Source organism: Primulina eburnea, chromosome 2, assembly GCF_022965805.1.
Source record: "Primulina eburnea isolate SZY01 chromosome 2, ASM2296580v1, whole genome shotgun sequence".
Classification (NCBI taxonomy): domain Eukaryota; kingdom Viridiplantae; phylum Streptophyta; class Magnoliopsida; order Lamiales; family Gesneriaceae; genus Primulina; species Primulina eburnea.
In genome coordinates this window covers 33,855,341-33,927,429 of record NC_133102.1, presented here as the reverse complement: position 1 = coordinate 33,927,429, position 72,089 = coordinate 33,855,341, and the positions used below count along the sequence as shown (strand labels likewise).

The 72,089-nt window shown below is 36.9% G+C and overlaps 1 protein-coding gene and 1 non-coding gene across 2 annotated transcripts; one reads left to right on the top strand and one right to left on the bottom strand.

The window, feature by feature from the left end:
• Positions 1 to 11,772: 11,772 nt before the first annotated feature.
• LOC140824656 (uncharacterized) lies at positions 11,773 to 18,002 on the bottom strand. The gene is made up of 6 exons (XM_073186212.1): positions 17,585 to 18,002; positions 17,289 to 17,408; positions 17,138 to 17,191; positions 13,568 to 13,731; positions 12,699 to 12,875; positions 11,773 to 12,193 (listed from the first exon to the last, which is right to left on the bottom strand). The coding sequence occupies exons 1-6, from the start codon at positions 17,948 to 17,950 to the stop codon at positions 11,980 to 11,982; spliced, it is 1,095 nt and encodes a 364-aa protein (XP_073042313.1). The 5' UTR covers positions 17,951 to 18,002; the 3' UTR covers positions 11,773 to 11,979.
• A 21,919-nt stretch (positions 18,003 to 39,921) lies between these two features.
• Positions 39,922 to 40,030, top strand: LOC140824920 (small nucleolar RNA R71). The gene has a single exon (XR_012116534.1). It is a non-coding gene; the product is annotated as a small nucleolar RNA R71 (small nucleolar RNA).
• The last annotated feature ends 32,059 nt before the right edge of the window (positions 40,031 to 72,089 follow it).

Genomic DNA, 72,089 nt, shown 5'->3' with positions numbered 1-72,089 from the left:
TCAAAACAGTCAGAATAGACCGCAGGGAGGACAACAATATGGAAAACAACCGATGTACAGATCCGATCCTCCTAGAGAAGAAAAGTCCAACTTGGAGCAAATGATGTCTAAGTTTATTTCATCCACTGAAACTAGACTTCAAAATCAGGATGCGTCGATAAAGGGGCTTGAAAATCAGATTGGTCAGTTAGCGGAGATGATAGCAAGTAGAGAGCCAGGCACCTTGCCAAGTAACACAGAGACTAATCCAAAAGAGCAAGTGAAGGCCATCGAGTTGAAGAGTGGGAAAGTTTTGGAGTCAAGGGAAAAATAAAAAACTCAAACCGTAGATGAGAAAACTGCGACATCTAAAGGTAAGTCTTCTAACTCTACACTAGCACCCACTACACAACCTAAAATTGTTATTCCTCCACCTTTCCCTGCAGCATTGAAAAAAGCTAAACTAGATGCACAATTCGGTAAGTTTATTGAGGTGTTTAAAAAATTGGATATCAATATTCCCTTCGCCGATGCTATAATGCAAATGCCTAGTTATGCTAAATTTTTAAAGGACATTTTAGCCAATAAGAGGAAGTTGGAGGATCACATGACAGTGAACTTAACTGAAAATTGCTCCGCTTTGGTGCAAAACAAAATCCCACCGAAACTCAAAGACCCATGGAGTTTTTCTATTCCTTGCATGATTGGTGATGTTGTTTTTCATAAAGCGTTATGTGATCTTGGTGCAAGTATTAATCTTATGCCATTGTCTGTGTTTAGGAAACTCGGGTTGGGAGAGCCTAAGCCGACGAGGATGTCCTTGCAACTGGCTGACAGATCTGTCAAGTACCCCCGCGGAGTGATTGAGGATGTGCTAGTGAAAGTGGAAAAATTCATTTTCCCTGCGGATTTCGTGGTCCTCGACATGGAGGAGGATACAGAGATGCCTCTAATTTTGGGGAGACCGTTCCTTGCAACTGGCAAGGCACTGATTGATGTGCAAGAAGGGAAGTTGAGATTGAGAGTGGGCGAGGAAGAGATTACTTTTGATGTTTTTAATGCACTTAAGCACACACTGCATTCTGATAGTTGTTTTAGAATTGATGCTTTTGACTCTCTTGTGTCTCACTATGTGCAGGATGTTTTTAGGGACCCTTTGGAGGCCACCATCACTACTGAATTGGGAGAAGAGGAATTGGATGAAGAAAAAGCTGAAATAGTAGCATACTTCAATGACAACCATCCATGGAGAAGGCCGATGAGGATGAAACTGGAAGATCTAGGAGAGCGCAAAGATTTGATCCCTCCAAAGTCGAGCATCGAGAAGCCACCGACGCTTGAACTCAAACCCTTACCTCCGCACTTAAAGTATGTATTCCTAGGTGAGAATAACACGTTGCCTGTCATTATTTCTGCTGCTTTAACAGATGCTATGGAGGACAAATTGTTGCAAGTTCTCAAAGAGCACAAAAGGGCATTCGCTTGGAAGGTGGCAGACATCAAGAGAATCAGTCCATCGATATGCATGCATAAAATCTTAATGGAAGAAAAGTACTCACCTCTCGTGCAACCTCAAAGACGACTAAATCCAAAGATGCAAGAGGTAGTGAAAGCTGAAACTATTAAGATTCTCGATTCAGGTATTAGCTACCCTATTTCCGATAGTTCTTGGGTAAGTCCGGTTCAATGTGTGCCTAAGAAAGGTGGGATTACGGTGATCACCAATGAAAAGAATGAATTTATTCCCACGAGAACTGTTGCGGGGTGGAGAGTGTGTATTGACTATAGGAAGTTGAATGATGCCACTCGTAAGGACCATTTTCCCCTTCCCTTTATTGATCAAATGTTGGAGAGATTAGCGGGGCATGAATTTTATTGTTTTCTAGATGGGTATTCGAGGTATAATCAAATCACAATTGCACCTGAGGACCAAGAGAAAACCACTTTCACTTGTCCTTATGGCACGTTTGCTTTTTGCCGAATGCCTTTTGGTCTTTGTAATGCACCTGCTACATTTCAGCGCTGTATGACTGCTATATTCCATGATATGATTGAAAACTTTCTTGAAATATTTATAAATGATTTTTCTATCTTTGGTGCAACGTTTGATGAGTGCTTGCAGAATTTGAGATCCGTGTTGAGAAGATGCGAGGAGACGAACTTGGTGCTCAATTGGGAAAAGTGCCATTTCATGGTACAAGAGGGAATTGTTTTAGGGCACAAGGTTTCGGAGCAAGGAATTGAGGTGGAGAAGGCAAAAATTGAAGTCATAAAGAACCTACCACCACCAGCCTCAGTAAAGGGAGTTAGAAGTTTTTTAGGCCACGCCGGTTTCTATCGACGGTTCATCAAAGATTTTTCTAAAGTTGCCAAACCTCTATCTTCTCTACTTATGAAAGATATGCCCTTTAATTTTAATTCTAACTGTTTGCAGGCATACGAGGATTTAAATGAGCGCTTGGTGACGGCTCCTGTCTTGGTGCCACTGGATTGGGATCTGCCCTTCGAGATCATGTGCGATGCCAATGATGCTGCGGTTGGTGCTGTCCTCGGCCAAAGACGAAACAAGGTATTCCACACTATATACTATGCAAGTAAGACTCTAGATGAAGCACAATTAAATTATGCCACCACTGAAAAAGAGTTACTTGCAGTAGTGTTTGCACTTGATAAATTTCATGCATATCTTGTTTTGTCAAAAGTCATTATTCACACAGACCACTCTGCACTGAAATATTTGGTTGCTAAAAAAGATGCAAAGCCACGCTTAATTCGGTGGATCTTACTGTTACAAGAGTTTGATTTGGAAATAAAAGATAAGAAAGGTGTTGAGAATGTGGTGGCGGATCATTTATCTAGATTAGAGCTTGTTAGTAATGACTGTGTAGATCAAGCTATTAATGATTGGTTTCCTGACGAGAAACTGTTTGAGATGAAACATTGTCCATGGTATGCAAATTTCGCTAACTTTCTTGTCACAGGCACACCTCCACCAAACCTATCGTTTCACCAACGAAAGAAATTCTTTTCTGACGTGAAATATTATTTTTGGGAGGAACCGTTTTTGTTTAAAATTTGTGCAGATTCCATGATAAGACGGTGTGTTGCGGAGGAAGAGTTTGATCAAATTCTCAACCATTGCCATGACCGTGAGGTAGGTGGTCATTTCGGACCAACAAGGACGGCATCCAAGGTACTTGAATGTGGCTTTTATTGGCCAACCCTCTTTAAAGATGCTCGTTCTTATGTACTACATTGTGATAAATGCCAGCGGTCAGGTAACATCTCTAACCGTCATGAAATACCTTTAAATAATATCATTGAGTGTGAGGTTTTTGATGTGTGGGGGATAGACTTTATGGGACCGTTTCCCAGTTCATTCACGAAAAAATACATTTTGGTTGCGGTTGATTATGTGTCTAAGTGGGTAGAGGCGGAAGCGTATGCCACTAATGATGCTCAAGTGGTCCTAAAATTTTAAAAGAAAAACATTTTTAACCGATTTGGAACACCACGAGCAATCATTAGTGATGGTGGCACGCATTTTTGCAACAAACTATTTGAAAAACTTTTGAGCAAATATGGTGTCACACATAAGATATCTACCCCCTATCACCCCCAGACGAGTGGTCAAGTGTAAGTGTCGAACCGAGAGATAAAGCGAATTTTGGAGAAAGTGGTAGGTGTCAATAGGAAGGATTGGTCGGTGAGATTAGATGATGCTCTTTGGGCATATAGGACAGCTTTTAAAACACCTATAGGCACTACACCGTATAGGCTTTTGTTTGGTAAAGCATGTCATCTACCTGTAGAGTTAGAGCATCGCGCATATTGGGCAACAAAAGCACTGAACTTTAACTTTACTGATGCAGGTGAACGACGTTTGCTTCAACTAGATCAGTTGGAGGAGTTCAGAAATCTAGCATATGATCTCGCACTAATCTACAAGGAGAAGACGAAGAAAGCCCATGACAAGCTGATCATCGAGAGAGAATTCAAAGAAGGTGACAGTGTCCTACTCTACAACTCCCGGTTGCGACTTTTTCTCGGAAAATTGAAGTCACGATGGTCCGGTCCATTCGTGATCTCGTAAGTTTATCCATCAGGAGCTGTAGAATTGAAAGATGGGAAGGATGGGACATTTACGGTCAATGTCCAGCGCCTGAAGCACTACATGGGTGGCACAATTGAGCCACAACTTGGAACCACCCGGTTCCAAGACATGCCGAACTGAGACGGACCGACAGTCAAGCTCTCGACTATAAATTGAGAACTACTTTTCTTCCCCTTCTCTTGCATTTGATTTAATTTTTCTTTCGTGTCAATTTGTTTATTTGCTCTTGCTTTTGTTTTATTTTATTTTATAAAAAAAAAATTGACAAAACAAACAGAAGCTAGGGCGCTAGGGCGGTCAAACTTGACCGCCCCAGCGAACGCCCATGGCACGTTGGGGACCGAGGGTCTTGCGCTTGACCGCCCCAGCGCAAACCCTTTTGATTTTCACCCGAGAGCCTCGCGCTAGGGCGGTCACGCGCAGCGTTATTTAAAAGCGATCTCCCCTTTTCCTTTTCATTCTGCACGCCCCATTTCCCCTCCCACACCGAACACTCTGCACAAATCGCCCCTCACCTTCAAATTTTTTCTTGAATTGCAGATTCCCGGGTTCCTACACTCCTAGAGCACTCAATCAGTTGGTGACTCCACTCTTCACTCAAATTCGGGACAGCCACGCAGATTAACCTTGGCAACTCTTCACACACACATTCATTCATGGCCCCGAATAAATCCAAGGTAACACACGCCTCTTCCTCCTCATCCTCTAGTATTCGAGGTAAATTTGTCACCGAGGAAGCACGACAGAGATATGAACATGCCAAAGTTCATAGGCTCCCCATTCCGGAGCGGGGGTTTGAATTATCTTCAGGGTCATTGGGTTTGATGCGGGCTATTGCGAACTGGGGATGGGAATCCTTTTGTGCGCCACCTAAGGCCGCGGTGGTTCCGATTGTGCGAGAATTCTATGCCAACGCCGCCGAGAGAACTGATGGCGCGGCTATGGTACGGGGTAAGCTAGTTTCTTTCGACTCAATCACGATAAATGCACTATTAGCTACCCCTGTAGTTGATGAGTCTTATTTAGAGGCGCTGATCGCATATCCCAATTTCGAAGTCATTTTGCAATCTATATGTTACCCGGGTGCTAGGTGGAAGACTCCGAGTTGCTTTCTGGAAAAATATTTGTTGTTCAAACCCGCGATGTGGTATGCATTCCTATCCAAACGATTGATGCCAGTGTCACATACCAGTGACGTTCAGAAGGACCGCGCCATCATGATGTACGCATTGGTAGAAAGGATACCCATTAATGTGGGTCGAGTGATCTTTTCGCAGATCCAGCAATCCATACATAGCTCGAGCATTGCCCTATTCTTTCCTACTATTATTACCGAGCTGTGTGTGCGAGCCGGGGTAGTCGTTAATGTGGAGGATGAATGGCTACAACCAATGAGGCCCATTGACGTCTCGTGGGTGAAGACAAAGAGAGGCAAGCGTGCGATTGACTTCCCAGAGGTACCTGAGGAGGAGGCGGCCGCCAACCACCCACCACCACCACCACAGCCTCGCCGCCGGTCCATTATTGAAAAATTTGACGAGTTGGGTGTCTTTGCGGTCCATCAAGATCAGTATAACACTGTCAATAGCGCACACATGACATCGATGGAGTCTCTGGTCCGTGGGATGGCATTGCACATGGGCATGGACACCGTAGCTTACCCACCACCACCGGCATACCCGCCTCCTTTCCCCTTCCAGTGTGCTTATCCTCAGGCCGACGATGTGGAGCATGGAGTTGTACCACCCGATGACGAGGAGGATGACCAGTGATCAGGGGAGTCTTCCCGTTTCCCTTTATTTTGCGTTTACTTTCTGCTTTTATTTACCGTGCATTTTGTCTGCAGTTGTAACTCCTGGTCTGATCGTTTGCATCATTGTTTTCGTAAGTGTTGCGCCCTGGGGACAGTGCACGTTTCTATTTGGGGGGGGTGGGCATTTACTCCGGTTATGTCGTATGTCGGTTGGTTATTTAGTTATATTATGTATCGGTTGGTTGTTTAGTTCATTTTGCTTTCGGATTGAATTTATCTCATGTTTGTTGTTGTCAGCTGAGAAGTGATGTATAGTTGGTGCTAGAATGATATATGGTAGCCAATGATGATGTTGAATGGGATACACATACACATGACCACTGTTATTTTCACGGCACTAGTCTAGAATACACAAGAGATGGACACATGAAAATCTGAAATGGATAATGAAAAATCGGCACAAATGTTGGCAAAATCAAAGTGCATGACATAGTGAAATCGGACATTGCCTGTGGGGAATTTGAAATGCACTAGGTAACTTGAACTTGAACACATCCTTTGATATGAACACTGAGTAGGCACATATTTGCTAAACTAATTCATTGAACTGAGCTTACTGATAATACTTGTGTTGAGATATCTGCACTCTTATACCTACCATTATCGAATCTTGTTGAGGCACCCTTGAGAGTGGACAACACCACACGCCCATACTTTTTGTCCCTGTCTGAGGGAGAATAGAAAATGAAAGATTGCGACACAAAACAAAACGTCAAAAAAAAAGTGAAAGATGGAGATGTAAGGTGTGGGAGAGCCAAATAAAGGAATGAAATTCTATTCCTGGGCTAAAAGAATGGAGATGTATGGAGTTGAAGGAAATCAGACGCAAAGTCTGAAAGTGCGCAATCATTACATCACTACACCTCCCTCATTGTCCGTTCCAACCTGCTCGAGACACCCTTATCTTGCATTGATGCTTTTGTTCATACCAAGCCCTACTTAGTTGTGTTGTGTATCAGTGTTAGGGAAGAGGGATGAGAGAAAGGGATTGTACACTGAAGTGTAGATTAAAGTCTCTGACGGCGTTGAAATCTTTACTATGGAAATGCATGATGCTTGAGCCAACATTGCACACACACACACACATTGTTTTACACATCCATGAAAGAACGTAATGTCGAAACTTCGTAGTGAAATTTGAAACTAGTGTCTTGTGTTAATAAATTAGTGGTTAAAGTATGTGTTGATATTCACTGAGGCAAACCAGAACCGTGAATGCACCGATGTACTACTTCTCAAGTTGTTATATCTTGCAACCTATTTTTGCTCGAGGGCGAGCAAAAGGTTAGTATGGGGGGGTTGATAGAGGTCATATTTACGTGTTTTAATGTATTGTAGGAGTCATAGTTTGCATCATTTTAGAGTTTATGAGGTCTGCATTTTGGTTATTTCTTCTTAGTCTATTACCTTTGATCACCGCTCACTGAAGTTACCTTAATGTGCAGAAAAATGGAGAAAATCAACCAAAAAGAGGATTTAAGGCCGAAGACCTCGCGCTAGGGCGGTGAAACTTGACCGCCCCAGCGCGAGATGCTGAAGACTCAAAACAGAAGACCCCGCGCTCGGGCGGTGAAACTTGACCGCCCCAGTGCGAGAGGCTGCGAAGAGAACCAAAGGGCAGAGGACTTGGCGCTAGGGCGGTGAAACTTGACCGCCCCAGCGCGGCGCGACAATGGAAAGTTCCCTTTTTGATTTGCATTCAACTTGGAAAGAGAAGTCTGGAGAAAATATTCCCTAGGCACGATTTTTGAAGGGGGATTGAGCAGCCAAGGAGGAGAAAAAAAGGAGAAAAGCTTGGAGCAAGTGCTTGGATTGAAGATTCGCCGATTTCCGGACATCGTTCTTTGTGTTTTTCATCAAATCTAGTATTTCTAATTTAGTTTTCATCTTTTAAATATTGTTTTGCTTAGTTTAACTATGAATTCTAGCAGCTAACCTTTTATTATTTGTTGGAATTTAAGGGGATCCTACCCCGAACCTTGATTTGAATTAATTTATATTTCGATTTTGCATTATTCTTGATTTTACTACTGTTTTATCGTGTTGTTAGAGCGTAGCTAACTTTAACAACGTCTTTATATTGCGAGTGAGTTCGAGAGAATAACTTGTGATAGGAACGAGTAGTATAATTCGCGGATCTACAATTTACATAGATATATGAAATTGGATACGTGCCGATAGTCATAGTCCTTAAGGTCGAAGACTAGGGGATTTCATAGATCGAAATGCGATTTGCTCTTGATAAATAATTAAAGACATTTAATTACTTCATTGAGTAGAATTAGTTTGGCATAGCTCGAGAGAGTATGTTCAATAGATTAGGAAATCTTGTCGGAAGCGTAGATCACGATCGAACGAATTAATTAATAAACGAGGGGTAGGTGAACCGAGATTCCCAAGAAATCCATTTCTCATTGAATTTTACTCAACATTTTAGATTAAATTCTCATTCATTACTTGTTGAATCATTTTAATTGCATATTTATTTGAGTATAGTAGGAATAATCACACAACTCAATTTTCGTTGCTAAATGTTAAATAACTGAAAATAATAATTGTTAAACACAGTCTTCAGTGGAACGATACTCGTACTCTTGTACACTATATTATTACTTGACATCGTGCACTTGCGATTAATTTTGAGCATAAAAAATAATATTTTATTGGGGATTTTACTGTGCAAGTTTTGCTCGATCAAATTTATCAGAAATTTTGTACTATTAGTTAACAAAAATGTGTTTTACCCCAACCTTTAATCAAGTTTACATGACCTGATATTGTATTCACCATTGTTTTTGTTGGTTTTAGTTCCAAGAAATATATTTTATCTCGAAGAACAGTGTGCGCTGTATCACTATCAGGTATGCAAACTTCCATGATAATTCATATCATAATTATACAATAAAACATTAGCATATGAGCATTTTGAAAAATATTATATTTTACATTTCTATTCCACCAATATATTGATAATTTTCAGAGTAACCATTCAAGAAATCTGTAGCATCAAAATGAGTTGAATCACTCAAACGGTCATAGTGTTCAGTGAAATTGGTCTTTTTTTCTTTTCCCTTTATGATTCTTTATAGGGCTTACAAAGGTGCACGAGGGCTCGACAAATACGAGAACAATGTCCTGGAGTGTCACATTTAAAACAAGAACTTTTAAATCGTTTTGAGTGATTTTCATTAACATTCATGTTCTCATCATGCCTTTTTAGTAGGTAGTTCGTGACGCCCTTTTAAGATGAGTTATAGACGTACTTATCTCGATTGTTTTCAAAACCACGGCTGCGACCACGATCACGACCATTTTCACGTCCAAGACCACGACCACGACCACGACCACGACCACGACCTCGACGAAAAATTTTTCTTTGAATTTTATTTTGGTTTCTGGGTTTAAATTAATTTTTACTTACATCATTTACTTCTGAAAATGCCGCCGATCCAGTGGGTCGAGACTGCTGATTTCTCATTAGCAGCTCATTGTTCTTTTCCACCACAAGCAGACATGCAATAAGTTCAGAATATCTCGCAAATTCACACAATCTATATTGTTGTTGTAGAGTTATATTTGATTCGTGAAAAGTGACAAATATTTTTTCTAGCATTTCCGATTCTTTAACATCATGTCAACAAAATTTCAATTACTAGATTATTCAATACATAGTCGAATTGTAATCACTTTCTTAAAATCTTGTCATCTTAACATATTACATTCATCACGGACGGTCGAAAGTATAATTTCTCTTATATGTCAAATATTTCTTTAAATATTTTTCATAAAATCACGGGGTCTTTTTCAATAAGATATTCATATTTTAATCATTCATCAAGATGTCGACGCAAAAATAACATAGCTTTTGTTTTTACTTGTGATGATTAGATACTATTTTCTTTAATGGTCTCATTTAAACCCAATGACTCAAGATGCATTTCTACATCAAGAATCCATGACATATAATTTTTTCCCGTAATGTCGAGCACAACAAATTCGAACTTTGTCAAATTTGACATGGTGGTACTAGAAAAATAACAATGGATTTTATTAGTTAAGTTCTAAATCTATCAAGACAATAAAAAATAACGGATAAATTATACTTACAAGCATTCTTACAAATAAAGAAAAAAAGCGAGGCGGATATTCTCCGATAAATACAAAACTAGTGAGTATAATAACAAAAATAATTATACAAAATAACCTTAAATGAATTTTCTTCTGCTTCTTCTTTTTCGAAAATTTTGATGAAAATTTTTCGAGAGGAAGAGTAAGTTTGGAGTGAATGAATGTGTTTGTAAATCATATTTATAGAGTAAAAATTAGTCGTTTATGACCATTACAAAATGTTAAAAAATTAAATTTATGCGTAGGTAAATTTTATGGAAATAATATTAAGTATATATTGTTAATCATGTTTAAATAATTATGTATGTCACATCACATTATTATAATGACGTGTTAGAGATTCATTTTATATAATACTGTGACATTATACAAATATATATATATACACATATATATATATATAATTATTAGATAACATAATAAAAATATATAAACAGTGAAATAATCACATCACGTTATTATAGTGAGGTGTCATAGACTCATTTTATATAATAACTTGATATTATTCAAATATATATATATACAATAAATAAACAGTAACACAAAACATCACGTTATTATAATGAGGTGTCATATGCCATTTTTATAGAATAATATGATATTATATATTAAATATATACACAATAAAAATAAATAAACAGTAAAATAAATATTCTTACGTTTGAATATTCTAATATTTTTCTTGTGTTTTGGAACTTGGAAAAATATGGAGAATCTTCGAGTATCGTGCTAATAACATGTTAAAAGTAAAAATTTACGGTAAAAAGTAAAAATCTTAAACTCACAAAATATATTAAACTACAAAATTTATAAAATTTTCTCTACTCAATTGTGTTTTTTCTTCACAAATTGAGATAATTATTTATAAAATTTCTTTGGAAATAATCCAAAAATAAATATATCATTGCAGACATCATCACACACTAATTTTCAATATTTACAACTCTTATTTTCAACATTCAATAATTTCAACTCTTATTTTCAACAGTATTATCAAAAGTTGATAATAATTTAATTATGCATGTATTTTCAAAAGTAGAAACTGAAAAATTTAGACTCTTGATTTGATCAGGAAGAAACTTTTAATATATGTGTATTCAGTAGTTGAACAACACCTATAACTTTTTACCGACAAATTTTCTCTCCCTCACAATTTTCGGGAACTTCCTCCACAGCGCCGCTTCCCCGACTTCGCCACACCGTCGTTGGATTTCTGAAATTCCGATGATCGAAACGATCTATACGATAAACCCAGTTTCTTATCATTGACCTAATTCAAAATATTGAAGAAGGTGGTTGATTCCAGCATATCTTCAAGATTAGTGAAGTTGGTCTTTCTTATAAATTCTTATCATTGACCTAATTCAAAATATTGACGAAGGTGGTTGATTCCAACAGATCGTTCGTAAGAATTTATAAGAAAGACCAACGTCACTAATCTTGGACTGATTTTGAGTCCAGTGTTCTTAAACGTAAATGTAAATCAAATTTGGTTTAAATCATACGATGCCCGTCAAAAAAAAAAATTTAAATTTCTATTGCGTATTGGATTGGAGAAAACAGTACACCAATAAATGACAAGTTCGATTCTAGGTGAACGGTCATTTCTCTTAATAAAGAGGAGTGGTTCGATTATAAAGATGATGACAGGTTCGATTAAAGAACCTCCGCCCCATGTGATACAAGAAAAGCTACTATCTTAGTCGTACAAAACCAACTATTCTATTACTTGTGAATCATTTGGGAAATCTTTTGTGTTTATTTAAATAAAATTGAGCTGTGATTTATTTAAATAAAAAGATACAAGTCCATATATACTATGATGCTGCAGCATACCAATACAAAGAAGACAAAGAAATGAATAAAATCCTATGCAGCACCAGAGACCCTATCTTCTCATTTGCCTAAAAAAGGACACTAACAATATAATAATTCATCTATCATCCTACTTTTTAGTATTGTAGAACCTGGCAACCCAAGGGGCAAGCTCAATGATATCAGGAGTTCTGGGGTTGATTGAGTAATAATCAGACCAATAGCAAGGGGAGTGTTTCTCTGCAAAATGTCCACCCTCGTATATACAGAATGGCAGCCATTCTTCACCTCCATTCATTTTCCTTTGTCGTTCCCTTGGGTAAGCTAATGGCGCTTGCACATACCTGCATTTAATCATCAAAACAAGGATTTAATCGATAGTCTCATTTTCTCACCTCTATAGGGAGGGTGATACAACACCTACAGAACAATGCAGTAATTAATGTTTTAGTCAAATAGGTGTTTTGTGAAGAACCTAGCTATCTTTTGAGAGATAATTGAACTGGGTTTATGTTAGATAGGATTATGCTCTCTCTTATTCCAGATTGCTATGTAGTCTGGTATTGTTTGTATTCCACTAAGAAGTTTCAGCCTAATTCTCCCCCGTATATACTTTGACCTGTGCATTTTATTTACTGGTAGAGTCGTAGAGTATAGAGGCTCAGAGCCAAGCCGCCCTCTGGGTACAGGTTGTGTTTCTTTCAAAAAACATATTGAAACATAAACTGTTACGAAGCCATAACCTAGACAGTGAAAACTCAGTTACACAACACAATATCTAAGTGATTTTCTAACACATTGAAAACAATTGTTTGTTGGATATGTGATTGGGGAGTTGATTATAACTACCTGATACCATCAAGAATAGCATCCCAACAAAAATGGGTGTGACCGAACACATGACACGCTGATGGACTCCCTCGAGCTCCATGTATACATCTTATTCTGTTCTCAAGATAGATGGAACCAATGATTTTTGGGAGATTTGGATAGAAAAGCATTCTTTTTTCAGGGCACAGCTCTTGCCTGCACAAAAGAGTTTGCAAATATGTATTTCCTCCAATTGAAATGCTTGTGCCAACGGATAAAGAGGTTTATCCGTTGATATGTGATAATTGATATAAATGCAGATATCAGAAAACAATAGAGCCAAAAACAAAAAACTTTCCCAGCACTTCACAATTATACTGTTCCCATTTTACGAGTTTAGAGGATAACAGAAGAAATAAACTATGCCGACACAGCTTATTCAACATCCAGCCTGTTCAGATATTGAGATTAACTGGTTGAAGCCAATTTATCCGAAAAGTCCCTCCAAATAAGGTGAGTTAGTAAAATTAAAATCACTTTATTTTAAATAAAAACAACCAATTGAGTAAGGAGTATATCTTTATAAATGGAAGCACATCGAGCTACATATATTTTAACTTCCAATTGAAGCTTATTGACACAGTAAGCTGTTCTAATCTATTTTAAAGAAGGGAATATCAAACTAATTAAGGGAATGCATTGAGTCCACAAAAAAAATGATCAGAGACTGAGTCAAGCTTTACATTGCACATAGGATGGACGACATAAATTATAAGATGCTACTGCATCTACGAATTCATTCTACAAAACACTTGTAAAGGAGGTAACCATTCTGAGACGTCATGGTGTGTGCATGAGTACCCAACAAAATCAAATAGCTTCTAAATGCATAAAAAAGATTGACTGACCTCGGAACAAAGTGAGAGAATGAAATTATATGGCTGCATCTCTTCTGGATATCTTCGACTACGTCCCAGTTCTTGTCATTCAAATCATCAAAATGCTTAGCAAGCGAAGACTCTTCCTTTTTCAAATCATCAGGCCATTTGCATATATGAAAGTCTTTGCATGCCTAACAGCGCAACATTCAATATCTCAGGACAGGTGTAATCACCCAAATATATGGATCATGAAAATGATGAATCACTTTTATTTATATGAGCTTATATGTGAATAATTAAGTATGGACTTTAGTGAATCTAATAGGTTGTGATCCTTTAATATGTAGAGAAATAAGTATAATTTATATTTTTATGATGGGCTAAATCAGAAATATCAGAAGATATTGATATACGTTATTTGTATATGGGTCATAGTTCCTAGATCGTTCGCAATCACATACCTAATTCTCTGAAAATTATTGAGATTTGTTTAAAGTTTGGGATATTTTTGGATCCAGATCTAGAAAAGAAAATTTTATATGAAATTTTTTTATATGACTTCAGATCTAGAAAATATTTTGGTTTAAACAATTTTTTCATGGATTCAGGTTGATTGTTTCGAATTACGGTTAAGTATTTTATATATATATATATATATATATATATATATATATATTTATAAATCTTCATAAATTCGAAACTACAGGGTCGCTGGCCAATTTCTACAACGTTTCAGCGCTGAAAAAACGACGCTTCATGCGGATACAGTTTTCCAGGATACCATGACAGCACCGAGTTGGGCGTGACCCGCGCCACAGTCTATCCAAGCAGGTGAAAGCGCGCTGTGGTACCCGCCTCGCACTGTGTTCAGGAAGAGGAAAGGTTGAAGCAAGACAAGACAGAAAGTGTTCATTATGCCTCTACCTCGAAGGACAGGCAACAAAGTTGAAGTTTAGGCAATAGGGAAATTTAAATTATTGTTAAATACTTGAATATATTTGGATATTTTTGAAACATTCATTGTATCATTTTTAGACGGAATTTCATTTCTATTTCTGCATTGGACAAATTCGGTAATTCTTGTTCATTTAGAAATGAAATATTCAGCTTGTTTCATTATTGAAAATTGGTTGATTCTCGTTCATTATTAACTGGATACTATAATCTTTATTTTTTGGATGTTATGGCTTCATTTAATGAATCCCTGCAAATAAGTAGGGGTACAAAAGAAAATTAAACAGTGATAATTCAGTTGCATTATGGCACAAGAGATTAGGTCATATCTTTAAAAAAAGAATAAGGAGACTTGAGTCAGACGAAATTCCCGAATCTTTTGATTATACATTTTAATAATTGTGTTAATTGTATAAAGGAAAAACAAACCAACAAAAAGAGATTTGAAGTCAACAGGAGTTCAGGTGTCTTATAACTTATACATACTTATATTTGTGGTTTATTTTCTTCGGATTCTTGGAATGGTCAACAGTATTTCATAACGCTAACAGATGATTTTTCAAGATATGACATTATTTATCTCATTCATGAAAAAGCACGGTAATTAGATATGTTCAAAAATTATAAAGCTGAATTTGAAAATCAACTTGACTTGAAGATTAAAAGCGTCAGATCTAACCTGGGTGGTGAATTCTATAGTAGATATGACAGTTTAGGTGAACAACGTCCAGGACCTTTTGCTAGATTCCTAGAGGAATGCGGTATCGTCCCACAGTATACTATGCCAGGTTCGCCCATTATGAATGGTATTGTTGAAAGATGAAACAGAACGCTTAAGGACATGGTGAGGAGTATGATTAATCATTCCACCTTACTGGAATCACTTTGGGGTGAAACACTAAGGACCACCTCGTATATCATTAACAGGGTCCCAACTAAGGCAGCGATCAAAGCCCCTTGTGAACATGGAACAGGCAAAAAGCCTAGTCTTAAGGATTTGCACGTATGGGGATGTCCTGCTAAGGCAAAATCTTACAAACCTAATGAAAAGAAATTGGGCTCAAAGACAGTCATTTTATTGAATATTTTCATCATGGAGTACAAGTTTTATGATCCTACAAGCAAGTCGATTTTTTAGTCGGAAAATGCCTGGTACTTGAGGATGTTGATTTTGCGGGGGGAGATAAGTAAAAGATATTGCCTTTGAAGAGGAATATGTAAATATTCCCACAGCTGTATTGGACATTGATTATGATCACATTCCTTACTTTGACGAAGACATAATACAGGAAACAATATTAGAGATCCTCCCATTCCAACTGAACAAACTCAAGCACCTCCAGAACCTATGCCATTAAGGAGATCCATTAGAGAGCCGAAAATGCAATGCCAGATGATTACATTGTATTTCTTCAAGAACATGAGGCAAACATTGGAATGATGAAGGAGATCCTATCAATTTCCGTCAAGCCATGGAAAGTTCTAACTATCAAAAGCGGAATGATGCCATGAATAAGGAGATAAAGTTCATGAAAGAGAATAACATTTGGGGTCTTGTACCATTGCCTAAAGGTACGAAAAGCCCATTGGTTGAAAATGGTATTTAAAACCAAGAGGCATTCAAAAGGCAATGTGAAAAGATATAATGTTCGACTTGTCGCTAAAGGCTTTACATAGAAAAAATACATTGATTATAAAGAGACTTTCTCTCGGTTTCTTCGAAAGACTTTTTAAGGATTATAATGGCTTTGGTGGCGCATTTCAATCTTGAGCTTATATGAAATTCTCAGGCTACACATCCATTTCATAATCCAAGCCATTCATTTGCGTTGGCATATACGACCACTGATGGGTCTAGTTACCTTGAGCGTAGCGAATACTGCTTTGATTCTATGTTGATGTGATTGATGGACCAGATTAGTTATAGATATATTTCGGAATGACAACATTTTTAAGCTCATAAGTTTATTTTCACAAAGATAATTTATAAGGTTAGGCATATAGCCCAAGCGAGAGATTGTTGGATAAATTTTATTTATATGGGTTTATATGTGAATTATTTATTGTGGGTTGTCGGTTAAGTTAAACCCAAAATAAAGTGTTCAATTAATATTTCAGGTCATTGGAGTTTAATGTATATAGGTTGTAAGCTTTTAATGCGCAAAGACATAAGCGTAATTTACTTTTTTATGATAGGAGAAGATAACGAGAGACATTATCTAAATATAGGCCATGGTCTCCAGATCGCGCACATTCACGTTCCCTATTTTTCTCTCACATTAAGAAAATAGTTCGAAAAGAAAACTAAAGGATTCTCGCAAGAAAGAAACACGTAGATCTAGAAGATCAAGACGCGTTCTAAAAAATTCAGAATTATAGTTTCAGGTATGCTTCCGCTTAAGTTTTCAGTCAAATTCTTAATGATTTAACATTATGGATTTTATAATTTATGTGGATTTTCTCCAACAGAAATATATAAAGTTTACACAATGTGGCCGTTGTAAAGACTAGAGTTAAGTGTTCAAATGCACCAGAGAAACAGAACACATCAAATGGCGGTTCAAATCTAAATTTCTGAGAGCACAGGTGTCCGGTGAGGATTAAAAAAACGAAATCCTTACTAGGAAAAAGAAAGTTAATCACCATCTCCAAGGAAGGGATGTGAACTCCAGTTATGTCCCTTTCCCCATCAAAGCTCTGGAAGAAGCCAGGTCATGAAAATGAACCGAGGACTCAGACCAAGAATAAAAAGGTTATTTGATACAGCATTGCGAAGATTCAAGGTCAAATTTACCTCATGATACCAAGAGTACAATGGGATAACTCCCAATCCATCAACTATGCCAGGTGTAGTTTCAACTCCAAGTCTCTCACATGCATCCAACAACTTATCCAATTTATCGAGAGAACCCAACTGAACAACAATAAAAATCACATAGAAAAACTTGTAAGGAGGTATAAACAAAATCCTTTTGTGCAGTTTGCAATTGTACTCACTCATATCTGGATTTATATCATTTGATACTTACCAATTCCTTACCCTTTTTTTTTTATAAAACGAGAATATAAATGAGAGAAGTGAAAGATTACGTGGTCAGCTTTCTCCCTCCGTAGCCAAAGATCGTGGTTCCCCGGGACAAAGAAAACACGATGGAACTCGTCCTTCAAGAGCGACATAGTGAGAACGAAATTAGAGCAAGTCTCGGCCACATCACCGGCAACCAAAAGCACATCCTCGCTACTGCGGGACTTCAAAGATCTCACCCAACTCATGTTGTCCGAGTAATCCGTGTGCAAATCAGACAGCACAAATACTCCCATTTTCCTCGTATCAGAAGACGAAATTAAGGATCGGGCTCGAGGAGTGCAATTGCAAATAGAGAAGTGATTTCGAATTCCTGTGTGATTTCGTTGCGGCCACGCCGGGCCAGTGGAGTAGAGGCACAGAGGAGCCATGCATGTATGTGTGTAAAACCCAACCCCCCAAATCCAGAGCTAATCTGTTTTCTTCTTTTGGTGAATTCGGACAGAGATCTACTTTGATCCGAAACTCCGAAAAGCTCGATCCGGTTGACCAACCCACCTGCTCATCAATTTTATTTTATTTTGTTTTATTTTGTTTTATTATATTTTATTTTATTTTTATCTCTCTATTTTATTATATTTGTATATATTTTTATTAAAATTTTACCAATTTCAGATAAAATGTCGTAGATGGCAAAATACTCTCAACTTTCCGCACTAGTACTTCGTAAGTCGTGGCACAAATGTTGCAATCTAGTTAGTTATTCATGGTTTGTGTTGTTTGTGTAACAATAAAGAGAGTAAATTCGTTGATTCAAAATCCTAATTGTCCAAAATTGATTTGGACTGGTGAGATCCAAAAAAATATAAGAACCCTACTTTACTAAACAAAAATTTGGATAATTTGATGTATGTGATGTGTTATGATCTTTTTGCTAGCATCTCATGGCATACACTATGCGTGTGCCCTAAATATTATTATTTTTATAGATATAGAATTAAAAAATAATATATTGACCAATAGTTTTATCTCGCAATATCTTAACATAATTGAATATTTATGAACACATAAATTAATTTGAAAAAAAACTTGAAAATATATACATGTTTGATTTATTAAATGAAAAGAGAAAGTTGTTTTTTTTATCAATGAATTCAATATGTAGTTACTATTATGAATATGAATCCACAGATCGATTGATTTATAATATTTTGTCATAATTTTTAATTAATAATTGGATAATGATCGTGAATTTATGTTAAATATGTAAATTATAGAGATAATATTCATTATCTAAATATATATGGTATTTTCGTAAAAACTAATTTCTGTTACAAATTCGCACAATTAAGGGTATGAACATTTGTATAATGTATGTATAAATATATAATATAAATTTATGTTTTATTTTTATAGGATCGGTTGAAATGTTTAGAAGAAAGAATGAATAAAATACTTCTTAATATTTCTTTCTTTAAAAATAATTCAGTCTGGTTAGAAATTGATCTTGGTGTTCTCAATTTTTAATGTCAGTTGGCTAACAAAATATATGCGGAAATAAGCTAAACATTTAGATTAGAACAGATCAAATAATGGCTTGACTATGTAAACTTAATGGTAAATTGAAAGTAAAATGTAAACAAGTTTGTTTCTAGATGTTCGAATAATTCATGCTCCTACAACATCCTTTCTTCCTTTTGGGAAGGCTCACACTAAGGTTTTTCTCGGATACAATGAATGCTCCTAGCACTTAATGATCTCTAATAATCAGATACAATTTTTTAAATTTTGATCGAGTATATGATCAGTTTTGTAAGCTTGAAAACTTGAATCAGATGTCTATTGTATAATCTTTTGTTCTGTAGGTTCGTTACTTCTTCTCAACCGATCTTCATCTCTGTTTAGACTTCAAATAGAAACGGTCCCAAAACTCAAAAAAGTTCGTTCAAAGTAAGGACAATTGTTGATGCGTCTTTTGTCCAAGTCAACATTCTCTGACATCGGTAGAAAATGTACTGCGGTTGAATTTGACTGTATCAACAAGGTACGTAAAAAAAAATTTCCAATAATAAGTTTAGCTCTATGATATAAACCGATGTCCTTGAGAATGAATGACGATCTCTAAATCAATATTTTGATAAAAAGTCTTTTAATATAATTCAGTTTAGGTCCTAGTCAATTTTGTTTGAACAGTCCTATTTAGGTATATCAGTTTAGCTTATAGATATAGTCAGTTATGTTTGGTTTAAATGACTCAGATTTAGGCTTGTTCACTTTAGCTTAGATCAGTTTACTTTAAATCATTTCTTAACACCAAAAAATAAATGTTGTAATAATTTTTCCCTTTTTGTTGCTGGACAAAATTAGTCAATAAGTCCATTTGTCTTCAAGCAAAAAACTACACGATTAATTTTGATAAGCAAAATATCAAATAAACTGATATATAGCTATAATTAAACTGAAAACTTGTGAAAACTGATAAAATAAACAAATACAATAATAATCTATGTTCTATGTCTTCACCTTTTTCTGTAACTTCTTTGAAACAGATTCAGCTTTAGACTCAATATCCTTGTCTTGCTTTTTGTCTTCTTTTTTTTGTCAACACCATGGACAGCCACATATCTTTTCATAATGCGTAAAACTGAAGTCATCTGGAATGACATAGTTTCGAACTTTGCAGAGATCTATGTGTGAATCGAATCTATTTTCGAATTTTAAATGTCATGCACTAGCTAGATCCATGTTCTGTGTAAGAGCATCATGATAGTAGATAGTTGTGAAGTTGAAGCACAATTATTTCTCATGTAATCTAGTTGGATAAACAATTTGTTGACATATTTAGATCGACCTGAGAGATCCTTGAACACTTTATCTTTGAGATTATCAAAATCAGTTGCAATTAGTTTTTGACATATCTTTCTTAGAACAGATGCCCGACAAGCCAACTTGTGGCTCGGGCTTTATTGACTCTAATATAAAACAACATTTATTTTAATAATATTTTATGATTTTATTCGATTATGGCATTATACTTTATATGTATATCTTTGAAAGCTGCATAGATAAATTCCATGAATATATAATAGGTACCATGAGGGCTGCGTCACAACATAAGATCATGAAACTCATTAAGAAGTGTACCGTATATTCTAAACAGGTTCTTAGTCGGATCAGCCGCCTTAAACAAGGATAAAAGTCGCTCGAACTTGAGACTAGTATGTGTAGGTAAACTCCATGTTTAATTGGCAAGGGCATGGATATATCCATTCACACATATATGTGATCATGTGATAATGCACTAAACAACCCTCCCAAGGACTGTCCAAGTGATTCTCACTTATCGTGTAAGGTCTAGGAAATTTAATAGACGTAACCTGAATGCATGCAATCTAAGTTTTTATTTAAATTATGTGTTTAATTACATTTTTATGAATTTTATGCATAATTATTGCATCATAAGATTTATTCCTTGATATTTTAAAAGTTCATGCATTAGGATTTTTTTTAAGTTGCATTTCGCGCTTGAGTGAGGAACGGAGACGGGGGAATTATCAGGAAAAATTATTTTAAGTACATGATTAATTTTTATTAATGAATATAAGTTGTTTTAAAATATATTTTTCAAAAATGGGCTTTGTTGGATATTTTTACCTGCCAGAGCATATTTTTAATCAGTACGTAAATTTTATCGAAACGAATGGCTTTTGAGGGTTCGAGCAATATTTTAAAAACTTACCAAAACAAAATATTTTTTAGAAGTGTGTTTGAACTTGATAGACCTATTTTTATTATTTAATGGGCTTGAAACCCTTTTAATTCTTTAATTCTTTTAAAAGCCCCACTAAGGCCCATTTACACCTTAATTACTACTTAAATATTATACTAACTATCCTTAACCCTAACCCTCACTCAACAACCGACACCTCTCCTTCAGCAACACCTCCCCTCGTGAATTGCAACTGAAAGTCTCGGCCAAGCTTTTTCCTTCAAAAAAAAATTCCTCCGGCAATTCCCCGATGCTCGTTTCTTCGATCTTATTGCGTAAATTACATCAAGGCACTCTTGTACCTCCCATTTTCTCTTCATACATGCCATTATATGCTGGAATTATTATGTGTGTTCGAAAATTTAAAGATCTTTCATGTTGTGGTGTTTTTGCTTCAACATGACATGAATCTTTCACTGTATTGTATTATACTCACGTTTTTCTTGCATTTTGTGTAAGAGGGCTGCAAGATCCTAGTGTTAAGGGGTTGTTTATGTTGAGGATTATAGGGATAGTTGCTGGAGTCATAGGTGGCTGAGGGTGTGAGGAAGCGTCCGCATCGATGGCTTCTCGGGTTTCTCGGTTTGGGAAGATCGAGTGAAAGGATTGGAGCCGGCGGTGCAAGGGCCGATCCAAGGCCTAGACCAGACTATGATGGGTCTAAGACATGGCTGCAGAGGGCTTGATTACTGTTGGATCCACCCCGGAAGCCGATCGATCTGGGACTAGGAGGGTTGGCCACAGTTTGGCTTCTCTTGGGGATTAGCGATCGGGGTTGAGCTGTGGCTTTTATGGGAGTGTATCCATGGGTTCATTGGGTCCAGAGGAGTCCTAGGGTGGTCTAGGGAAGGCTGAGTCTTGGCTGGTCCCATCAGTTGTGGGCTAGGACCGCAAAATGGAAAGTAGCGTACTAGAGTTTGTAAAAAAGGGAAGGTGCGAAATTTCAGCAGCATAATGTCCTATTATTCGAAAGTCTAGGGGTCTGGTTTTGAGGTTTTAAGGGCCTTATTGATGTTTATAAGGTGTGGTAAAAAGTTGGGAAAAAAATTGATTAAGTTTCGAGTCGATTCAGGTTAAAACCAGGACCTCGGTCCAAGTTTTAAATCGAATCGATTAAGTTTCGAAACGACTCGAGTTTACATCTAATAAATAGAATTAAATATTTTTTGGGATATTTTAAGGAGTTTGGTGAGCTTCGGGTCAAAATTTAAAGGTCTAGGGGTAAAACACTCATTTTGCCTTTTCATGGGCAAAATTGTCATTTTACACCCGATGTGAGATTTTAGTCCTGGCAGCGCCCTGAGCACATTTTGTCATGTTTTTAAATGTTTATGCATCATGATCGTGATTTTTATGAATTTCTGAAATATACGATGCTTGCTTGATTTTAAGAAAATTTAGGCATGTGCATAATTTTGATAAGTGATGAAAATGGTGATGTTTTGAATAATTGGAATTAGTTGTGGCTATCAAAGTATATCTAAATGCTTAAGATATATATGTAAATGATGATGATGAGGCCTAGGCACAATGGATGGGTAACACTGTCACTGATGTCGGATAGCCGCTGGGTACCGCGGTTCCATGTATTATGGATCCATCGTAAATGATGAATGATGTGCGATAGTCATCACTAATTAACTGAATTCACTAAAGCAAATGATGAACGATGAATGATGGTTAATGATGAGCTGTTTTGACATGTCACGAAATTCATACGACACGTTTACATTATCTTTTAAAGTTCATGAAAGGTATGTTGATTATAGAATATTTTTCACTGTTGTGTGCGATGTATATCTAATTGCTATTTCTGGTACAGGTGTGTTGAGTCCTTAGACTCACTAGACGTGTGTGATGCAGGTGAGCATGATATTGATGTGACTGGAGGTGTCGAACTCTGAGCCGGCAGGCATGGTGGGGCAACACCACCCGATGACCGCATGTTTCCGCACATTTATGATTTTACGAGATTGAGGGGATTTGAGTATTTTTGTACGCTGATTTATTTCACTGTTGGATGTTAGGATTTTTACTTGTTTATGTTCCGTTATATTATTATTGGCAAATACTATGATTAATTTTAAATGATATTTTAAGTAGGACTGAATGCATGCAAAATGTTCGAACGCTTGTTTTTTTAAAATGTGTGCTTTATAAAAAAAATAAAAATAAAATTATTTCCGCATTTTCAAATAAGTAGACGTTTCAGTTGGTATCAGAGCAGGGGACCTGCATAGGGTTGTGCCGCCGCTAACTTCTGCAGCTCAGTCTTCAAAGCTCAAGTTTGTAAGCTTTTATGTTTTAAATGATTTACTATTATCACCTGGATGTTTACATGATTTAAGCATCTACGAAGATTTACTGTACATGTTTAACTGCTTTTACAATTTAAGGATTTATTGTTTTAAAAAAAAACTAGATTAATTTCATGATGTGTTACATTTATAATTGCACTGTATTCAGATATGCCTCCCAGACATGCTTCCAGTACAAACAGGCAAGATGAGATTCCTGGAGGTGGCAGAGGACCGCCACCGCCGCCGCTGGGAGACCCCACTACCCAAGTATTTGAGGGGATCGTTAGGCTCATGGAGCAGACTCAGCAGGCTCCCCGCTCACATATTGATGTTTATGAGCAGTTCTGAAACTACCTCGACTTTAAAAAAAAATCATAAATCATAAACTCGAAAATACTAAATGATTTAACATATCCAACAATCATAATAATTTACCAATTTAAATCTCGAGTGGCACAAATAAAATTTCCTAAATCATTGACTAACGAAAAATACTACGTCGACCTTTAAAATATCAAATAAAATAAAATTAAAGCATAAAAATATCTCTACTAAAATCATTAACATAAATCTTTTAAATCTTATATTTAACAATCTAGTGCGGAAACATAAAGGTCCCTCGGGAGTGTACTGCTACACTCGATCTACTGAATCGTCATCGCCTCCCATAAAATATCAAATCCTGCATCATACGAACCTAGTGAGTCTAATGACTCAGGATGTTCTAAACATGAGTAGCATACAATACATATACAATCACATGCATTTAAAATCATACTTTAATTTAAAATAGCTTTTGAACAAGAATAAACCATTTAAAATCATTTAAAAATCATTTAAGCATAAATAAATCATTTAAAAAGCTTTTAAGTATAAATCATATATCATATATCAATTTAATCGTAAAACTTTCAATCTTTTATCATTTTGGGTGAAGTTTGATCATCGAAAGTGACTAGCATTTATCTTTTGGTCAACTGATCGATCTTCAGCTGCACATGATCCATCGGGGTGGGCACTAGGCTCCACCATGAAAATATGATCGTCGGGGCTCCTTCGGGGGCCTTCTCCCATAGACGGGCTCTCTCTGGGGCATTTTCCTATAAATGGGATCCCTCTGAGACCTTCTCCCGTAAATGGGCCCCTTCTTGGGCCTTTTCCCCTCACGACATCCCCACAAAATCATATATAATTTGTCACAGTCAATTCACATCCCTCAAAACATTTTTCATTTTCTTTTAAAATCATAAAATATCATAGCTCCCCAAAAATAGCTTTTAAACAATATAAATTGCACAGCTTTACCATAAATCATAAAATATTATATTTTCATAAAAATCATCATTTCAAATCATAAAATATCATTTAACATGCGTTATGATCCTTCGGGAAGTTGCCAAACTTTTACGTATTTTCCAAGTGTGAAATTACCGTTTTGTCATAGACGTAAATATTCTCGATTTTATCTTTTTATTGCTTTTAATGACATGGTTTATTCCAAATAATTATTTAAACTTAAATATAATTTTTCATAATTTTATTCGGCTTAATTAGAGGCTTTTCAATTAATTCTTTAATTAATGTTTCGTGAGGCGATTAAATTCCGGATAATTTCAAAACTCATTCTTTTCTTCCGAAAGTTTAAACATAACATTTTTATTACCTATTCTACCATTGTGAGCCATGAACTACACCCGTGGACCCATGGTTTCAATTTTATTCTTATAAATCTCGAATTTGACCCTTCAAGGAACACATCGAGCCACCTTCCAATGTAGTCGAGCCATGGTCGAGCCACCTCGAGCCAAACCCGAGACAACCCATCTAGGAACCCTACCGACCAAGACTAGCCCATAAAACCAGACCCTAGCTCGCTCAAACACTAGTGGAACCAGAACCCGAACTGCACTCTTGAAGCTTTCTCGCCCAAGGACTCCTAGCCACACTAGGAATCTTCCAACCGAGCCACCACCGAGCCCACCAAACCTTAACCAACCCTGGACCACGCCCAGACCCAAACAAGCCCAGAACCTTGAACCCACGCACCCTTCAACCCACGCACGAGCCACCTGCAAGTGAACAACAGCCTTCGCGCATGCCCAAGGTGCTTCTCACGTTTTCTCGAGCCAGCAAGCAACCAAGTCACTCCAGCCCCTGCCCCAACCCTGGACCACCTTTCTTAGACTCTAGACGACCCACCATGAGCCTCCATGCCCTAGCCGCAAGCCCCCTTGGCTGCTGCCAACACCACAAGCTCGCGCGAGGAGTCCATGCTCCATGGGACTCCTCCATAGCTGCGACCAAGGAGTCCTAGCCATGCTAGGACAATTCCTGACCCTAACCCACGTCCCATACGCACCCTACTCAAGACCTGGATGAGCCCCACGTGAACACGCATCGCAACCGAGTCCCTTGAATTTTGCACAACCCATACAAACCCACGGTTCTTTTCTTGATTGATTTCTACGGTTTCTAGATTTTGTTTTCTTTTAAATTCACATAGTTCATCATATATTGGCAGCTTTAACCCTCGGGTATCATAACATTTCATCAACAAGCGTAAAATCGTAAAAATATTGAAAATATGTATCGTACCGTAAAGTAATAGAAAACCATATTTTTTTTATGCATAATCAATTAAAACACACATATTATGATTTGTATGACGTTTTGAAAGAGTTTAGAAATACGTGCCTTTGCGTTTAAACGCTCGAATAATAAATCGTTGGCGAGGGTGCGATTTTTACGATCGAACGACGAAGAACACAAGCTTTTCTTCTTCCCAAAATTCTCGAAATTATTGTGTGTGTGTGTGTGTGTGTGTTTTCGGCTGCTATGGTACGAAAAATATGGTGTTTTAAAAGCATATATAACTTATTTTTAATTTAATCAACATGCTAATGGGCTTGCAAGGTTAAGGGCTACTTTAAATAATTAAATTTGGTCCAATAACTCTTATTCAATAAAACATAATATTTTATAAAATTAGTTTCCCAAAAATAATATTTTGATCTTTTAAAACTCCTTGTTTGCCCAAAACCGACTTCCCGGGAAAAATCGAGCTCGACTCATAAAATAATTTGAACTCTAACATTTTTAGAAAAAATAAATCATTTTTATTCCTATTAGGAATCCTTTCAATTATTTAATAAAAATAAGTATTCTTGTCTTGGTCGTCCACGGTCTCCTTTCCCGTGCTTATTATCGAATATTAGGAAAAATCCTTCAATGTCATGAAATCATGTCATATTTACATTTAATCATTCAATCATATTTTTAATCATATAATAAATATTATGCAAGCATTTAAAATCAATTAAATAAAGCACTTAAAAATTTAAAATAATTTGCATACATGTGGTTTACGTAGGTTGGTTTTTCGGTTACAAGTTCGGTCGGCTTAACCCGAAGGAGTTCGGGGGTACCACCGATCCATTCGTGGCAGATGGAAGGATTAGGTCTCTGGAGTTGCATTTTGAGTACCTACAGATGAGAGATGACGACCAGGCCAGGTGCGCCATTTATATGCCGAGGGATGACGCGTCCCTATGGTGAGAGGGAGCTGCACATGCAATGGATGTGGCTACTCTCACTTGGACCAGATTTAAGGAGATGTTCTTTGGAAAGTATTTTCCAGCTGACGTCAGGGGCCGCATGACGAGGGAGTTTATGAGTATCCGCCAGGGGGACTAGTCTATGGCGGTGTTTATCCGCAAGTTAGACAGGGACTGCTATTTTGTGCCCATGATATCGAGAGATGTCGTCCAGAAGCTGAGGCATTTCTTAGATGGACTGAGACCCACCCTTCGCAGCGACGTCATGCTGATTAGGCTGGTAGGTTATTAAGAGGCCACCGCCTGCGCTTTTCAGGCGGAGCAGACTCTGTGGGACAATAGACTTTGAGATGCAGAGGAAGCGACATCAGACTCAGTCTAGCTCCCAGCCGCAGAAGAAACAATATTCGGGGAGGAAGCAGGGGCAGAAGAAGTCCCAATGTAAGGTTAGGAGGCCCCAACATCAGAGACCTCCTCAAGTTTCAGAGGCGCCTAAACCAGATGACAGACAGCTATGCCCGCAGTGCAAAAAGTTCCATGTCGGCAAGTGTTTTTGGGGGACATATAGATGCTTCAATTGCGGGCAGGAGGGTCACAAAGCAGCGGAATGCCCTAATAACATGGACCCCACTACTGGCCGAGCTTATGTGATGCATTCCGAGGAGCCTGATGCGGAGCCAGATACTACTTTGATCACCGGGAGGATAATATTGCTTGTGTAGCCATGCATGCATGGCTAGATTCAGGGGTTACACATTTGTTTATGTCCGAATCTTTCGTCAAGAGACTAGGAATCATACCAGTAGCGATGGATTCAGGGTTCAGAGTATCGATCCCATCCGGAGATCATATGTTCACTTCCTAGATAGTGAAGAGATTGGAGCTTCAGTTATAGAAATATACGATGTAGGCAGATTTGATAGTGATACCATTGCCGGAGTTCGACATCATTATGGGTATGGATTGGCTTTTGTTGAACAAAGCTGTCATAGACTTTCGACAAAGGTCAGTGTCTGTCCGACCGCCCAGTGGTAGGCCATTTGTTTTTGAGGCAGCCAGACACCAGCAGTTGCCGCACGTCATTTCCTGCATGTGTGCTAGGAAGCTTATCCAGAGAGGTTGCAGGCATTCTTAGCCAGCGTTGTCTCAGTGTCGGGGCCAGTAAGTCAGAGGCTCGAGGAAGTGGATTTGGTCAGGTAGTTCTCCAGTGTTTTCCCTGATGATGTTTCAGGAATTCCACCAGATAGATTGTTGAACTTCTCTATTGAGCTCATGCCAGGGACAATACCGTTATCTAAGGCACCCTACCATCTAGCACCTGCAGAGATGAAATAGCTGAAAGACCAGATACAAGATTTGCTAGATAAGGGTTTCATTTGCCCTACCTTTTCTCCATGGGGCGCACTGATACTGTTTGTCAAGAAGAAGGATGCAGTATGAGGCTTTGCATTGACTATAGAGAGCTGAACAGAGTCACAGTTAAGAATAAGTATTCGTTGCCGAGGAACGAGGATTTGTTTGATCAGCTTCAGGGAGCATCGGTGTTCTCGAAGATAGACCTCCGATACGGATACCATCAGCTGCAGGTGAAAGAGTCTGACGTGCACAAGACAGCCTTCCAGACGCGCTACAGACACTATGAGTTTGTGGTGATGCCCTTCGGTTTGATGAACGCGCCAGCGATCTTCATGGATCTCATGAATCGCGTGTTTCAGCCGTATTTGGATCAGTTCGTCATACTTTTCATTGACGACATCAAGATCTATTCGAGGAGCAGAGAGGAGCATAGCCAGCATCTGAGGACCGTACTGCAGACATTACAGGATAGACGAATGTATGCCAAGTTCAGTAAGTGCGAGTTCTGGCTTGATCGGGCGGCATTCTTGGGCCACATTGTATCTCGGGATTGTATTGAGGTTGACCCTAGTAAGTTAGAGGCAATCAGAGATTGGCCAGCGCCTAAGAGCGCGAAATAGATCTATAGCTTCTTGGGTTGAGCAGGTTACTACAGGAATTCATTCAGGGCTTCTTCTGTTGTGGTTCCTATGACCGCCTTGACAAAGAAGAATGCTAAGTTCGTATGGGGATCTGATTTTCAGGAGAGCTTTGACAGATTGAAGATAGCATTGAACACAATGTTGCGACTCTGATTGTTGCACTCCCAAGAGCAGGTTGTCCACAAGTAGTATAATTCGGTGAGTCCGATATCGTATCCACAGCGAACCTAAGGTAATTACAAGTCCACTACAATGTCTTTTTGTTTTGTTTTTGTTTTTGTTTCTTTTTTATTTTAATTGTTTGAATCTTTAATGGGTAAATTTTAATTGTTCAGATTTTAATTTAAGTAGTTGAGATTAAAGGATCCACTCTTGGTATTTTAATAAAGTTAACATTAACAAACAATATTGATATCCACTTAATAAAATGGTTCCAATAAATTAAATAATCATATTTATATTATGTTATATATTATTATCTTATAAGTATATAATATATACTAAAACTTATAAATGTGGTCAAGTATTTATTGTGCTATATATATGTGGGGACCCGGAAGCTAATTCATTCCTTAATCGTCTTTAGGAATATTTTAACCAATTATAATAAACAGGGTCTAAATTTTTTTTTTTTGAAATACGAAGCGGAAATGTAATGTAATTAAATTCAAATTACATATTAAACATAACATACAATTAATGTATGATCTACAATAATTCAACTAGGTTCAATTACATATCAGTACTGAATCCTAAGTTGCTTCTGAAGCCCGGATCTCCACGCTATCTAGTCCAGCCTCGTTCTCTTCTTGACCCTGATCCTATCCCACCTGTTGCCATGCACACATACAAACAAGACAACAGCCGAATAACTCCGGTGAGAACTACATTCCCAGTATAAATCATGTATACATGCAATCATATAAACAATATAAAAGCATATAGCAAACAATTCCAACATGTATCAAAATCAGGATATGAATCAATACCATACTAAATCATGTTCTAAACATGTACCCTAATCAGGAACATAATCAATATCAAGAATAACTCCTATTCTAAACATGTACCAATATCAGGTTTCATAAAGGGACATGAACCATATTCAGGAACATAAATCAACATCAATAAATATAAATCAATATAACTGTCACTCAGACTCGTGACTCTACGTTTTAGACTAGATTCAATCCTAGCCCAGGGATCCTGATTTCCAGATGTGGTGTTCCAATATCGAATTCCGTAATAGAAGGAACAGTGATTCTATTTACTCGATATAACCATATATGGTGTTCCTATATCGAATTCCGTAATAGAAGAAATTCCAATTCTATTTACTCGATATAACCAAACATCCGCTGTCCTGACCTAACCGTCATAGACTGTAGCTTTATCGCTAATATCCTATCTTGAGACATCGTGCAATGTGCCCGTGGCGATCCCACCACTATCAGGCACCTATGTCCCAAGATTCCTATACTATCTTGTGACATCGTGCAATGTGCCCGTGGCGATCCCACCACTATCAGGCACTTCTGTCACAAGATTACTCGACTAATACCTGCTTTCTATAATTCAAGAGAACAAGTACATCAGTCAATCAATGCAAATATCAATGCCATAAAATAAAGTATGTGATTTAGGGAAACTCGAGTCAAACCTCACTCGAGTTGTGCAATCCCAACTCAACATTGATTTATACCTTTATCTTCTCGCTCAGAAGAAGAAGAATTCCCGACTCTATCTCGGTCCATTCCCAATCTGGTAATAACAATACCGAACAGATATAATATCAATATATAACTCAATTCAGAATCTGTTCTGATCAATGCACAAATCAAAACATAAACTGATCAATATCGGATCATATACAATTTAATCCATATCGATAATATCCTGATATATTCGAAGTCACTACTGAAACTGTTCCATATCAATCAACTGATGTTTTGACGGCATAACAATACAGTCTCGATAACCCTGTCAGTCCCAACATCACAGATATAATACCAGAACTCATAATCAGTATCAGTTCAACTCAAAATCTCAATAACAATACAAATCTAATATGAAATCTCAGTCAAATTGATTCCAAAAATCATAACAATTACATAACAAGTCTGTTCTTCAATCTGACTTCGATTTTATGGTGTCTAACATGACAAGAACATCATATATGAATTCTATCCCATTCTGACAATATCATAATTTCAAATCGTGTCTAAACGTAACAAAACTTACGTCCAGTTGTAGCTGTCGTCGCTAGGAACATGATACTGTCATCAGATTTAAAATCAGACGGACGGATTTCTCGCAAAAAGGCGTAAGGATTTTCAACATATATACAGAAGCTTTTCTCGATTTCCTCCGAATGAATCTATCAACGTTTATATATATATATATATATATAAATATATATATATATATATATATATACGTCTCACGCCTGCATACAAGCGTGGCTTCTTTACGTTTTGCATGACTCGCGCATATGCGCGCCCAAGTCTCGCGCATATGCGCGAGACCTACTGTCTCGGCGTATCTCCCTTCGCGCATATGCAAACCTCCATCCGGCGCATATGCGCCAAAGTCTCTGCCAGTTGCGCGCATGTGCGCCTGTTCTTATCGCGCATGTGCGCCAACTCCTCTGGACTTCCTCCTTGGCTTCTCTCATGGCTCGCGCATATGCGCGCACACTTTCCACGCATATGCGCGAGATCTTCGGGTCACGCACAAGCAATACTCCTCAATTCAAAATCTAATATCCACGTGTCCCGTTTATATCCCATTCATTAATCAATAAATCATTTCAGATTAATTTTCAGATTACGATAAATATACCCAATTCATTTCAGATTACGGTACTCAATTCTCGGGCTTTACAATATATTTGTAAACACTAAATCAAGGTTCCCACTTTAAATGGTTGGTAAAACCAAACTAACATTTAAATGGTACCACTAAATTAATATTATGATATATTTATATATAGTAAGTCAAGGTTCCCACTTTAAATGGTTGGTAAAACCAAAGTAACATTTAAATGGTTCCAAGAATTTAGTGTAACATATAGCAACAATAAATCAAAACTCCCACTTATAAGTAGGGTATAAAAATACTTAAAGAAATAAATATAACATAAACAATAAATAATGATTAAATAATATAAAACATAGATTCTTACCTTTTAGTAAACTTATTATCATGTCAAGAGTTTCACCTTTTCATCTCAACTTTAGGAAGTTAGCTATTCATTATTCAAAGTGTAAAACTTTGAATATGAAATTATCATGCTAATTATATTTAAATGAAGAAATAAAGGAAAAATATAGAGAGAAATATTATGAACTCAAAGGTTTGTTCATAGAATGAGGGATATCTCAATACATTACAATGCACCCCTATTTATAGCCAAATTTGGGGAGACAACCACAAATAAAATATTATTTTTTTACACAAAAGTCTTCATTGATGTTCCAAGATATTATATTATATTATACGTCACTTTTGAAAATCTTCTTCTCCGAATTTGCTTCTTCACATAAAAAGAAACATGTGGATAATTGAGTTGTCTAGTTGTGGTATTTTTTTCAAACCATTTGACCAAGTAATTTGAGAGATATGGTCAAAATACTAGAGCATGGTAAAACTATCACTCCTTTGGTAACTTTATTTGTTGCTTAATTTGATCCCACTTGTGAGAAGATTTTTATCTCATGTTTGCCATCAATATTGTAGATATTAACATCAACTTTCTACACGTCCAAGAATCATCTTAATCCCATTTGAAACTCAAAGTTTATTCTTGTTTTATCGAACCTGTAAAAAATAGTAAAAACTTGTAATTACACAACAACTTATATTTTATACAATTTATTATAAAACATATAATATTTAAACATTTAATAAAACAAAAAGTATATATTTATATTATAAAACATTTAATTAATGTACAATTTTTATGTTTATCACACCTCCCAACCAGCTTATTGCTAGTCCCTAGCAATTTAAGCGTTAATAGCAATACAAAACATATTGATTAATTTAAATATAAATGTAATCAGAACTATCTAAGTGTTTAAATTAAATTTGAAAACTGTCAAAGTTATATCAAGATCATCATAATTATAATTTATGTAATAATTTGAGATGATCAATTCAAAGCTTATTTCAGGTAGTTAAATGTACACGACCTTCAGAAATTCATAGTAAGAGTCTCAACTCTATATCCTCACAGGTTAATAAATGTTTCAATTTATGGCAACGATTTCTCTCATGGAGTTGGAATACAGATAAATGCTCAGAAAAATGGTTTACAGAATGCAGACAGACAGACGAGCCAAACTAATCAAAAGATAGAAAATACATTGATTCAAAATCTAGTTGTTCTTATTATATATTTTTTTCTTTTTTTTTCATAACATCATGGAATCAGACTAAGTTTATGCTTCTTGACCACATATTTATTTAATTTGTACAATAAATTTCTCTCTTTCTTTTTTTTTTATTTTTTTTATGAGAGATATATGGGTCGTAGAATATAACTTAAAAATTACATAGATCTTCAATATCTTTCTTTTTGTATTTTTCTCCTCTTTTTTTTTCCAGGAAATATCATTTTTTTTTCAAAATAAGAACTCAAGATCTAAACAATAGATAGTCTATCTCATGATCAATAAAGGCTCGAAAGCTGTTTTCTCAGTCCTCTCCACTCACTCACAAAATATGTGTGAGTTTAAAATTTTAGGCACTCTTATAAGGTATATCTTAGGCCATATACTTTAATGCCTGATTTTATCACAATGGTTAATCACTCAAAAAGATTTCATAAATCATATTTTTATATTGATCAGAATATTAAAATTGACTTTTTTTAAAATAAAAATTAAACATCCTTAGATAGATTAATACATTTCCTAATTTAAACCTTTCAAATATGTAATGTATGATATTTTTGCAAAAATTACAAAGATACAAGCAATAAACATGATTTTATTATAAAATAATATATATATTTTTATATTTTTTTTAAATATTTTTTTAAAATTTATTTTTTTTATAAGTTTGTTCTCCCCCCAATCAGAATATGACATTGTCCCTAATGTCAAAATAATTATTAATAAAGAGTACATAATGAAAGAGATATCACCTGGAATTTATTGAAGATAACAAACTGAAACAAACGCAAACCAATCCACGACTTTTGAATCAATGATCCAACTTCCTTTTCTTACTGCTTGATTGCGACCAATTGATCTTTGTTATCATCGGATCATGCTTATGAACAAAAGCTTCCAAATTATCAATTAATTGGTCGGCAGTCGAAGCACATATGAGCATCCGTCGTGAATTTTAACTTTCCCCTTTTCTTTTACGTCCAGAAACGGTTTCAACGCCTTCTATGAGTCGAGGTTATGGTTCCCATCCAATTTTCTTATAAATTGGCAAACAGGGTCTTTTTTAGTCGGATTCCCAAGACTATGATGCTCATCTTGGAATTGTTACCATAAACGGAGTAGTTCAATATGCACATGTCCACTAGAATGCGTCTCAAGAGTCAATAAGATGTTATCCAAAGACTCCTTACTCATCTCATTCTTAATGAAACCAATTTTATCTTCTCTGTTATTGGAAACACATCCCAAAGATCTGCATCATTTGTCACAAGTCCATCTTGCACACTTATGACAAACCCTTAAACTTTTGGCTCTTCGTTTTTTCGCATAAGTGCTTTTTCCTAATCCAGGCAAATACCGAATGAGCAATGATTGTGGAACTTCTCCTCCTAATCGGACCTTAGCTTCTATTAGAAGACGAATATCTTCTGGAATTCCTTTTTGCATGAGCAATCTCAATCTTTCACACCTTCTTGCATAAATTTTTCTTAGAACATTTTCAGAAACAGATGGAAAATATTTACAAATTTTTGAGAGAATTTCATCCATTTTGAAAAGAAAAGAAATGATTTTTTTTTAATTTTTGTATCAGCAATTGTGGAAAACTGATTTAACCGACTATGAGAGTGACAGAGTACCGTTATCCGCCATTTAACCGGGAAATAAAAAGATTAAAGAAACCTGAAATAAAAACAAACAAAATTAAATGCAACATAAAAATTTAAGGATCAGAAAGGGAAATAAACTCTTCTTGAAAGATTTCATTTTCCAAAAATGGTTTAAGCCTTTGTCCATTCACTTTAAAAACATCACCATTTTTAGTATTTTCAATATCCACAGCTCCATAAGGATATACATCCTTTACAACATATGGCCCGTTCCATCTTGATCGTAATTTTCCTGGGAATATGTGAAGTCGAGAATTATAAAGCAAAACTTTTTTACCAATCTCAAAAGATTTTCTAAGAATTTTTTTATCATGAAATGACTTGATTTTTGCTTTATAAATCCTTGAATTCTCATATGCGCCATTTCTGAGTTCATCAAGTTCATTAAGTTGCAATTTACGCAATTTGTTGGCATCGTCCATGCTTGAATTTAAAGTTTTGATCACCCAATAAGCTTTATGTTCCAATTCCACAGGCAAATGACAATGTTTTCCATAAACCAACCTATAGGGAGACATATTCAATGATGTTTTAAAAGCTGTTCGATATGCCCAAAGTGCATCACTAAGTCGCAGAGACCAATCTTTTCTATTTGAGTTAACAGTTTTTTCCAAAATTTGCTTTATCTCCCTATTAGCTAATTCAACTTGTCCATTTGTTTGAGGATGATAAGGAGTAGTTACTTTATGAGTAATACCATATTTTTTCATTAATGAAGCAAATGGTTTATTAACAAAGTGAGTTCCCCCATCACTTATCATAGCTCGAGGAATTCCGATTCTACTAAAAATATTTTCTTTCAAAAATTTGATGACGATTTTATGATCATTTGTTCGACGTGGAATTGCCTCTATCTATTTGGAAACATAATCAACTGCAACTAAAATATGCAAGTATCCAAACGACGGTGGAAAAGGTCCCATAAAATCAATTCCCCAACAGTCAAAGATTTCAATTTCAATGATAGGATTCAAAGGCATCATGTTTCTTTTTGAAATTGCACCCAAATTTAGAAAATTTTCACAGATCTTGCAGATTTCGTGGGTGTATTTAAAAAAAGTGGGCCAATAAAATCCACACTGCAAGATTTTTGCAGCTGTTTTCTTTGAAGAAAAATGTCCTCCGCATGCTTCTGAATGACAAAATTTAATGACACTACTTACCTCATTGTCGGGTATGCAACGTCGAAAAATTTGATCCGGACAATACTTGAACAAATATGGATCATCCCAATAAAAGTTTTTTACCTCATTCAAAAATTTTCTTTTATCTTGAGAACTCCATTGCGGTGGCATTTTTCCTGTCACAAGAAAATTTACTATGTTAGCAAACCAAGGTGTAGTAGTAACTGAAAATAGATGTTCATCAGGAAAATTATCGTTAATTGGTGTCATTTCACAAGATGATCCTGTTACTAGTCTCGATAAATGATCTGCTACGATATTCTCGGTTATTTTTTTATCTTTGATTACAATGTCAAATTCTTGGAGCAACAAAATCCATCGTATCAGTCTTGGCTTTGCATCCTGTTTGGTCAACAAATATCTAATAGCAGAATGATCAGTAAACACAATAGTCGTTGATCCAATCAAATAAGAACGAAATTCATCTAGTGCAAATATTACAGCAAGTAGTTCTTTTTCAGTCGTGGAGTAATTCATTTGAGCATTGTTTAAAGTTCTACTTGCATAATATATCACATAAGGCTTACCGTTTCTTCTTTGACCCAGTACTGCACCGACTGCATAACCACTCGCATCGCACATGATTTCAAATGGTAAAGACCAATCAGGAGGTTGCATGATAGGAGCTGATGTTAAATGTCGAATGATTTTATCAAAAGAATTTTGACATTCTTGAGTCCACTAAAATGCAGTGTCTTTTGTTAAGAGGTTACAAATGGGTTTAGAGATTAAACTAAAGTCCTTTATAAACCTCCTATAAAATCCAGCATTCCCCAAAAATGAACGAATTTCTTTAATGGTTTTTGGAGGGGGTAAATTGGCAATGACATCAACTTTTTCTTTATCAACTTCAATTCCATGAGATGACACGACATGTCCCAAAACAATTCCAGAAGTAATCATGTAATGACATTTTTCCCAATTTAAAATAAGACCTTTTTCCTCGCATCTTTTTAAAACTTTTTCCAAATTTTCAAGACAATTATCAAATGTATTTCCAAAGACAATTAAATCATCCATGAAAATTTCCAAACAATTTTCAACCATGTCGCTAAAAATACTTAGCATACATCTTTGAAATGTTGCTGGAGCATTGCATAATCCAAATGGCATCCTTCTAAATGCAAATGTTCCAAAAAGACATGTGAATGTAGTTTTATCTTGATCTTTGAGTGCAATGGGAATTTGATAATAACCTGAATATCCATCAAGAAAACAGTAGTATGGATGACCTGCTACTCTTTCTAAAATTTGATCCAAAAATGGTAATGGAAAATGATCTTTTCTAGTGGCGTCATTTAATTTTCTATAATCAATACACATCCGCCAACTAGATGGGACTCGACTTGTTAACAATTCACCTTTTTCATTTTTTATCACTATGATCCCAGATTTTTTTGGAACTACTTATGTTGGGCTTATCCACTTACTATCAGAAATAGGGTAGATAATCCCAACATCAAGTAGTTTGAGAACTTCAGTTTTCACAACATCTTTCATGTGTGGATTTAATCTCCTTTCTGGTTGTTGAGATGTTTTTGCATTTTTTTCTAAGTTAATTTTGTGAGTGCAAATTAGTGGATTAATGCCCTTGAGATCTTTTAGTGTCCAACCTATTGCATTTTTATGTCTTTTAAGCATATCAACTAATTTACCTTCTTGATCACTTTCTAGTTTGGAAGAAATTACCATTTGATATGTCCATCTTCTCCAAGAAATGCATACTTCAATTCTTCTGGCAAGGGTTTTAACTCCAATATGTGTGGTTCGTCTTTGTTTTCATATTTTGCATCGAATTCTTTCTCTGATCCTGGTAACGAGTGATACCTGATAAAATCATCAAGATCAATTTCAATATTTTCTTTCACAGTTTCAATTGAACAAATATCTAATTGATCACGAGTACTCCCTTCTTGAATGTTTTCTTCCACAAGAGTTTCAATAAGATTTTCATCTTCACTTTCATCTCCTTTGTCATGTGGTTGCTTACAAAGATTAAACACATTAAGCTCCAAGGTCATGTTACCAAATGACAACTTCATTATTCCATTCCTGCAATTTATAAGAGCATTAGAAGTTGCTAAAAATGGACGACCTAAAATTACAGGAATTGTATTACAAGCTTCAATAGGTTGTGTAACTAAAACTATGAAATCGACAGGATATACAAAGTTATCAACTTGGACCAACACGTCTTCTACCATACCTCTTGGCACTTTAACAGATCTATCAGCAAGTAAAAGTGTTACCGAAGTAGGTTTTAACTCGCCTAGATTGAGTTCTTGATAAACTGAATATGGAAGTAAATTCACACTAGCTCCAAGGTCAAGCAATGCTTTTTTAATTTTTCGTTCTCCAATAATACAAGAAATAGTAGGACAACCCGGGTCTTTGTATTTCAAAGTATTATTATTTTGAATGATTGCACTTACTTGTTCGGCTAAAAATGCTTTTTTTTTTCACATTCAATTTTCTTTTCACAGTGCACAAGTCTTTCAAAAATTTGGCATATGATGGTACTTGTTTTATTGCATCTAATAAAGGAATATTAACTTTTAATTGTTTAAAAGTTATGGTGGTGACACTATCTGTTGAACCTCCTCTTCGCAAGTTATGGGTTCCACTTCCTTACCCTTTGAAGTTGATTTATCATCATCTTCACAAGGTTCAAGAATGGATTTTTCCACAACCTTACCACTTCGAAGGGTAATAACAGATTTTACTTGATCCATCGGTTGAGTTCCAGAAGTTCCAGTTTGTGAATGATGATCCTTGGGATTAGGCAGAGGTTGTGAAGGAAATTTACCTTTTTCATGAACATTAAGTGCAGATGCAAATTTAGCAAGAGTATCTTTCAAATCTGTCATGGTTTGAGCAGTTTGAGTATTGATAGACTCTTGCTTTGCAATGAAAGAATTCAATAAATCTTCCAAATTCCTTTTAGGTGGAGGAACATAAGGTGCATAGTTTTGAAAATTTTGTTGATTTTGAAAATGTGGTTGTAGAAATTGTGCAGCATTATCATTCCTCCAACTAAAATTTGGATGATTTCGCCAACCTGGATTGTAATTTTGAGAAAATTGTTCAAAATTTGGTCTTTTGAAATTGTTCAAAACATTGGCTTGTTCATGGAGACATTCTTTAAAAGAGGGCAAAGTGGGACAATCTTTTGTAAAATGATCACTTGTATCACAGATGTGACACACAATTTCTTGAACAGATTTTAATTGACCATTCTTTTTCAATTCAAGTGCCTCAACTTTTCTTGCCAAAGAGGTAAATCTAGCTTGAAGATCATGTTCATCTTTGAGAGTGTACATACCTCCATCAGATGTAGGAGATTGAATCTTGTTTGATGGTTCGATTGTACCTATAATGTCCCAATTTTGAGCATTTTCAGCTAATGAATCGAAATACTCAATTGCCTCTTTTGGATCTTTATCTTCAAATGTTCCATTACACATAAATTCAATCATTTGCCTATCTTTAGGTGTTAAGCCTTCATAAAATTGAGAAACAACCCTCCAAATTTCAAAACCATGATGTGGACAAAGATTAAGCAATTCTTTGTATCTATCCCAACACTGATAAAAAGTTTCTCCTTGTTTTTGAGTGAAATTGATGATTTGTCTTTTGAAAGAATTTGTTCTATGCGATGGAAAAAACTTTTTCAAAAATTGTTGTTGCAATTCATCCCAAGTTCGAATGGATCCCGATCTAAAATTTGTAGCCAAGTTTTAGCTTTATCTTTTAAAGAAAAAGGAAAAAGCTTAAGTCGAATGATGTTCATGCTACAATTTAGATCATTATATGTGTTGCACACTTCTTCAAACTCTCGTAAATGCATGTATGGATTTTCAGAATCTAATCCATGAAAGTTGGGTAAAATTTGGATAATACCAGGCTTAAAATTGAAATGAGATGCATCAGGGGGAAAAACTAGACATGAAGGTGCACTAGTACGTGTAGGATTCATGTGATCTCTAAGTGTTCTTCGTCTATCATGATCATGTTGAGATTGAATTTCATCTTTATTTTCTTGGATGGGTTCTTCCGCCATGTTTTGTAAAAATAAAGGGTTATTTCGAATGAGTCGACCACTAAGTGTACGTGACCAAATGCTCATGCAAATGCAAAAGAATAAAAACACACAAAAGCAATAATAAAGAAAAATAAACTATAAACAAAATTAAATAGACTTGAAATTAAATTATACTTCCGCGACAACGGCGCCAAAAACTTGTTGCGACTCTGATTGTTGCACTCCCAAGATCAGGTTGTCCACAAGTAGTATTATTCATTGAGTCCGATATCGTATCCACAGGGAAGCTAAGGTAATTACAAGTCCACTACAATGTCTTTTTGTTTTGTTTTTGTTTTTGTTTCTTTTAATTTTAATTGTTTGAATCTTTAATGGGTAAATTTTAATTGTTCAGATTTTAATTTAAGTAGTTGAGATTAAAGGATCCACTCTTGGTATTTTAATAAAGTTAACATTAACGAACAATATTGATATCCACTTAATAAAATGGTTCCAATAAATTAAATAATCATATTTATATTATGTTATATATTATTATCTTATAAGTATATAATATATACTAAAACTTATAAATGTGGTCAAGTATTTATCGTTCTATATATATTTGTAAACATTAAATCAAGGTTCCCACTTTAAATGTTTGGTAAAACCAAACTAACATTTAAATGGTACCAATAAATTAATATTATGATATATTTATATATAGTAAGTCAAGGTTCCCACTTTAAATGGTTGGTAAAACCAAACTAACATTTAAATGGTTCCAAGAATTTAGTGTAACATATAGCAACAATAAATCAAAACTCACACTTATAAATAGGGTATAAAAATACTTAAAGAAATAAATATAACATAAACAATAAATAATGATTAAATAATATAAAACATAGATTCTTATCTTTTAGTAACCTTATTATCATGCCAAAAGTTTCACCTTTTCATCTCAACTTTAGGAAGTTAGCTATTCATTATTCAAAGTGTAAAACTTTGAATATGAAATTATCATGCTAATTATATTTAAATGAAGAAATAAAGAAAAAATATAGAGAAAAATATTATGAACTCAAAGGTTTGTTCATAGAATGAGGGATATCTCAATACATTACAATGCACCCCTATTTATAGCCAAATTTGGGGAGACAACCACAAATAAAATATTATTTTTTTACATAAAAGTCTTCATTGATGTTCCAAGATATTATATTATATTACACATCACTTTTGAAAATCTTCTTCTCCGAATTTGCTTCTTCACATAAAAAGAATCATGTGGATAATTGAGTTGTCTAGTTGTGGTATTTTTTTCAAACCATTTGACCAAGTAATTTGAGAGATATGGTCAAAATACTAGAGCATGGTAAAACTGCCACTCCTTGGGTAACTTTATTTGTTGCTTAATTTGATCCCACTTGTGAGAAGATTTTTATCTCATGCTTGCCATCAATATTGTAGATATTAACATCAACTTTCTACAGGTCCAAGAATCATCTTAATCCTATTTGAAACTCCAAGTTTATTCTTGTTTTATCGAACCTGTAAAAAATAGTAAAAACTTGTAATTACACAACAACTTATATTTTATACAATTTATTATAAAACATATAATATTTAAACATTTAATAAAACAAAAACTATATATTTATATTATAAAACATTTAATTAATGTACAATTTTTATGTTTATCACACAACACAAGTTCTAGCTACGCCATTAGAGCAGGGAGAGTTTGTGGTTTATACAGATGCATCGAAGCTTGGTTTGAGTGTGGTGTTGATGCAGCATGACAGAGTTATAGCCTACGCATCCAGACAGCTGAAGATTCATGAGAAGAATTATATGACTCGTGATCTCGAGCTAGCAGCAATGGTATTTGTCCTGAAGATTTGGAGACACTATCTGTATTGGCAGAAGTGCAGGATTTTTACTGATCACAAGAGCCTGAAGTTCTTCTTCACTCAGAAAGAGCTGCATATGAGACAGAGGAGATGACTAGAGCTAGTGAAGGATTTTGACTGTGACATTAGCTACCACCCAGGTAAGGCTAAAGTGGTTGCCGATGCTCTGAGCAGGAAGCACGCAGTGATTGTCCATATGTCAGTACGGATACCACTGCAGGCGGAGATTAAGAGATTTGAGCTTGCAGTTTATGCCAGGGGCGATGCCCCGAATCTTGCTACTCTGACAGTACAGCCGACATTGAGAGACAAAATCCGGGCAGGGCAGACTCCTGACGAGCAACTACAGAAGTGGAGACAGAGGGACGAGGCTAAGGGCCAGAGACTGTATGCAGTTGTGGACAACATAGTCTGATATATAGACCGTCTTGACAGTGATTCCCTGAGAGCATATATCTTGAGTGAGGCCCACAACACCCCATACTCCAAACATCCTTGGAGTACGAAGATGTATAAAGACCTTCAGGCTCTTTATTGGTGGCCGGGCATGAAGCAAGATATTCAGCGTTTTGTTTTCTGAGTGTTTGGCTTGTCAGCAGGTCAAGGCAGAGCATCAAAGACATGCAGGGAAGCTGAGACCACTCCCTATTTTCAAATGGAAATGGGAGAACATCACCATGGATTTTGTGACGGGGCTTCCGAGGACTGCTGGAAGGTTTAATGCCATGTGGGTTATTGTTGATTGGCTTACTAAATAAACTCATTTTCTACTGATCAGGAAGACTTTCACCATGACTTAGTACGCAGAGCTGTACATCAGAAAGATAGTCAGACTTCACGGGATTTCAGTGTCCATCGTGTCAAACAGGGATCTAAGGTTCACGTCTGTGTTCTGGAAGATTCTCCATCAGGCGTTGGGTACTAAGTTACTATTCAGTACTGCTTTTCATCCTCAGACAGACGGATGGTCAGAGAGGGTGATTCAGATTCTAGACGACCTAATCCGAGCTTGCATTATCGACTTCCAGGGCAGCTGGGAGCCGAAGTGATCGCTTGTGAGTTCCCATACAACAACAGTTATCTGGCATCGATAGGTATGGCTCCATATGAGGCACTGTACGATAGGAATTGTAGGTCTCCAGTTTATTGGGATGAGGTGGGAGAGTGAGCAGAGTTGGGTCCGGATATTGTCAGGCAGACAACAGAGCTAGTGGTCCGGATTCAAGACAGAATGAAGACCACTCAGAGCCGTCAGAAGAGTTATGCAGATCAGAGCCAGCGAGATTTTGAGTTCGCAGTAGAGGATCATGTTTTCGTGAAGGTCGCACTGATGAAGGGTGTGATGAGGTTCAGGAAGAAGGGCAAGCTCAGCCCTAGATTCATCGGACCATTCGAGATCATAGAGAGAGTTGGTACAGTCGCATACATAGTTGCATTACCGTCGAATATGGCGGGAGTTCATAATGTGTTCGACGTCTCTATGCTACGGAAGTACATATCGAATCCTTCGCATGTGATGAACTATGAGCTATTTCAGCTGACACCACACTTGTCATTTGAGGAGAAACCCACTCAGATACTGGACAGGCATGAGAAGAGGCTTCAGAACAAGGTGATCCACTTGGTCAAAGTCAAGTGGCTGAATCACTCTGAGGAAGAAGCCACATGGGAGATGGAGACCGAGATGAGGAGTCGGTACCCGGAGTTATTCGGTACGTTCTAAATTTCGAGGAAAAAATTTTATTTAAGGGGGGGAGAGTTGTAAGGTCCATGAAATTTAATCTACGTAACCTGAATGCATGCATCTATGATTTTATTTAAATTATATGTTTAATTATATTTTTATACATTTTATGAATAATACACTTATTTATTTCACTGTTGGATGTTAGGGTTTTTATTTTTTATGTTCCGTTATATTTTTATTGGCAAATACTATGATTAATTTTAAATGATATTTTAAGTAGGACTGCATGCATGCAAAATTTTCGAATGCTTGTTTTTAAAAAACGTGAGCTTTATAAAAAATAAAAAATAAAAATAAATAAAAATATTTTCGCATTTTTAAATAATTAGACGTTTCATATCAAGTGGAATAGTCCGCAGTTATGGTTGAACACCATTAGTCCTTTGACCCGGGATAATGTAGGGGCTTATGTACTAGCATGCACTTTGATCCGTTTACCGACTCCATCGAGGGTCATCAGGTGGAGAGGTTGGGTGTAGTTTTGAAATACGCAGGAGTAAATGCATTGTAGTCGGGGATTCACCGTTCGCCTACGTGTGAAGATATTCTATGTGATATGATGAGTTAATAATGCAAGGAGTCTCTGAACAGAGCAAGAAATGTGCTTTAGGGAAAGGTGTTTTCCTAATTGCACATACCATGTCACTGTTAGTACTCAAAGATACATCGCATCGTTATCAAATTCATATGCAACTCTCGATATACCAATGGTTGCAGATTTCATCGGGATATATGTGTTGAAGGGACCGTATTGTACGCTAACCATGACTAAAGGTTCTTGCACGTACTATCAATGTAACATATCGAAAATTTGAAGTTACACATAAACCACACGCATGCAAGTTATCAATATCTTATGTATTTTAATTAAATTATTTTAATGCATTAAATTTATGATTTTAACATGAATAAATGTTTTAATTCTTTGTTTATTAAAGTTTTATGCATAAGGACTTTTAGTAGTTTTCGCACTCGAACGAAGAACGGAGATCGGAGATAACTAAAGAAAAATATTTTTATTAAAAAAATTATATTTAATTATTTGATATATGGTGTAATTAAAGTTGATTTTTGAAAATAGGCTTTGGTGGAGTATTTTCACTCGTCGGGTCAGATTTTTAACCGGTACGCAAAATTTAACGAATCGAGGGACTTTTTGAAGATGCGGGCAATATTTTCAAAAAAGTACCTAAACGAAATATTTTTCAGGAGTTTTTTTGAGCTTGATGGGTTTATTTTAATGATTAATGGGCTCAAAATCCTTTTTATCGACTTAACCTTCAATTAGGGCCTAATATTGCACATTATTTAACCTAATTACCACCTAAGATAAACCCCAAACCTACTTAACACCAAGTGGCTGCCAGCCTCATTCTTCACAGCCTCCTTCACGTGAAAACAGTAGCCTACAACACTTTTGTAGCAGCAAACCATCGGCCTCCATTAATCTTCAAGAAAACTACTCCCCCGCCACTTCGTTTCATTACCCACGCGCGTATCTTCAAGCTTTTGATCATATAAACTCTAAGGCACATCATATATCTTCTTTTACTCATCATTCATGTTGTATTTATGCTGTGATGCGTGCCATGCATGAAGGTTTTATAGATATTGCATGTCAAAATGTTTTGAATTCGGTTGTTCAAGATTACACATGTTCTTGCTCATGCTCATGCTTTTCTTGACCTATTGTGTAATGGGGTTTCTGCTCTACATTTTTAAGGGACCAAAATGTCGAGCTCTTGGTGGATAAGCTTGAGAGGGCTTCAGTTCAGGTCTAAGGGAGAGAAGCCGATCGTTTGGGTACTAGGAAACACATGGCGGTTAGATCGAGTAATGGAAATTGTGCAGCCAAACATGACTCGTTCCAAAGGCTGGTTTGGGACGTTAATGGTCTAGGACAAGTCCTCGGAGTGATCGATAGTCGGCTGATAGAGTGACAACGCATGGAGCGAAGCTAGGGTAAGTTGGGGGCTAGATCGGTTGGTTCTTGGTGAAACGAGAGACGCGCGTTCAAGGGGATGAGAGCTTGGGATTGTTCCATCTAGGAGGGTCCTAAGGTGGGCTAGGAAGGGCTGGTTCGAGGCTGGCCCAAGCTGGTTAGGTGTAGGGCCGATGGTTTGGTCCATAGTTATGATTAGGGTTACAGCTAGTAGGTGCAGCAAAATTCCAGCAACCTTTGGGGCGTGTTTCGAGGTCATAAATGGGCTGGAACCTGTGGTTTAGAGGCTGCTTGTGTAGGTTCGAGTCATGGTTTGAGTTGGGAAAAATTTGGTTAGGTTTCGGGTTGATTTAGATTAAAACCGGGATCCCAGTCCAACTTTTAAAACGAGTTGTGTAAGTTCTAAAACGGGCTCAAGTTTTTGTCTAAGAAATGTTTATAAATATGTTTTGGGGTGTTTTAAGGAGTTTGGTAAGCTTTGGGTCGAAATTTTGAGGTTCAGGGGTAAAATGGTCATTTTGGGTTTCTAGGGGCAAAATGGTCATTTTGCAACTGGGTCGAGTTTTTAGTCCTAGCAGCGTTCTAAACACGATTTTACATGTTTTTAAACGTTTATGTTATCATAAACATGATTTTTAAATATTTATGAAAAATACGCCGCATGCTTGATTTTAAGAAAATTTACGTATACGTATGTTTTTATTAAGTGATGAATATGATGTCATGTTTTTGAAGGATGGGAGTTGACTGTAACTAATACGATGACACTATGACATGTAAGGCCATGTCTTAGTGGAAGGGTAATGATGTCGCTGATGTCCCCGCCGCCGAGTACCACGGTTACACTTAGATGGATCCATCGACTGACATGATAATGCAAAAGTCACAACTAATGAACGGAATTCAAATTAAGAAAACGATCACGTATATGCTGATATGAAGTGATATGTTATGAAAATATTTATTCTTCGACAGGTTATGATTATGCATACGAATTTTACGATCATGAATTGTATTTTCATTACAGTATTTTTCACTGTTGCTTGTTATGTATATGTACTTGATACAACGTTACAGGTGTGTTGAGTATTTAGACTCACTAAGTGTGAATGATGCAGGTGAGCATATCGTTGAGGAGACGGGAGACGCTGATGACTGAGTAGGCGGGGCTGGATGTGCGCATGCTAACCTGGTGACCTTATTTCTTCCGCACATCATGTTTATGGGATAAGAGTGGAAATGAACATTTCATTCATTTATTTTATTACGTCATTGGTCATTCTATTATGTTGATGATTGTGAAGATTTTTATCTGTTTTCTTATTGCATTATTTTAAACGTAAGTCTAGATTTGACGATTTATCTATTATTTAAATTACAGTATGTTTCCTGTTAGTTGATTATTGTTATTTTAACAATGTACACTTTAAGCAGTATTTCATGCACGCATTTAGATGTAATTTTAAGGTATCAAAATTTTAAGCAGTATTTTAAGTAGTAGTCGTTTCAGTTGATATCAGAGCAAGGGTCTTGTATAGGGTTGTGTCAATGCCAGCTTCTGTGATGCGACTTTGATTGTTGCACTCCCAAAACAGGTTGTCAACAAGTAGTATAATTCAGTGAGTCCGAATATCGTATCCACAGGGAAGCTAAGATAATTACAAGTCCACTACAATGTATTTTTGTTTTTGTTTTTTCGTTTACTTGTTTGAATATTTAATTGGTAATTTTTAATTGTTCAAATTTTAATTTAAGTAGTTGAGATTAAATGATCCCCTCTTGATATTTTAATAAAGTTAACACTAATGAATATTATTGAAATCCACTTAATAAAATGGTTCCAATATATTAAATAATCATATTTATATTATGTTATATATTATTATCTTATAAGTATATAATATATACCAAAACTTATAAATGTTGTCAAGTATTAATTGTGCTATATATATATATTTGTAAACAATAAATCAAGGTTCCCACTTTAAATGGTTAGTAAAACCAAACAAACATTTAAATGATACCAAGAAATTAATATTATGATATATTCATATATAATAAATCAAGGCATTCACTTTAAATGGTTGGTAATACCAAACTAACTTTTAAATGGTTCCAAGAAATTAATATTATGATGTATTCGTATATAATTAATCAAGGCATCCACTTTAAATGGTTGGTAATACCAAACTAACATTTAAATGGTTCCAAGAATTTAGTATAACATATAGCAACAATAAATTAAAACTCCCACTTATAAGTAGGTATAATAATGCTTAAAGAAATTAATATAACATAAACAATAAATAATGATTAAATAATATAAAACATAGATTCTTACATTTTAATAACCTTATTATCATGTCAAGAGTTTCACATTTTCATCTCAACTTTGGGAAGTTAGCTATTCATTATTCAAAGTGTGAAACTTTGAATATGAAATTAACATGCTAATTATATTTAGTTGAAGAAATAAAAAAAAATAATGAGAGAAATATTATGAACTCAAAGGTTTGTTCATAAAATGAGGGATATCTCAATTCATTATAATGTACCTCTATTTATAGCCATATTTTGGGAGACAACCACAAATAAAATATTATTTTTTTACACAAGAGTCTTCATTGATGTTCCAAGTAATTATATTTTAATACACATCACTTTTGAAAATCTTTCTATCCGAAATTTTTTTTCCACATAAAACAAAACATGTAGATAATTGAGTTGTTTGAATTGTGGTATATTTTTTCACCATTTGACCAAGTAATTTTAGAGATATGGTCAAAATGCTAGAGCATGGTATAACTGCCACTCCTTTGGTAACTTTATTTGTTTCTTAATTTGATCCCAATTGTGAGATGATTTTTATCTCATGTTTGTCACCAATATTGTAGATATTATCATCAACTTTCTATAGGTTTAAGAATCATCTTAATCCCGTTTGCAACGCCAAGGTTATTCTTGTTTTATTGAACCTGTAAAAATGGTAAAAACTTATAATTACACAACTTATTTTTTATACAATTTATTATAAAACATATAATATTAAACATTTAATAAAACAAAAACTATAAATTTATATTATAAAACATTTAATTAATGTACAATTTTTATGATTATCACATCCCCCAACCAGCTTATTACTAGTCCCTAGCAATTTAAGCGTTAATAGCAATACAAAAAATATTGATTAATTTAAATATAAATGTAATCGGAACTATCCAAGTGTTTAAATTAAATTTGAAAACTGGCAAAGTTATATAAAGATCATTATAATTATAATTTATGAAATAATCTGAACTGATCAATTCAAAGCTTATTTTCAGGTAGTTAAATGTACATGGCCTCCAGAAATTCCTAGTAAGAGTCTCAACTCCATATCCTCACAGGTTAATAAATTTTTCAATTTATGGGAACGATTCTCTCATGGAGTTGGAATACAGATAAATGCTCTGGAAAATGGTTTACAGAATGAAGACAGACAAACGAGCCAAACTAATCAAAAGATAGAAAATTCATTGATTCAAAATCTAGTTGTTCTTATTATATTTTCTTTATGATCTTTTTTTTATAACATCATGGAATCAGACTAAGTTTATGCTTCTTGACCACATATTTATTAATTTGTACAATATATTTCTCTCTTTTTTTTTTCTCTTTTTTTTATGAGAGATAAATGAGTCGTAGCATATAACTTAAAAATTACATAGATCTTCAACATCTTTCTTTTTTTTCTTTTTTCTTTTTTTTCAAGATATATCATATTTTTTTTTTCAAAATAAGAACTCAAGATCTAAACATTAGAGAGCCTTTCTCATTATCAATAAAGGCTCGCAAGCTGTTTTCTCAATCCTCTCCACTCACTCACAAAATATGTGTTAGTTTAAAAATTTTAGGCGCTCTTATCAGGTATATCTTGGGCCATATACTTTAATAACTGATTTTATCACATTGGTTAATCATTCAAAAAGATTTCATAAATCATATTTTTATGGTGATCAGAATATTAAAATTGAATTTTTTTTCAAACAAAAATTTAAACATTCTTAGAAAGATTAATACATTTTCTAATTTAAACCTTTTAAACATGTAATGTAATGATATTTTTGCAAAAATTACTAAGATACAAACAATAAATATGGTTTTGTTTTAAAATAATATATTTTTATTTTCTTATAAATTTTTTTTAATAAGTTTGTTTCTCCCCAATCAGAATATGACATTGTCCCTAATGTTAAAATAACTATTAATAGAGAGTACATAATGAAAGAGATATCACCTGAAATATTATTGAAGATAATAAACTGACACAAAAGCAAACCAATCCACGAGTTTTGAATCAATGATCTAACTTTCTTTTCTTACTGCTTGATTGCGACCATTTTATCTTTGTTATCATCATATCATGCTTATGAACAAAAGCTTCCAAAGCATCAATTAATTGGTCGGCAGTCGAAGCAGAGACGAACATTCGTCATGAATTTTCTGAAATGAATTTTCAATGTTTGTGCAGAAGCATTAGAATTTTCAATCATTTTGGTGATTCTTTCATACATAGAAGAAACTTTTAATTCCTCCCCAATCGTAACACCTATAATATTTCCTTCAGCTAAGGCTATAGGAATAATACCCAAAACCTGACTACCTCCAAGATGAGTAGATGTTGAAACAAATCTCATTAACCCAATATGACCTCCTCCTATACCAAGTGGATTTTTCTCTCAACCAATATCTTTCCAAGATTATTCGCTACTTCTATAAACACTTCATTTTTTCTAGGACTCGACCCACAAAATACACAAATATTTTTCAATGTTTGTGCAGAAGATCCAACCATGTTTTTACTTTCTTTTTGGTCTGCAAAAATAGAGAGAAAGATGAGAGATTTTATAGGGGTAACATGTTATCATGACAAACTATGGGTCACAGTTGTAAATAAAATAAACAGTAAAAACAATAATAAAACACATGCATATAAACAATAGTGTGATTGTGGCTCACAATTTTCCTCTGATTTTATGTGCAGAAACATCTTCAACGCCTTCTATGAGTCAAGGATATGTTTCCCATCCAATTTCTTATAAATTGGCAAGCATGACCTTTTTTAGTCGGATTCCTAAGACTATTAAGATGACGCTCATCTTGGAATTGTTTCCATAAACAGAGAAGTTCAATATGCACGTGTCCACTAGAATGCATCTCAAGAGTCAATAAGATGTTATCTAAAGACTCCTTACTCAGCCCATTCTTAATGAAATCAATTTTATCTTCTGTTACTGGAAACACATCCCAAAGATCTGCATCGTGTGTCATAAGTCCATCTTGTACACTTATGACAAACTCCTAACCTTTTGGCCCTTCGTTTTTTCGCTTAAGCGCTTTTTCCTAATCCAGGCAAATACCGAATGAGCAATGATTGTGAAACTTCTCTCTTAATCAGACCTTAGCTTCTATTACAAGACGAATATCTCCTGGAATTCCTTTTTTCATTAGCAATCTCAATCTTTCACACCTACCTGCATAAATTTTTCTTAGAACATTTTCAAAAACAGAGGGAAAATATTTACAAACTTTTGAGATAATTTCATCCATTTTGAAAAGAAAAGAAATGATTTTTTCTAATTTTTGTATCAGCAATTCTGGGAAACTGATTTAACCGAATATGAGAGTCACGAATACCGTTATCCGCCATTTAACCGAGAAAATAAAAAATTAAAGAAACCTGAAATAAAAACAAACAAAATTAAATGCAACACAAAAAAAATCAAGGATCGGAAAGAGAAATAAACTTTTCTTCAAAGATTTCATTTTCTAAAAATGGCTTAAGCCTTTGTCCATTTAATTTAAAAACATCACTATTTTTAGGATTTTCAATATCCACAGCTCTATAAGGATACACATGCTTTACAACATATGGGCCTTTCCATCTTGATCGTAATTTTCTGGGAATATGTAAAGTCGCGAATTATAAAGCAAATTTTTGTTACCAATCTCAAAAGATTTTCTAAGAATTATTTTTTCATGAAATGATTTGATTTTTGCTTTATAAATCCTTGAATTCTCATACACGTCATTTCTGAGTTCATCAAGTTCATTAAGTTGCAATTTGCGCAATTTTTTGGCATCATCCATGTTTGAATTAAAAGTTTTGATCGTTGAATAAGCCTTATGTTCCAATTCTACATGGCAAATAACAATGTTTTCCGTAAAACAACCTATAGGGAGACATATTCAATGATATTTTAAAAGCTGTTCGATATGCCCAAAGTGCATCATTAAGTCACAGAGACCAATCTTTTCTATTTGGCTTAACAGTTTTTCCAAAATTTGTTTTATCTCCCTATTAGCTAATTTAACTTGTCCATTTGTTTGAGGATGATAAAGAGTAGTTACTTTGTGAGTAATACCATATTTTTTCATTAATGAAGCAAATGATTTATTAACAAAGTGAGTTCCCCCATCACTTATCATGGCTCGAGGAAATCCAAATCTACTAAAAATATTTCTTTTAAAAATTTGATGATGATTTTATGATCATTTGTTCGACATGGAATTGCCTCTATCCGTTTGGAAACATAATCAATTGCAACTAAAATATACAAGTATCCAAACAACGGTGGAAAAGGTCCCATAAAATCAATTTTCCAACAGTCAAAGATTTCAATTTCAATGATAGGATTCAAAGGCATCATGTTTCTTTTTTAAATCGAACCCAATTTTTGACAATTTTCACAGATTTTGCAGATTTCGTGGGTGTCTTTAAAAAAAGTGGGCCAATAAAATCCACACTGCAAGATTTTTGCAGCCGTTTTCTTTGAAGAAAAATGTCCTCCGCATGCTTCTGAATGACAAAATTTAACGACACTACTTACCTCATTGTCGGGTATGCAACGTCGAAAAATTTGATCCGGACAATACTTGAACAGATACAGATCATCCAATTAAAAGTTTTTTACCTCATTCAAAAATTTTCTTTTATCTTGGGAAGTCCATTGCGGTGACAGTTTTCCTGTCACAAGAAAATTTACTATGTTAGCAAACCAAGGTGTAATAGTAACTGAAAATAGATGTCCATCAAGAAAATTATCGTTAATTGGTGTCATTTCACAAGATGATCCTGTTACTAGTCTCGATAAATGATCAGCTACGACATTCTCGGTTCATTTTTTTATCTTTTATGACAATGTCCAATTCTTGGAGCAACAAAATCCATCGTATCAGTCGTGGCTTTGCATCCTGTTTGGTTAAAAAATATCGAAGAGCAAAATGATCATTAAATACAATAGTTGTTGATACAATCAAATAAGAACGAAATTTATTTAATGCAAATATTGCAACAAGTAGTTCTTTTTCAGTTGTGGAGTAATTCATTTGAGTATTGTTTAAAGTTCTACTTGCATAATATATCACATAAGGCTTACCATTTCTTCTTTGACCCAATACTGCACCGACTGCATAATCACTCGCGTCACACATGATTTCAAATAGTAAAGACCAATCAGGAGGTTGCATGAGAGGAGCTGATGTTAAATGTCGAATGATTTTATTAAAAGCATTTTAACATTCTCGAGTCCACTCAAATGCAGTGTCTTTTGTTAAGAGGTTACAAATAGATTTAGAGATTAAACTAAGGTCCTTTATAAACCTCTTATAAAATCCAGAATGTCTCAAACATGAGCGAATTTCTTTAATGATTTTTGGAAGGGGTAAATTGGCAATTACATCAACTTTTGCTTTATCAACTTCAATGGCATGATATGACACGACATGTCCCAAAACAATTCCAGAAGTAATCATGTAATGACATTTTTCTCAATTTAAAATAAGACCTTTTTCCTCGCATCTTATTAAAACTTTTTCTAAATTTTCAAGACAATTATCAAATGTATTCTCAAAAACAGTTAAATCATCCATAAAATTTTCCAAACAATTTTCCACCATGTCCCAAAATATTCTTAGCATACATCTTTGAAATGTTGCTGGGGCATTGCATAAACCAAATGACATCCTTCTGATTGCAAATGTTCCAAAAGGACATGTGAATGTAGTTTTATCTTGATCTTCGAGTGCAATAGGAATTCGATAATATCTTGAATATCCGTCAAGAAAACAGTAGTAGGGATGACCTGCTACTCTTTCTAAAATTTGATCCAAAAATGGTAATGGAAAATGATCTTTTCTAGTGGCGTCATTTAATTTTCTATAATCAATACACATCCGCCAACTAGATGGGACTCGACTTGTTAACAATTAACCTTTTTAATTTTTTATCACTGTGATGCCAAATTTTTTTGGAACTACTTGTGTTGGTCTTACTCACTTACTATCAGAAATAGGGTAGATAATTCCAACATCAAGTAGTTTGAGAACTCAGTTTTCACAACATCTTTCATGTGTGGATTTAATCTCCTTTGTGGTTGTTGAGATGTTTTTCCATTTTTTTCTAAGTTAATTTTGTGAGGGCAAATTAGTGGATTAATGCCCTTGAGATCTTTTAGTGACAAACCAATTGCATTTTTATGCCTTTTAAGCATATCAACTAATTTACCTTCTTGATCACTTGCTAATTTGGAAAAAATTACCACCTGATATGTTTCATCTTCTCCAAGAAATGCATACTTCAATTCTTCTGGCAAGAGTTTTAACTCCAATATGGGTGGTTCGTCTTTGTTCTCATATTTTGCCTCAAATTCTTTCTCTGATCCTAGTAACGAGTGATACATGATAAAATCATCAAGATCAATTTCAATATTTTTTTAACAATATTAATTGAACAAATATCTAATTGGTCACAAGTACTCCCTTCTTGAATGTTTTCTTCCACAAGAGTTTCAATGAGATTTTCATCTTCACTTTCATCTCCTTTGTCATGTGGTTTTTTACAAAGATTTAAAACATTAAGCTCCAAGGTCATGCTACCAAATGACAACTTCATTATTCTATTTCTGCAATTTATCAGAGCATTAGAAGTTGCTAAAAATGGATGACCCAAAATTACAGGAATGGCATTACAAGCTTCGATATGTTGTGTATCTAAAACTATGAAATTGACAAGATATACAAAGTTATCAACTTGGACCAACACGTCTTCTACCATACCTCTTGGCACCTTAACAGATCTATCAGCAAGTAAAAGTGTTACCGAAGTAGGTTTTAACTCGCCTAGATTGAGTTCTTGATAAACTGAATATGGAAGTAAATTGACACTAGCTCCAAGGTCAAGCAATGCTTTTTTAATCTTTCGTTCTCCAATAATACACATGAAATAGTAGGACAACCCGGTCTTTGTATTTCAAAGTATTATTATTTGAATGATTGCACTTACTTGTTCGGGCTAAAAATGCTTTTTTTTTCATATTCAATTTTCTTTTCACAGTGCACAAGTCTTTCAAAAATTTGGCATATGATGGTACTAATTTATTGCATCTAATAAAGGAATATTAACTTTTACTTGTTTAAAAATATCATATATATCAGAATTCGAATTTGATTTTTTTGTATTTTTCAATGCATGAGTGAATGGTGGTGACACTATCTGTTGAACCTCCTCTTTGCAAGTTATGGGTTCCATTTCTTACCTTTTGGAGTTGATTTATCATCGTCTTCACAAGGTTCAAGAATGGATTTTTCCACAACCTTACCACTTCGAAGGGTAATAAGAGATTTTACCTGATCCATCGGTTGAGTTCCAGAAGTTCCAGTTTGTGAATGATGATCCTTGGGATTAGGCTATGGTTGTGAAGGAAACCTTTTTCATGAACATTAAGTGCAGATGCAAATTTAGCAAGAGTATCTTTCAAATCTGTCATGGTTTGAGCAGTCTGAGTATTGATAGACTCCTGCTTTGCAATGAAATAATTCAATATATCTTCAAAGTTCCTTTTAGGTGGAGGAACATAAGGTGCATAATTTTGAAAATTTTTTGATTTTGGAAATGTGGTTGTGAAAATTGTGCAGCATTATCATTGCTCCAACTAAAATTTGGATGATTTCGCCAACCGGGATTGTAATTTTGAGAAAATGGTTCAAAATTTGGCCTTTTGAAATTGTTCAAAACATTGGCTTGTTCATGGATAGTTTATTTAAAAGATGGCAAAGTAGGACCATCTTTTGTAGAATGATCACTTGTATCACAGAAGTGATTCTTTAACAGATTTTAATTGACCATTCTTTTTCAATTCAAGTGCCTCAACTTTTCTCGCCAAAGAGGTAAATCTAGCTTGGAGATCATGTTCATCTTTGAGGGTGTACATATCTCCACCAGATGTGGGAGATTGAATCTTGTTTGATGGTTCGATTGTACCTACAGTGTCTCAATTTTGAGCATTTTCAGCTAATGAATCGAGATACTCAGTTGCCTCGTTTGGATCTTTATCTTCAAATGTTCCATTACACATAAATTCAACCATTTTCCTATCTTTAGGTGTTAAGCCTTCATAAAATTGAGAAACAACTGTCCAAATTTCAAAACCATGATGTGGACAAAGATTAAGCAATTCTTTATATCTATTCCAACACTGATAAAAAGTTTCTCCTTGTTTTTGACTAAAAGTGATGATTTGCCTTTTGAAAGAATTTGTTCTATGAGATGGAAATTTTTTTTTCAAAAATTGTTGTTGCAATTCATCCCAAGTTCGAATGGATCCCGATCTAAGATTTTGTAGCCAAGTTTTAGCTTTATCTTTTAAAGAAAGAGGAAAAAGTTTAAGTCGAATGGTGTTCATGCTACAATTTAGATCATTATATGTGTTGCACACACTTCTTCAAATTCTCGTAAATGCATGTATGGGTTTTCAGAATCTAAGCCATGAAAGTTGGGTAAATATTGGATAATACCAGGCTTAAAATTGAAATGAGATGCATTTGGGAGAAAAAATAGGCATGATGGTTCACTAGTACGTGTAGGATTCATGTGATCTCTAAGTGTTCTTCGCATATCATGATCATGTTGAGATTGAATTTCATCTTCATTTTCCTGGATGGGTTCTTCTGCCATGTTTTGTAAAAATAAAGGGTTATTTCGAATGAGTCGACCACTAAGTGCACGTGACCAAATGCTCATGCAAGTGCAAAAGAAAAACACACAAAAGCAATAAAAATTCAAAGAAAAAAAAAACTATAAAACAAAACTAAATAGACTTGAAATTAAATTATACTTCTCCGGCAAGGGCGCCAAAAACTTGCTGTGACTTGATTATTGCACTCCCAAGAACATGTTGTCCACAAGTAGTATAATTCAGTGAGTTCGAATATTGTATCCACAGGGAAGCTTTGGTAATTACAAGTCCACTACAATGTCTTTTTGTTTTTGTTTTGAATTTTTTTTTCGTTTAATTGTTTGAATATTTAATTGGTAATTTTTAATTGTTCAAATTTTAATTTAAGTAGTTGAGATTAAAGGATCCACTCTTGGTATTTTAATAAAGTTAACATTAATGAATATTATTGAAATCCACTAAATAAAATGGTACCAATATATTAAATAATCATATTTATATTATGTTATATATTATTGTTAGACATGAATTTTATTGTGGCGATGATAAACTAAAACCAGCAGACCAGAACAGTAGACTAATTTATCAGAAGCTACTGGTCTGATAAAACTAAACCAGTAGAAAGGATAGTAATACAAAACCAGTAGAGGACGTTTCCTAACGTTGCTACCTTAAATGTTACCGTTAAAGAGTTCCTAGTACTAGTATTAATTGCAGCATTAATTATTATACGGGGTCATTTAATGCATTTTACCCAATTAAGTATGAAACAAGACTGATTGTTTTATAGCTTTTCTGCAGGAACTTCTTTTGGTAATAAAGTTGATTGTATCAGTTATCTGAAGACATCCTCTGATTGTGAACGTTGAACTCAGTCGTTTATATATACTTGGATCAAATCCTTTTACGACAACTCTCGCTTCGCATAATATTATCTTTCAAGGAACAAAGCTATTTTCATCTTTTCAGACTTATCTCGAAATTCCTTGAGTACTTAAAGTTCAACACAAAGAAAAGTAGCACACGCTTCATAGCAAATATCTGATCTTTCGAAGATCATCTTGTGCTACTGATTCTTACACTCTTCACAATATTTACATAATCTATACTTATCAAGAAGAGTTTGTAATCTGAAAAGAGTCCTTTCAGAACTTTGTGTTTCGCATTTTTGTGAGTTGAGAAACTAAGAGTTTCAGTAGGCCGAAGTGTAAGTCCTTCTGAAGTGGGTGTGTACAAGAGTTGTACTGTAATATCCAAAGTCTTTTTGTAAAGTCACAAAAATCCTTACTTTGAAAATTTGCGGAAAATTTAAAATTTTCTTTTTAAAAGAACTTAAACGGTCTCATTCATAAAATCACAGGTGAATCAAGTTCAATGTTTCAAATTATTGCAGCGGAATAAAAATAAAGTTGCCAAAAATAACTATTTAAAATTTGTCCAACGACTGATAAAAATTATTAGCGAAAAAATAACAACTGCTGCACTGAGGTCCTCGGGTGCCACTACTGCCGACCCAAGCTGGCTCACTGGTCCCCGTCCTCGGCCCTGGCCTCATCAATACCTACAACAATCAAGTCTAGTGAGCCTAAAGACTCAGCATGCATATATCGCAGGTAACGAGTAAAATCTGAAGTAAAATATGCATGGGATAAAATATCATGTCATGAGGCGTGCTGAAAGTAATTTGTACTGATGCTGAAAATAATCTGTACTCATGCTGAAAATAATCTGTACTGATGCAGAAAATAATCTGTACTGAGCAATTATAATACGTGCATAACTGAACTGATAATCATAGTAAAAACGTTTGCTCCTTGGAGCCCTGTACTGAAATAACTGGTAAAATTTTCTGTTGAGATTATGTTTTACGCCTGTGGCCACTGCACTAAGCTGAACTGATCGGTAACTGACTACCGGGGAGCCTGAAACTGAGCTGGCGGTCACTGAAGACCCGATGGTACCATCCTGAACTGATAGGTCACTGGCGACCTGATGGTACCAACCTGAACTGAGCGGTCACTGGCGACCGTATAAATAATGCTCCCACATAGTGAATGAACCACAAGCCATATCGCATAAATCTCAAAAATAATCATTTTTTGTTTTCATGCACGTAAAATAATTAACTGGCGATAATGAAAATATCCTGTAATTTTACCAACTTGTGTCGTTTTCGAGTCCGCCGGCCATTGGGGCTTACACCACTGACCAGAGACCCTTACCAACATCCCAAGGAATGATTTGAACCATGGCTAAGGGCACAAGACCAGCCACAATTCGCACCAATCCAGCAAACATCAGAAAAGATTCACCCGAGAGCACAAATTCTGCGCGTCGGACATTGTTCTTGTTTTGCTGTCACGGATAGTTCCATTGGCCATTTGATTGACCATGGCACAATCTAGACATATAGGGGCATGGTATGAACCGTGGCTAAGGGCCATAGGCCAACCAAGATCCATACCAAACCACCAAACTCGAAATACATATGCTGTCCAAAAACTGAAGGGCCGAGAGGGGAGGGGCTGTTGTGATGTTTTAATTAAAAACCGAGGAGTCATGGACCAAGCCACCAAAATGGAGACTTAGTCATGTCTTAGACATGCTAGGGGAGTGATCCAACCATGGCTAAGAGCCCTTAGAGCAGCCAAGATCAGATCCAACCCTCAAGACAAGAAACTGAAATTTTTCGAACACCATTTCCTGCACCTATGGGGAACTTGCTGTCATTTCGGTTTCCAGCAAGGGTGGGGGGCTAAATGAATGGACCAACATGGTCCTAATACATCCTATTACATGTCTAGGAACAGCCTTGAGAGCCTGGAGTCGAATCATAACCTGAAATCCACAACACAAAGCAAACCATGAAGCTGCCCAAGAAAAACCGAAAAATCTGCATGCATTTTCTTTTGACAAATTTGATATGTGTTCGGTTTTTGCATGATGAAATCTGATCATGTACTGAAAAATACTTGATAATATGACTTGATTGAGGTTTAGAAAAAGTATATACATGCCTTGGATTCGTTTCGAAAGAAAACGAAAAGATGAGACGATCCGGCGCGGAGGAGATGGAGCGATTTCTTTTCTTGCTACCTTGCTGGATTTTTCTCCCTTGCTCTAGCTATGAGGGTCACGAAATTTCCCCTCTCAAACTCTCTGAATTTCAGTGGGGAGGGGTGTGATGGAGTGGTTATGGAGGTGGGGAGAAAAATGGTTGGAAAGGTGAGAGGCAAGATCCACAAATATAGGATCTCAACTCAAGACTAAGTCCCACACTCCTTAAAATTTGCACATGCTTGTCAAATCTCCTTGGGAATGCCTTGACCGATGTATTGTATGGTATCCAAGGCTAGGATCATGCTTAATAACTAACTAATTAAGGTTTGGTTAATAATTGAAAAGATTAGCATGCTAAAAATTTACATGGAATGGCCAAATGTGGGTTGGCAAAAATAATTGTCTAGGTACTAAGGGGTGGCCGAAATTTCACTTCTGAAAAAATGGATGGGGAGTGTTGTTTATCTAGTCAACTAATAATCCTTAAAGGCCTTACTAATCCTTTAATTAATTTAGTGAGCTAACCTTTTAATTATGCAACTTAAATGGGCTTATTTCTTAATCACCTCAAGCAACTTAAATTAAATCCTCACACCTCCCTTATTAACTTAAATGAACTTACTTGCTAGTTAAATTAACTCCCGGAAATAATTCTCGAATCTTAAATCCTATCTCAAAACTCCAACTCCAGTCCGGCCTCACTGAAATAACTGAAATGCTAAAAATCAACTACTGAGATGAAATAATAAAATAATTAACTTCAAAGAAGTGCATTTAAAATAATCATGCAATGGAGTCAATTAAATTTAAAAATCTAGAATTATGCATGGTTTAAACGTAGACTGATTTACGGGTTCTACAATCCTTCCCCCCTTAAAAGAAATTTCGTCCTCGAAATTAGAACTCACCGAATAACTCGGGGTAACGATCTCTCATCTCCGGCTCAGACTCCCATGTAGCTTCCTCATCAGAATGATTGAGCCATTTGACTTTGACTCGCTTAACCAGCTTGTTCCGAAGCTTTTTCTCCTGTCTGTCTAGGATCTGCACTGGTCTCTCCTCATAAGATAGGTTCGGAGTAAGCTGCAACGGCTCAAAGTTCAAGACATGCGAAGGATTTGCCATATACTTCCTCAGCATAGAGACGTGGAAGACATTGTGTACTCCGGCCAAATTCGGCGGAAGAGCAACACGATAAGCTAGCGTCCCAACTCTGTCAAGGATCTCAAATGGTCCAATGAATCTCGGACTGAGCTTCCCTTTCTTCCCAAATCTCATGACACCCTTCATAGGTGCCACTTTCACAAAGACATGATCGCCCACTGCAAACTCTAAGTCTCTCCTCCGCTGATCGGCATAACTCTTCTGTCGGCTCTGAGCAGTCCTCATCCTATCACGGATCTTGACTACTACATCTGCTGCCTGCTGAACAATCTCTGGACCCAACTCTGCTCTCTCTCCTACTTCATCCCAATGAACAGGAGATCTGCAGTTGCGGCCATACAGTGCTTCATACGGAGCCATACCAATAGAAGATTGGAAACTATTGTTATAGGTGAACTCTACAAATGGCAAGTTCGACTCCCAACTCCCTGAGAAGTCAATCACACAAGCACGAAGAAGATCCTCTAAGATCTGAATAACACGCTCTGACTGTCCATCTGTCTGCGGATGAAAGGCTGTGCTAAACAGCAACTTCGTACCCATAGTCGAATGCAAGCTCTTCCAAAATGAGGAAGTGAATCTGGGATCTCTGTCGGATACTATAGAAACTGGAATACCATGAAGTCGGACTATCTCTCGGATGTAAAGCTCTGCATACTGAATCATGGTGAATGTCGTCTTAATAGGCAGAAAGTGCGCTGATTTGGTAAGACGATCTACAATCACCCAAATGGCATTTGATCCTCTGACTGACTTCGGCAAACCGATCACGAAGTCCATGGTAACATTCTCCCACTTCCACTCGGGAATGGGAAGAGGCTTGAGCAAACCTGCTGGTCTCTGATGTTCGGCCTTCACTAACTGACAAGTCAGACACTCGGACACAAACCGTCTGATGTCTCTTTTCATACCCGGCCACCAATACAATAACTGCATATCCTTGTACATCTTCGTACTCCCAGGGTGAATGGAGTACGGGGACGTATGGGCCTCTGATAAGATGTCTGCTCGGATAGAATCACTGCTAGGAACCCATATCCTGTCTCGGTATCTCACAATACCGTCGCTGACTGAATATAAGACACTGCCCTTGGCCTCATCTCTTTTCTTCCACTGTGCCAATTGCTCATCTGCTGACTGACCGCTGCGAATACGGTCAAGAAGAGAGGACTGAATCGTCAAGGTAGATAGACGAGGAACTCTACCGCGAGGATAAGTCTCAAGATCAAACTTATGTATCTCAATCTGAAGAGGTTTCTGAATCGTCAGGTGAGCCATCACTGCGACTTTCTTGCTCAAAGCATCCGCAACTACATTAGCCTTACCCGGGTGGTAGCTAATGTCACAGTCGTAGTCTTTCACAAGCTCCAACCAACGCCTCTGACGCATGTTCAGCTCCTTCTGCGTAAAGAAATACTTGAGGCTCTTGTGGTCGGTAAAGATCTGGCATTTCTCTCCATACAGATAGTGCCTCCAAATCTTCAAGGCAAAAACTACAGCCGCTAACTCCAGATCATGGGTAGGGTAGTTCTTCTCATGGACCTTCAGCTGTCGAGAAGCATACGCTATAACTTTCCCATGCTGCATCAGAACTGCACCTAAACCAAGCTTCGAAGCATCTGTGTAAAGGACAAACTCACCAGGTCCTGCTGGCATGGCCAATATTGGTGCTGAGATAAGAGCTTGCTTCAAAGTATCGAAGCTCTTCTGACACTCCTTGCTCCACACAAATTTCACTTCTGAAAAAATGGATGGGGAGTGTTGTTTATCTAGTCAACTAATAATCCTTAAAGGCCTTACTAATCCTTTAATTAATTTAGTGAGCTAACCTTTTAATTATGCAACTTAAATGGGCTTATTTCTTAATCACCTCAAGCAACTTAAATTAAATCCTCACACCTCCCTTATTAACTTAAATGAACTTACTTGCTAGTTAAATTAACTCCCGGAAATAATTCTCGAATCTTAAATCCTATCTCAAACTCCAACTCCAGTCCGGCCTCACTGAAATAACTGAAATGCTAAAAATCAACTACTGAGATGAAATAATAAAATAATTAACTTCAAAGAAGTGCATTTAAAATAATCATGCAATGGAGTCAATTAAATTTAAAAATCTAGAATTATGCATGGTTTAAACGTAGACTGATTTACGGGTTCTACAAAAGGTGCCATGAAAATATGCAATAGCTTAAACTTGACCAACTATGCAATTTACGTTCAAAAGATGCGGTTATGACGTCTAATGACTTCGTATTTAATCGTGACTCCGAACCAACCCGAACCAACACTGAACCGACATATAGTCATGATTAAAATACGCTGAAAATAATGAAATAATGCTCCCAAAATTATGATGGTCGAAATCTAGGTGGAATGGAGGCCAAAACAAGAAACGCTCTTTCGAGAGTCAATTTGGCACATCGCACCGTAAATTCTCGTACGACTTCAAAAATGATCCGAATGACAAACGGCCAAAAACATGACCTTCCTAACTTAAAGGGGCACTGTCCAGTCCAAGGCCATAGGCTAAAAGCCGACCGAGAACTCGAACAAGCCTCTGAACCGACACAGCAACTTGCCGTAAAATTTTCCAGCAGCTGCGCAACTTGGCACATCGCACCGTAAATTCTCGTACGACTTCAAAAATGATTCGAATGACAAACGGCCAAAAACATGGCATTCCTAACTTAAAGGGGCACTGTCCAGTCCAAGGCCATAGGCTAAAAGCCGACCAAGAACTCGAACGAGCCTCTGAACCGACACAGCAACTTGCTGTCCAAAAATACAGCAGCTGCGCACTTGTTTTCCTTGTGTCGTTTTCGAGTCCGCCGGCCATTGGGGCTTACACCACTGACCAGAGACCCTTACCAACATCCCAAGGAATGATTTGAACCATGGCTAAGGGCACAAGACCAGCCACAATTCGCACCAATCCAGCAAACATCAGAAAAGATTCACCCGAGAGCACAAATTCTGCGCGTCGGACATTGTTCTTGTTTTGCTGTCACGGATAGTTCCATTGGCCATTTGATTGACCATGGCACAATCTAGACATATAGGGGCATGGTATGAACCATGGCTAAGGGCCATAGGCCAACCAAGATCCATACCAAACCACCAAACTCGAAATACATATGCTGTCCAAAAACTGAAGGGCCGAGAGGGGAGGGGCTGTTGTGATGTTTTAATTAAAAACCGAGGAGTCATGGACCAAGCCACCAAAATGGAGACTTAGTCATGTCTTAGACATGCTAGGGGAGTGATCCAACCATGGCTAAGAGCCTTTAGAGCAGCCAAGATCAGATCCAACCCTCAAGACAAGAAACTGAAATTTTTCGAACACCATTTCCTGCACCTATGGGGAACTTGCTGTCATTTCGGTTTCCAGCAAGGGTGGGGGCTAAATGAATGGACCAACATGGTCCTAATACATCCTATTACATGTCTAGGAACAGCCTTGAGAGCCTGGAGTCGAATCATAACCTGAAATCCACAACACAAAGCAAACCATGAAGCTGCCCAAGAAAAACCGAAAAATCTGCATGCATTTTCTTTTGACAAATTTGATATGTGTTCGGTTTTTGCATGATGAAATCTGATCATGTACTGAAAAATACTTGATAATATGACTTGATTGAGGTTTAGAAAAAGTATATACATGCCTTGGATTCGTTTCGAAAGAAAACGAAAAGATGAGACGATCCGGCACGGAGGAGATGGAGCGATTTCTTTTCTTGCTACCTTGCTGGATTTTTCTCCCTTGCTCTAGCTATGAGGGTCACGAAATTTCCCCTCTCAAACTCTCTGAATTTCAGTGGGGAGGGGTGTGATGGAGTGGTTATGGAGGTGGGGAGAAAAATGGTTGGAAAGGTGAGAGGCAAGATCCACAAATATAGGATCTCAACTCAAGACTAAGTCCCACACTCCTTAAAATTTGCACATGCTTGTCAAATCTCCTTGGGAATGCCTTGACCGATGTATTGTATGGTATCCAAGGCTAGGATCATGCTTAATAACTAACTAATTAAGGTTTGGTTAATAATTGAAAAGATTAGCATGCTAAAAATTTACATGGAATGGCCAAATGTGGGTTGGCAAAAATAATTGTCTAGGTACTAAGGGGTGGCCGAAATTTCACTTCTGAAAAAATGGATGGGGAGTGTTGTTTATCTAGTCAACTAATAATCCTTAAAGGCCTTACTAATCCTTTAATTAATTTAGTGAGCTAACCTTTTAATTATGCAACTTAAATGGGCTTATTTCTTAATCACCTCAAGAACCTTAAATTAAATCCTCACACCTCCCTTATTAACTTAAATGAACTTACTTGCTAGTTAAATTAACTCCCGGAAATAATTCTCGAATCTTAAATCCTATCTCAAAACTCCAACTCCAGTCCGGCCTCACTGAAATAACTGAAATGCTAAAAATCAACTACTGAGATGAAATAATAAAATAATTAACTTCAAAGAAGTGCATTTAAAATAATCATGCAATGGAGTCAATTAAATTTAAAAATCTAGAATTATGCATGGTTTAAACGTAGACTGATTTACGGGTTCTACAATCCTTCCCCCCTTAAAAGAAATTTCGTCCTCGAAATTAGAACTCACCGAATAACTCGGGGTAACGATCTCTCATCTCCGGCTCAGACTCCCATGTAGTTTCCTCATCAGAATGATTGAGCCATTTGACTTTGACTCGCTTAACCAGCTTGTTCCGAAGCTTTTTCTCCTGTCTGTCTAGGATCTGCACTGGTCTCTCCTCATAAGATAGGTTCGGAGTAAGCTGCAACGGCTCAAAGTTCAAGACATGCGAAGGATTTGCCATATACTTCCTCAGCATAGAGACGTGGAAGACATTGTGTACTCCGGCCAAATTCGGCGGAAGAGCAACACGATAAGCTAGCGTCCCAACTCTGTCAAGGATCTCAAATGGTCCAATGAATCTCGGACTGAGCTTCCCTTTCTTCCCAAATCTCATGACACCCTTCATAGGTGCCACTTTCACAAAGACATGATCGCCCACTGCAAACTCTAAGTCTCTCCTCCGCTGATCGGCATAACTCTTCTGTCGGCTCTGAGCAGTCCTCATCCTATCACGGATCTTGACTACTACATCTGCTGCCTGCTGAACAATCTCTGGACCCAACTCTGCTCTCTCTCCTACTTCATCCCAATGAACAGGAGATCTGCAGTTGCGGCCATACAGTGCTTCATACGGAGCCATACCAATAGAAGATTGGAAACTATTGTTATAGGTGAACTCTACAAATGGCAAGTTCGACTCCCAACTCCCTGAGAAGTCAATCACACAAGCACGAAGAAGATCCTCTAAGATCTGAATAACACGCTCTGACTGTCCATCTGTCTGCGGATGAAAGGCTGTGCTAAACAGCAACTTCGTACCCATAGTCGAATGCAAGCTCTTCCAAAATGAGGAAGTGAATCTGGGATCTCTGTCGGATACTATAGAAACTGGAATACCATGAAGTCGGACTATCTCTCGGATGTAAAGCTCTGCATACTGAATCATGGTGAATGTCGTCTTAATAGGCAGAAAGTGCGCTGATTTGGTAAGACGATCTACAATCACCCAAATGGCATTTGATCCTCTGACTGACTTCGGCAAACCGATCACGAAGTCCATGGTAACATTCTCCCACTTCCACTCGGGAATGGGAAGAGGCTTGAGCAAACCTGCTGGTCTCTGATGTTCGGCCTTCACTAACTGACAAGTCAGACACTCGGACACAAACCGTCTGATGTCTCTTTTCATACCCGGCCACCAATACAATAACTGCATATCCTTGTACATCTTCGTACTCCCAGGGTGAATGGAGTACGGGGACGTATGGGCCTCTGATAAGATGTCTGCTCGGATAGAATCACTGCTAGGAACCCATATCCTGTCTCGGTATCTCACAATACCGTCGCTGACTGAATATAAGACACTGCCCTTGGCCTCATCTCTTTTCTTCCACTGTGCCAATTGCTCATCTGCTGACTGACCGCTGCGAATACGGTCAAGAAGAGAGGACTGAATCGTCAAGGTAGATAGACGAGGAACTCTACCGCGAGGATAAGTCTCAAGATCAAACTTATGTATCTCAATCTGAAGAGGTTTCTGAATCGTCAGGTGAGCCATCACTGCGACTTTCCTGCTCAAAGCATCCGCAACTACATTAGCCTTACCCGGGTGGTAGCTAATGTCACAGTCGTAGTCTTTCACAAGCTCCAACCAACGCCTCTGACGCATGTTCAGCTCCTTCTGCGTAAAGAAATACTTGAGGCTCTTGTGGTCGGTAAAGATCTGGCATTTCTCTCCATACAGATAGTGCCTCCAAATCTTCAAGGCAAAAACTACAGCCGCTAACTCCAGATCATGGGTAGGGTAGTTCTTCTCATGGACCTTCAGCTGTCGAGAAGCATACGCTATCACTTTCCCATGCTGCATCAGAACTGCACCTAAACCAAGCTTCGAAGCATCTGTGTAAAGGACAAACTCACCAGGTCCTGCTGGCATGGCCAATATTGGTGCTGAGATAAGAGCTTGCTTCAAAGTATCGAAGCTCTTCTGACACTCCTTGCTCCACACAAATTTCACATTTTTCTTGGTCAGTGCTGTGAGTGGAACAGCAATGGAGGAGAATCCCTGAATGAATTTCCTGTAATATCCTGCCAGCCCAAGAAAACTGCGGATCTCGGATGCATTCTGAGGCACAACCCAATCTCGGACTGCTGCAACTTTTGCGGGGTCTACCTCAATACCACTGCTAGAAACAATGTGGCCCAAGAACGCCACCTTCTCTAACCAGAATTCGCACTTGCTGAACTTTGCGAATAACTTGTGTTTCTGCAAGGTCTGCAACACTGTGGTCAAATGTCTGCTGTGATCCTCTTGACTCTTGGAGTAGACAAGAATGTCGTCTATGAACACTATCACAAACTGGTCAAGATACGGCTGAAATACGCGATTCATGAGATCCATGAAGATCGCTGGAGCATTTGTCAGACCAAACGACATCACCAGGAACTCGTAGTGACCATAACGAGTCCTGAAAGCTGTCTTCGAGACATCATCATCTCTCACCCTCAACTGATGATAACCAGAACGCATATCTATCTTAGAGAAAATCGAAGCTCCCTGCAATTGGTTAAACAGATCCTCAATCCTCGGCAGTGGGTATTTGTTCTTAACTGTAACCCTGTTCAACTCCCGATAGTCAATGCAAAGCCTCATGGAGCCATCCTTCTTCTTTACAAATAAGACTGGCGCGCCCCATGGTGAAAAGCTCGGGCGAATGAATTCCTTGTCGAGAAGTTCCTGAATCTGCTTCTTAAGCTCTGCCATCTCTGTCGGTGCAAGTCGGTATGGCGCTTTGGATATCGGAGCCGTACCTGGCATAAGCTCAATGGAAAACTCCACCTCTCTCTCGGGTGGCATACCAGAGACGTCTTCGGGAAAAACGTCTAAGAAGTCTCTGACAATCGGAACATCTGAGACTGACTGGCTAGGTTCCTCGGGGACAGATAAAAAGGTCGCTAGAAATGCTCGACACCCTCTATGCATGAGTTTCCTAGCCTGAACATATGGAATAATGCGCGGTAACGAAAGTACCTGTCCGGCTCAAATAAGAACTGCTCCATTCCAGGTGGTCGGACAAGAATAGATCTCCGCTGGAAGTCTATCAACACTCTGTTCTTCAGTAGCCAGTCCATTCCTAGGATGATGTCAAATTCCGGCATCGTTAGCACAATCAGATCCGCATAAACAAGATTACCGTGCAGCTCAAGGTCTATATCTCTGATAACATTGGTAGCTGCCATCTCCTCGCCTGACGGCAACACTACTGAAAAGGCTATGTCTAGCCCAATGGTCTTGATCTTGAGAAAGTTTGCGAAGACCTCCGAAATGAACGAGTGCGTGGCCCCTGAATCTATCAAGGCCTTGGTAGCTGAGCCGGCTATGAAAATTCTTCCTGAAAGTTCGGAACACTAAGCGGAACCCAAAGATCATAGAAGCTAAGCTTATAGACATGCAAAGGCCACAGTTCTTCTAACTAAGTCCCGAAAATAATACTAAGTAGAGCATGCAATCCTATCGCTGTTCTAAGTTCAAATGCTCAAACCCCATTCCCAAAAACACGGAAATTCAATAATAACTTAAAGCTTAAAGGTACCTGTCAACAACATGGTCTCCGGGTTGGTTTCTGCGGCATGGAGCGCAAAAACCCTGCCCTGAGTAGGAAGATTCCTCTGAGGGCACTGCAGCAACATGTGGTCTGGGCTGCCACACTTGAAACACTTTCCTGAGCCAGACATACATGCTCCAGGATGACGACGTGAGCACCTGGGGCAGACTGGGTGCTCCTGAGTCCTCGGGGCTAAGCGTCCCTGCTGCTGCTGGCCTCTGTTCCTCGGCGGTCCATGGAAAGGCCTCTTGTTCTGCTGCTGATGCTGATGAGGAGGAGGGCGGTGGGGTACCTGGACTGGGCGCTTGCCCTGGCGATCCCTCTCGATGTCCCGCAGATCCTGCTCTGCGGCTAAGGCCTTGGAGACGGCAATCTCATAAGTGGCAGGGTCAGACACCCTAACATCCCGGCGCAAGATCGGTCGTAAACCCACTAGAAAGTGCATCAGCTTCGCTCTGGCATCATTCGCGATCAGGGGCACAAAGTGACAGCCCCTCTCGAACTTACGGATAAACTCCGTAACCGTCATATCCCCCTGTCTCAGGCTCATGAACTCTGTGGTCAGTCTGGTGCGAACCTCCTCAGAAAAATACTTGGAGTAGAAAACCTCCGTAAAGCGGTTCCAAGAAAGTGTAGCCAAAGTCAAGGCTACCGAAGCTCCTTCCCACCATAAGCGAGCGTCTCCAGTGAAAAGGTAGGTGGCACATCGGACTCGGTCTGCGTCTCCTAGCTCCATAAACTCGAAAATGACCTCGAGAGATTTGATCCATCCCTCGGCAACCATGGGGTCGGACGTCCCAGAGAATTCCTTCGGACGCATCTTCATGAATCGCTCATAAACAGCCTCGGGTCCTGCCGGCCTGGCTGCGGCAGCGACAACGGCATTGTTCCCCGCAAACTGTGCGAAGAACTGCGTCATCCCAGCTAGCATCTGGGCATTCATATCAGGCGGAGGGGGTGGAGGTAAGTCTTCCTCCCGCCTACGATCCTCACCGTACTCATGACAGCGCCTCGCGCCACCTCTCGGGCGCCCAACCTGGCGTCTAGGGGGCATACTGTTCCATACATAACCCGTACGTAACTAACATGCATAATTCCATAATTTATTTTAACTGAACACTGAAATACTGAAAATCTGGAAGCATGCTGACAAAATAATTCATGCTTTAAATAAAATGCTGAACAAAATGCTGAACTGTAAAACTTACAGACCGAAGACGTGGCTTCGTGAGTTTCTCGGAGTCAGTAGTAGTGTAACCCTTTACAAGAACATAGGCTCTGATACCAACTGTAAAGTCACAAAAATCCTTACTTTGAAAATTTGCGGAAAATTTAAAATTTTCTTTTTAAAAGAACTTAAACGGTCTCATTCATAAAATCACAGGTGAATCAAGTTCAATGTTTCAAATTATTGCAGCGGAATAAAAATAAAGTTGCCAAAAATAACTATTTAAAATTTGTCCAACGACTGATAAAAATTATTAGCGGAAAAATAACAACTGCTGCACTGAGGTCCTCGGGTGCCACTACTGCCGACCCAAGCTGGCTCACTGGTCCCCGTCCTCGGCCCTGGCCTCATCAATACCTACAACAATCAAGTCTAGTGAGCCGAAAGACTCAGCATGCATATATCGCAGGTAACGAGTAAAATCTGAAGTAAAATATGCATGGGATAAAATATCATGTCATGAGGCGTGCTGAAAGTAATCTGTACTGATGCTGAAAATAATCTGTACTCATGCTGAAAATAATCTGTACTGATGCTGAAAATAATCTGTACTGAGCAATTATAATACGTGCATAACTGAACTGATAATCATAGTAAAAACGTTTGCTCCTTGGAGCCCTGTACTGAAATAACTGGTAAAATTTTCTGTTGAGATTATGTTTTACGCCTGTGGCCACTGCACTAAGCTGAACTGATCGGTAACTGACTACCGGGGAGCCTGAAACTGAGCTGGCGGTCACTGAAGACCCGATGGTACCATCCTGAACTGATAGGTCACTGGCGACCTGATGGTACCAACCTGAACTGAGCGGTCACTGGCGACCGTATAAATAATGCTCCCACATAGTGAATGAACCACAAGCCATATCGCATAAATCTCAAAAATAATCATTTTCTGTTTTCATGCACGTAAAATAATTAACTGGCGATAATGAAAATATCCTGTAATTTTACCAACTGGAGTGGGTTGGATCGTCCCCCAGGCTCGCTGCAACCTAAAGGTGCCATGAAAATATGCAATAGCTTAAACTTGACCAACTATGCAATTTACGTTCAAAAGATGCGGTTATGACGTCTAATGACTTCGTATTTAATCGTGACTCCGAACCAACCCGAACCAACACTGAACCGACATATAGTCATGATTAAAATACGCTGAAAATAATGAAATAATGCTCCCAAAATTATGATGGTCGAAATCTAGGTGGAATGGAGGCCAAAACAAGAAACGCTCTTTCGAGAGTCAATTTGGCACATCGCACCGTAAATTCTCGTACGACTTCAAAAATGATCCGAATGACAAACGGCCAAAAACATGACCTTCCTAACTTAAAGGGGCACTGTCCAGTCCAAGGCCATAGGCTAAAAGCCGACCGAGAACTCGAACAAGCCTCTGAACCGACACAGCAACTTGCCGTAAAATTTTCCAG

Bases quoted from the DNA above. Each gene is read 5' to 3' on its own strand.
- LOC140824656 (XM_073186212.1), bottom strand. From the start codon at position 17,950: ATGGCTCCTCTGTGCCTCTACTCCACTGGCCCGGCGTGGCCGCAACGA. The intron at 17,409-17,584 runs GTAATCTTTCAC...ATTGTTGTTCAG, and splicing joins GGAGGGAGAAAGCTGACCAC to TTGGGTTCTCTCGATAAATT. The intron at 13,732-17,137 runs GTGATTAACTTT...TTGCGCTGTTAG, and splicing joins ACATCCCTTCCTTGGAGATG to GCATGCAAAGACTTTCATAT.